Here is a 72,089-nt window from a genome sequence, read left to right as displayed (position 1 = left end):
GCATCTGCCAGTTGTAGTCCTTGAGACCCCTATGTGCACTGGACCCATGCATATCACCACCAGCCCAATCATAAGCCATCTGACTCAGCTGCTGGAGATTATCAGTGGACTTGGACCCCAATCCCGGAACATTGCTTGGGAGGCTGATTCCTGTAAAAATTAGACTCCATAAAAAAAATCACTGTAGCTGTTATATGATCCACATGAGTTCAGTGTGGTCTTTTTCATAAACCAGTAGAAAATTTCGAATTTAAGCTACCCAATTTGTATTATACTGTCACAATAATACAGAAGACAATGTGTATAGCAGACTAAAAGGAGCAGCAGTAATATATGGTGGAGTGATGAAAAAAATTGGAAAGATATTTAGAAAATATAACTTTACTACACAGTATTAATATAGTACTTAAGGTAGGCCTAAATTTTAGACCTGTTATTATCTTGTGGAATTGAAGTCATTTATCTTTATGTTTCCTTATCTGTGGACTATAAATTATGATGTTTCCTATCTCATTGGGTTGTTGTGAAAAATATGAGAAAGCACATTAAAACTTTGCAGTCTTATGAAAAGTACTTCATATGGTAATATTGGAAAATATAGTAATAAATTAATTTTTTCCTAATCCATTGTCTAATATATTTAATTTTATGCAATTCCCATACTACCTTTAAAATTTTTACTTTAATTTTACATTGAATTAAAAATATGTTTTATATTGAATTAAAAACTATGTTTTAAAAGGTTTGAAGTGATTTATTTTTCTGATGTGGCCATTAAGCTAGTCTATTATAGTCTGGTAAAAAAAAATGTTGAAGAGAAATAGGATTAGCAGGCAGAATAATAAAATTCAATTTTAATTAAATTTAAGATAAATAAATAAAATACATATCATTAGAAATGTACTTTCTTACCTTTTATGTTGGATTTCATAAGGTTCAGTTTGCATATTTTTATCTTATCAAAAAGTTTTATATTGTCTTTTAGAAGTAATCCAAAAGTAATTTAAAAGTAACACAGATAATGAAATGACCACCATTGTATTTGTAGGCTATTGGAGACAAAGAATGACAAAAAATCATATTTGTTTAAACCCTTCTAAAAAAAGTCTATATTGATTGAATTGACTGTTACATTGAAGACAGAATTACTTGACTTTTGACAACTTGACCAACAATTAGTTCTTAATTAACCTGGGGTTGTCAACATATGATCACCCTCTCTTGGATGAATGAGCTCAGATGTGATCATCTATAGCAGAGAAATCGAGTCGTCTGACAGAAATTATCCTTGGCTAGGTTTTAGCTTCAGGGTTGCCAGATAAAATAAAGGATGCTCACTTAAATTTGAATTTCAGATAAGCAATAAGTGCTTTTAAGCATACGTATGTTCCAGAGATGTGTTTGCTGTTTATGCAAAATTAAATCTTAATTTATAAAAATCTTACATTTTTTGGCTGAATCTGGTAGCTTTATTTCAGTTCCTTTTCATGCATTGTGCTTTTGTGGAATTATTTTTAAATATGTTGGGCTCAAAATTGTCTTGACTTGAGGTATAATTTGCTTACAACTTGGTTTGCATGGTTTCTACAGTAGACTTTTCTTCAGTGTGGTGATATGTAATTAATGATTTAGAGGAGTTAAAATAAAGAAGTGCATTGGGAGAAACACTTTGTGAAGGTGATGAAGTATTTAACAGCATATAGAAATTGAACAGGTCAATCACTTATACAATTTCTCAGAATGGGATTTTTATAAGACTTTATTTACTATACCAGTTTTTATAGAAGACTGATTTGTTTTGTCTCTGCTAAGGAATATATTAATAAAATATGAGCTTATCTGCCTGTTTTATGAAAATGAAAGATCTTCATGTGCTTAACTTTATATATGCTCTCATACATAGTACATATGATTGTACACTAATAAACTCATTAACTAGTTTAAAGTTATTAGACTCGTTGAAACATTTTTAATAAATGGAGGGTGAGATGAGATTGACTTTTTTGAGATTTTAGTTTGGACATTAAATATATCTATGAATGCTCATTTTTTTTCTAGCTCATCTGTTTTTACACTTTTTTGAGTTTGAAAGGAAACTTTTTGGGACCATTCTGTCTCAGACTTTAGCAATAATAATTCAAAATGGTACATATATGAGAAAACTGGATATTTTTTAAAATAAATATGGATGTGTGATTTTGTTTGCTACAGAAATTGTAATGGTTGGTTTGTTCTTATTTACTTAACATTAATTAGGTCTTCTTATGTGACATGTTACTTTGACATTTCAACATGCTTATCTTCTTACTTATTATGACCACTATTATGCTTTTGAGATAATCATACAGAGATAAAAATGGAACACCTCATTTTCCCCAAAGATTAATGTAAATATTTTAGCTAGATACAAAATAATGATATTAACAAACCTGGCTTATTAAAAAGTATGTGGTATATTTGAAACACCAATACATTGAATTTTATTTATATGGAAGACAACATAATACTAGTAGTTGCTGGACCACAAATTTTCAGAATTATATCTATAAAATTATAACTTGTGTCTGAGAAAAAGTCTTTTATTTGAACAAAATGGGTTATCCTCACACTTTTTATTCTTATTGATCCATTTTTGAAAATCTGATCATATTTATCTTGCTATATCCAGATAATACCTGTGAGGAATACCTTCCTTTTTCTCCATCAAATGGTAACCCTTTTATTCACAGATTCTTCTTCTTTTTTTTTAACCTCCAAGAGACTGATAGAGAAAGATGGAGGTAAAAATTCACTCAAGAACTAAAGCTTCTCCCTTGTAAATCCAATAAAAGTAAATACTATAAAAGAAGGTTATAGAAGAGGAGGAGTCTTTGAAAACATTCAAGAGTTTCTAACAAAAACCATGAATCATGGAAGATCTCTATTGTAAGCTACTTCTCAGTTGAGAAATAAAGGAGGAGAAGAAATTAAATAGGGACAAGAACCTATGCAAAGACCATAATGCTAAGAGAAGACCACTAAAGAGTTCATTTCAATCAGTGTTCAATCAGAGTTCATTTCAATCTGATCGGTCACGTCTTCCCTCAGATTTCAAACCTCCCTTCTTCCCTGTAATTCTCAGTTCAATCTACAAAGATCATCTATTTACCACCATCTCTATAGACCTCACTATATACGTGTATATCTGCCCAGTTTTTCTACTTATGGACGAAGGTCAGTTGTTAACTAGCTTACTCAGTGTCATTATGTAATAATGATGCAAATGCACCTGATATCATACCCATAAAATACATGGACTATTATGTAAATATTAAAATCCCTAGTTTTCAGATAAAAAAAAATCTCACATCAGTTCCAGGGTAGTTTGTGATGGGAATGCACAAAATTGGAGATCAGGATAGCAAGTCATCACACTGAGTAGTTTTGCTAGCCTTAAAGAGAAAATAGAAATCAAGGAAGGAAAATGGCTTTTGTTGAAGTTCAAAGTCAACATTTTAGTGCCCCCTAAAGATGTACTTGGACATAATAACTATGTTTGGCAAGAAGGAGGGTTCTCTGGGATTGAGAGCCTTGTAGTAAAGATAGCCCTGTCAAGCTTGAGAGCAGGGCTGTGTTCCTGTTTGGGAGGGCCTCAGCGTATGTATCAACAGAGCATCCTTAAATGTCAGTGTTCACCAACACAAATGAAGTAGATAATGATTGTTAGTCAATGACTTGTGTTAGATAAATTAAAGCCTAGCCCATTGTCTTTCAAGTCAACAAACATTTATTGATTTCCTGCTATGAGCAGGGCCCAGTGCTGCTGCGAGGGATGCAGGAATGAAAACACGCTTCTAGCATGAATTCACATTCTAAAAATAAGCAGACATTTCCACAGCAAATTTGAGATAAATCAAATCAGAAAGTGAGAGGATGATCAGATCACATTCTATTAAATTCTATTTGTAGATCAAAGGAATCAGTGAATTTGGGAAGACAGTCATCTGGTTTCATGTTTTATGTTAGGGGAAACTGAGGTAATCACTTAGTATAGATTCCCAACTTTTCATCTGGGCTAGTAATATTTTGAGAGGCAGTGCATATTATTTAAGGCTTATGTTTTCATTCATCTTGCATTTTATGTTCCCTGAAAGTTAATAGTTTGGCTTTATTCCATGCCATTTCCTACTTCTCAGTCAAATTCTATTTCTCAGATATTAGCACACTTCTCAACACTAACCTTCAACTGAAGGCCTCTATTAAGTGCTCCCATGGAGACAGGTACCTTTATTTTTGCAGAACTTTGATTTTAGTTAGAAGTTTATGTTTGTGTGTGTGTATCATTTACTTCTATTAGTTTATCTGTCATTCTATTCATTTAACTAACTTCATTTGACTGTAATAGAGCAGGAACCACCACATATACTTTGCTCTTAAGGATTGCTTTGAGTTTTAGTGCAACACTTTGGCATTGAATTGATGAATAAATACTATCTGAATGAATTTCTTATTTCTTTCTTGTATTCAGTCTTTTAAAAGGCAGAGGGTGGGAAAGATGATACCAGTGAAGTTCTGGAAATTTGCTACCCACTTCTTCCTTTTAATATCCTAAATTGATTTGACTAAAGTTTTTAAAAAACTACCATTTTATTGAAGAGAAAACTTATAACCATAGTGCTAATTTATAATCGCATAAATAGATTTTAGACATTTTTCAAAAATGTTAAATTCCAGTCTGTTCCCACTGTTTCATGAATCTTCATTAAAATTACTAGTGGTTTTGGGGTACCATAATTTCAAATGGCACTCAAAATTGTAAGCATTGAAGTTTCACAGGGTGCTAATTTCAGCTGGGTTTCTAGTTTTCTTGATGCATTTGAATTTTCTTTTTCTTTTTTTTAATCCTCTTAAAGTCAATAGACCAATTAATATTTTTAGGGAATTAACAATGATTTGTAAGTACGTACTCTCTCAGCCTGAACTGCTATTCAGTTATTAATTTTATACCTGTTATTCCTCATAAAATAGACTAACTACTCTACACATATAAGTTAAAATCTACTTACTACTTTTTTAGCTACTCCTGCAAACTGGGAAGATTTTCATATCTACAGATTACACTTTTCTTAACTTAAACTTTGGAACTTTCACATGGAATAAACTTGGGTTTTCTGAACATTTATAAATGTGTGAAATATATTTGGAATTGATGTCAATTCATACAGAACTTCTTTTGTAGAAAAGTACTGCGTGGTTATCCCTGTTCTAAGTATGTCTTTCCTAATCTAAGTATACCCAAGATAAAATTGCTCCATGTACCATGTTCTTCCTTGGGTATTTATATCTTCCTCTTGTTGGAGAGTGTCATTAATATGCAGCTAGCATGCATCATTATGGCCCTCCTCATGAATTATCAATAGCAATCATTCTGAGTACCAAAGACTTCTGCTTGCCTGAAATTCAAGTATTGCTTACTATAAATATTTTGAGTATTTATGGTTATCAAAAAACCATCATATTGATATCACTGGATAGTTTGTGATAACCATAAATACTCAAATATTGATAATAAGCAATGTGAACTCTTGATTTTAATTCATTGTTTAAAACTATTAATACCTCTTTGCTAAGCAGAGGACTAAACCCATTAAAAAAGGATGAAGAAAAAACACAGTGTAAAATAGAAGGTTTTAACAATGTAAAAACTATAGTTAAACTATAGTCAGAGAGGCTGAAGAGACAGTACAGCAGGTAGGACACTTGTCTTGCACATGGCCAAGCTGGGTTCTATTCCTTGAGCCTTGCCAGGAGTGATATATGGTTGCAGAGCCAGGAATAACCCATAAGCACTGATGGGTGTGACCCAAAAATAAACAAAACAAGACTGTAGTTTGGAATGACCTTAATAGGTTGAGAACTACTTTTTAAGAAAAGTTTTACTAAATTGTGTAATTTTTTTCAAGCTGGTTACTCAAGTTTTTTATGCTCTGGGAGATAGTTTTAAAATTTACTATTTCACCCGAGTGCTCTAGAACAGATGACTTGTTGAAGAAACTTTGGTACACCTATACAATGGAATACTATGCAGCTGTTAGAAAAAATTAGGTCATGAATTTTGCATATAAGTGGATCAGCATGGAAAGTATCATGCTAAGTGAAATGAGTCAGATAGAGAGAGACAGATATAGAAAGATTGCACTCATCTGTGGAATATAGAATAACAGAGTAGGAGACTAACACCCAAAAATAGTAGAAATAAGTACCAGGAGGTTGACTCCATGGCTTGGAAGCTGGCCTCACATTCTGGGGAGAGGGCAACTCAGATAGAGAAGGGAACACCAAGTAAAATGTGGTTGGAAGCATGCGGGGGAAGGGTGATACGTGCTGAATGTAGACTAGAGACTGAACACAATGGCCACTCAACATCTTTATTTCAAACCACAACACCTAATTAGAGAGGAAGAACAAAAGGGAATACCCTGCCACAGTGACAGGGTGGGGGGGCAGAGATGGGATTGGGGAGGGTGGGAGGGATGCTGGGTTTATTTGTGGTGGAGAATGGGCACTGGTGAAGGGATGGGTTCTTGACTTTGTATGAGGGAAACATGAGCACAAAAATGTATAAATCTGTAACTGTACCCTCATGGTGATTCACTTATTAAAATATAAATAAATAAATAAATTTTAAAAATTTATTATTTCAATGGTACATCGATGTCTTATTAATTTCCCTTATGGTTTAAGTTTCCTCTGTCAGTGGCACTCTAACAATGCTTAAGATTAAGCTTGATGATCCATTGGTTGAATAGTATTGACATATCCTTGTTATTCAAAGTATAATCCATGGACAAGTAGCATTAATGTAACTATAAGCTTGTTAGAAAATCTTAGATTACTTAAGTTTCCTAGACAAAATCAATCAGAATTCACAGTTTGACAAGATGCACAGGTGATTCACTGTCATTAAAATATTTGATGCTTTTTGTGGAAGGTATCCTTAGAGAGGAGTTTAGGATAGAGTCTTGTTTAAATTCCTTTTAGGTCTAAATTACTTTTAATTTCATACCTTAAGGTTCAGTTTTGTACCCAGAAAGGAACCACCTTCAGCTCTAAGATTTTGGGTGTCAACATTTGGCTAGATGGAAATGGTAGAAAATTCTTGGTGAAGGAGTGTTTGGAGTAATAGTTTGATTTTTCTTTTTACGTTAGGTATTCTTTTACATATGTACATGTTCCTAGTGATTCTTGACAGTACCAGTTTTTAATATATTTTTTGTAAAAGACAAAAAATGCGGGATATGGATCAGCAGTATCTCACATGTGCGAGGTTCTGGTTTGATGCTCAGCAAACATCATCACCACCATCACCATTATCATCATCACTATTACATTTTGTTTTTGTGTCACAATTAGTGATGCTCGGGGGTTACTCTTGGTTCTGTGCTCAGAAATCACTCCTAGTGGTTCTCAGTGAGGCATATTGATCCAGAATCATACCCAGGTTAGCAGCATACAGGTCAAATGCCCTGCCCACTGTACTATCACTTTGGCCCTGAGTAAACATTTTTGAGGCTATTGTGTTCCATTAGAAGAAGAAAGACATACACTGGATGATCTCATTTATCATTTAGAATAACAAGCAGGAAAAGGAATGTGAGATGTCAAAGGGGGGTTATTCTAGCTCCTAGGTTATACAACCGAGAAGATCGGAAGGAACAAGATCAAGGGGGGAAGTAAGAAAAGGTAGACAGGAGGTAACAGGGCATGTGATTAGTGGCCTTGTACACATCATTGGTGTAGTGGTGTGATATATCTGTATATCTAAATAAAAGAACCAGCACTATACAATCATAAGGGCCAAGCTACAACAATCAAACTTAAAAATGTGCCTGTCAAGGAGGCAGTGTTGGGGGGGTGGTGGGTGGGAACCTGGGACATTGGTGGAGGGAAGTTGATACTGGTAGATCCCTTGGCAAATCACAGTGTCTTAATAATTTTTAAAAAAGACAATAAGTAAATCAAGGATCATTGTGAATTCAAAAGCCCTATGAAAAAAATCTGGAACTTGATTTGACGTTTTTAGGATTTAGCATTAGTCATTAGGGTTTACATGTTTATATTTCATTGAAAAATTATGTAAAGCTGGAAATAAAAAGTACAATTTCAAAAAGAAATTTGCTTCAAATTAGATATTCTTGGCTCTACTGACATGAAAATGTAACCGTGGTTATTGAATTTCAATCCCCAGGTTTTCTTGAACAGTGAGAGCAGTTACATAACTACATGTTTTATTTAGAAGCAAACAGTTTCATATTCTTTTCCTCTTTATTTCCTTTTTCCTATGATTCTGAATAAAGTTAAATAGAGGCGAGAATTGAAATAACTGTATTTTCGGGAATTAAGTTCCTTCACAGATTCATGTTATAATTTCTCATAGAACAGCCAATTTCAAAGTAGGGCACACATAAACACAACACTTATGAGACTGCTTTGAAAAGTCCTCAACAGATGAAAAAAATGTGCTTTCATCATACAACTGTTTCTAACCTCGTTCATTATGAATCTCTTATAATCCGTGCGATCATTTGAAGAGATTTTACAAACATGATTAGCTGTCACAACTGAGCACTGGAGATGAGTCTTACTCATGTTGACTTGGGCAGCCAGAGCAAATGTCCCAGGAATTTTGCATAACTTCTACAATGCTCATCTCTCTGGTAAAGAATGAGCCAGCCCCCAAAGTCAATATTACTGAGCTCATGAAGGCTTGCATTAAATCTCATGAATGGGTTAGTGCTTAAACTTGCCTTAACTCCTGTGCGTGGGGACTTATTATTAAGATATTTATTGCAAAAAAATTATCAACTCTAAACATGAAGATTAAGTTACAGTATCATCATTTTACATTGAACAATTGAAATGTCTGAAAAATTCAGCCTAGAGAGGGACATGGGCCTTTTGAGTTTAATGTTAGAAACAGCAGAAATAAGTTTGGATGCATCTTTCCTCACATTTTCCCTTCACCTTAGCAGTTTAATAGATTTCCTGTAAAGGGAAGCTAAGAAAAATGTTGTCGCGAAAATATTGGATATTTCAATTAATAAATTCCAAATAAAAGTGGAATTAAGCTAAAAATTATAAAGAGTCCTTGAATGGCTTGTTGATTAGAAACTAATGTAACTCCTTGTCTAGGATAAAATACCAAACAGGCAGCAGCTGCTGGTAATTTGGTGCAAGTAATTGTAGAGCCAATAAGTTGAAGAAGTGCTTATTAAAAGAAACTGCTTTCCTATCTGCTTGTAAGTTCAATTGAGTAATGCACTCTACATGTGGTCTGACACTGGGTAAATTATACACCTGATTTAAAAACACTCCATCTATAAGAGCTCCTATTTTGCTCATCCATAAAATTTTTACTTTCTTCATTACTACTTGCAGCAGTGTATGGCATAATATCTATCAAATTAGGCTTTGAGGACATCTCAGGCTGGCACCCCGCTGACTTGAAACATGTGCTTAATATTACTGCAGTGCTTTTAACCCCATGAGTGCCCTGGGTTAGCCCACATACGCCTGCAGAATCTGCTTCTCTCTCTCTTAGCTGCCACATCTTCCACCCATTGAGGCTCAGAAACATCAGAGATAAAGGGATGGGGGTTAGATTGGGGTTCATCATTGGGTAGGATAAGTGCATCGCTAAAATTTATAGAAATGAAACAAAGTGAAAATCGTGTAGAGTGCTGTTTCTCAATTTTCAAACAGAGGAAGCAAACATAACTGCTTGCAATAAAGGCATTCTCTCTGACCCAACAGTCTCTGGAAAGAACACACAAAAAGCAGAAAAAACACATAATAGCGCTTTCTGAATAAGTCACAGGAAAGTGAACTTCAAAATGTGTTGTTTCTATTTTGAAAATATGGATGACTTGAATTGATTTGGGGGGGTGGGGAGTTAAGTACTTTTTGATTAAAGAACTGTAATTTACAATGTCATTGATAGTTATGTTTTAGGTAGATAATATTTCAACACCAATCCTGCCACCAGTGTCAACTTCCCTCCACCTGTATCAATTTCCCATGTACCCTCTCACCCCAACCCTACCCCATCCTCACATGTCAAAGTGTCAGTGGTTGTAGCTTAGCTCTCATGTTTTCAGTTTTGTTGGGTCTGTGTGTTGGGTATATGGCTATACCCCTCAACCTTGTCACCAGTATAACTGAAGCCCTGATACCTGTTCACCCATTACTTCTTATTAAATTGATTTTAATTTATAGTTATGACCTTCTATCTACAAAGTGCCAGGCACCATGAAGCATTGTAAAGATACAATGGAAGACTCATATAACCTATGATATTCTTCAGCTCAAATCTTACAAAATGGATATTATGTTAATAAATACCATCATGAATTTATAAAATGTGTATTCTCTTAAAATTATTCAGCATTTTCATTCACTTATTCATTCATTTTGTGGAAAAGCTATGTGAGCCAATTACTGCACTCTTGGGTTTCCATAGTGTCTTATTGTGGAATTAGATATGCCTATGAGTTTTACCTAAGTTCGAAAACATTTTGGTTACACAATTATTTATGTTGCTTTTTTTATTCTATGTTAACTATGTTAATTGTGATTATAACTTAACTTTATGAGAATGGTCATAGGGAAAAAATATTCACCAAGGAACTTCAGAGCCCATTCTTATTTTTGTAATAATAATGCTTATTCTAAATTAATAAATTGGTATATTGATCATAAGTCAGATTTCTCTAAAATGCTCTGAATAAGAAGTACCTTTGATAATCTATCTGTCATTATAAATGAGTAGTTTGTCATTAGTCTTGTGATATTGGTTAACATGAATTCATCTCCAAAGAGATTGATCCAATTTTCTGGGTGCTGACAAATTATGTTCTGTGGCTAACCAACCAGACATTAGAAATTATTATGAATAGTGAAAACTGTCAGTGGATAGGAAAACTTTTTGCGGGGGAAACACTACCAGATTTATGAGAAAAAGAGACTAAGCGAACAAGGCTATATCTTGAGAAGGATCAAAGAGAAATAGAAGAATTCATGCAAAAAATATTAGAATAGTGAGAATCAGGAGAGAAAAATAGAGCAGGGAAGGAGTTTGGAGGCAACAATGATCTGGAGAAACAGACCACAGATAAAGTAGTTCTGAGTTCCTTTAATCATTAGAGAAGTAGAAGATGGGCAACCAGAACGAATAATACTGCAGAATAATAGCGAGTGAAGTGAAAGGGCTAAGTGTGGTGTTTTGTTTTTTGTTTTGCAAGAAATTACAAGGTATTCAGGACAGTGGTGGAGGGTCATAGGACACTTCGATGGTGATATTCAGAAACTTGGCATACTATAAACTTTAAAGGTTTAAAACTATAAAGAAAGTTTTAAAAAAGTTTAAAACTTTAAAAGTTTGCATACTATAAACCTTAAAACCATTCTAACTGTATTGCCTAGACTATAATAAGATTTTTATTGAAGAAAAATTTACATGATAACGGCAGCTCAAGATTATAGTGTGAAACAAAACATTTGTGGAAAAATACAATATGCTGGTCAGGAGAATGGGAATAAATGGTGCTTCTTAGTTCCAGGTGAGCGATTCATACATCTTTAGTTTTCACTCATTTCTTTTTTCCAAACAGAGCAGTTTTTATGAGCATAGATGCTGGAGCCAAATGATTTGGATTTCAATCTTGATTACACTATTATGGCTTTGAGCAAATTAACCCTTTTGTGTCACTCTGCACCTACTTCACGGTGTTGTAAGTTTTGATATTTGTAATTTATACATTAATAACATTTATAAGTTATACACCTAAAATTATACATGATTCACAGTAAGGAATAACTTATGCTTGTAATGTAATCCTTTAATAAGCCACCAAATGCATTATACTATTTATTAAGAAATAAATCCATGTATACTTTAAGCTAATGCTTATTAAATACATATGATATAATTTTAATAATTTAGTAAATCACTCAATATTTATAAGGAAATTATATTTATACCTCTGCAACTGTGCCCAATCCATTGCAAGCACTAAATCACACTTACATGTGATTTATTATTGGTGAGTAGACTACAGTATTTATTGACATTATCTGATGTCTATACATATATCCATTATTCATTAAGTACTCAAGGTGAATATTTTGAGCACATAATGTTTGTATTGTATAAATATTGGATATTTATTAATCATAAAGTAAGTTATATTTATACATCTACAAATGTATCTGATCCTTAGTAAGTAGTAAGTCATAGTTACATAAGCTATTAATAAACTATTGGATAAAAATCATAATAATTATTAATACATATGCTCATTAAATTCTTTGGGGAAATATTAAAGATATATTAGTATAAAACAATTAAACATATTTGATAAGCAAACAAATGCATTAGTGTGGACTATTTAGGGATAAGAAATCTGATACTCTAAAAATCTGCAATGAAATATTTAAAATTTTATGAACTTTTTCAAATGGGAAATGAAGCTAGGGTGCTCCCATGCAGTGCTCAGGAGGCCTGAAGGGCTAGTCTAGCTTTAATTAGCCAACAAGACTGTAGTTTGATGCAAAGGCCCAGGGATGGGTCTGAAGTGATAGCACAGCAAGTAGGGTGTTTGCCTTGCACACGGCTGACCCGGGTTCGATTCCCAGCATCCCCTGTGGTTCCCTGAGCACCACCAGGAATATTTTCTGAGTACAAAGCCAGGAGTAACCCCTATGCATTGCCGGATGTGACCCAAAATGCAAAAAAAAAACAAAACTGAAAGGCCAGGGACACAGCCCTGCTCAGTCCCTGCAGTGCTGGGGATTATCTGAGTTATCCTAGTGATGCTCCGTGGGGCCCCTCAGACTGTATTCAAGTGTGCGCAGGACCCATTTGGTGCTGGGCATTGAAGGCACCTCAGCCCTGTTTCCTGAATTTCTAATAGTGTATAGTTGAGATATAAGATTATCCAGAGCCTGCAGTAGATAAAACTGCTTTAACTGTCAGCAAAAAAATGTTCTGACAATCTTCTTCCTAGGTAAAATGAGGTAAAATTGCAGAACTTTGCTTAGGAGAGGAAGGAATTCCCTGAAGACATTACAAACTGATATTTTGCCACATTACTTTTCTGAAATTTGATGTATCCTGCTCCAAGCATTTTGCAGCACTCCAACAGCAACTTGGGCTTCATTTAATTCTTTGGATTTAACTTACTCCTTGTACTTTCCCTCCATCGTTCTAAGTATTATTTAGAGCTCAAGAAAGTAAAAGAAGAAAGAAAAGAAAAGAAAAAAGAAAGTCAATCTGTAAAGTCTTTCCAAGTTCTTTTCCTTTATCATCCTCAAATTAACTCCAGTTCGGAGACTATAGGGTTAATTTAAAAAATGCATTATGATGACTATTCTCTTGGGCACCTCAGTTCATGGGGGATGTAATTGCTTATTAATCTGGCTGAGAATATTCTAGTATTAATGAGGAAAAGTGGTTGAATAATTCACTCAATTCTCCTTCCTCTTCTGTTTCTTTCATTTCTGAGTATAATAGATATTTATTGTGATCAACAGCCCATTATTTTATTTAATTTTTATTGGGGGTCCTACCAAGCTGTGCTCAGAGCTTACTCTGGCTCTGTACTTAGGGACCACTCCTAGCAGTGCTCAGGGGATCATAAGGGGTCCTGGAAACCCAGATTACAAGACCAGCACCCTACCCACTATCTCTTCAGGCCCCTATTAGAAAAATCATTGTAAGAAAATTAATTCAAAGTAAATTATCAAAGTGTTTTGCTTTTCACCAAAACATGCAATAGTTTTCTCAGAATTAGCAAGAATTAACAAGCCCTTCCTAACCTTAGTTGACTTTTTTCTCTATTGTACAAAGAGAGAATATGATAGTACATTGTTATTTAACTTTTAAATTTCATATTGGAAAGGAGTCCAGATGGTTTCCTTGGGAGAGAATTGCTAGCCCTTCATTTCTGTCTCCCAGACTATCTGAAAGGGTTTTCCCAGAGTTCACCGGGATGGCATATCTGAGAAGTGAGATTTGAGAATAGATTTGGGATACTCTTTTGATTGGAAATAGGAGCCGAGGGAGGTTTTACAGTGGAAAGAAACTTTAAAATGGAAAAATACATTGCAGATGTTAGAAAAGAATGGAAAAGGGTCAGAAAGATAATACAGCAGATAGAGCACTTGCCTTTCAGAGGACTGTCCTGAGTTTGATCCCTGACACTGTAAATGGTCTCCAAGCATTGCACACCCTTGGGGTGATATGTAAGCATAGACCTAGGAATAAACCCTGAGCACCTCAGGGTGAGGAAACAAATGAACAAAAGAACAGCCATGCAAATTTCAAGGTTCAAAGTACCACTTGGAGCTTAGCAGGATGTGAGTCTCCAGCTCTTTGATTTAGTCAAAATATTTTAACTTCCCTTACGCATCATTTGTGGTTTCTATAAACTTCAGTAAACTGAAAATGTTGGTGCTTCTCCAGTGTGCAGGTTTCCGCTATGTTCTGAAAATAACTTGTATGCTACATAGAAAAATTAAACTGTTATTATCACCTTTAGGATTTTTGTTAATATAGTTAAATTATAAGTAAGGAAGTTGAACTTTATTTAAGAGCAGAACTAACCTTAGTAACTGAATTGAGTGCATGGCAAAAGTGATAGCTCAATCTCATTTTAAAATAAACTGAATAGAAATGTGAAGCTGGGCAGAGAGAACACTGAAGTGTCTGACCCATGTAAAACATAAATATCTGAAGTTGTAGTAAATATGCCATAGAGAGATTTAAATTACCTTAATTTTCTGTTTTATAATATTTTGAATTTCCCCCTAAATTTTCTATAAACTATATTGAATTTAAGTCAGAAACCATTACTTTAAAAAAATAAAGCAAAACAAAACATGGAAGTGAGAAAATCAGAGCATAGTTGGAGATGTAGCAGTGATCTTTGGGGCAAGAGACTTGAGGAAGGATGAAAAGAATTCACGTGTTTTGGGCCGCATGCTAGATACTTAGAAATGTTCTACATACCTGACTCTACTTAATTTTCTCTACAAGTACAGATGGCAGATGCCAGTATTATCAAATTTTGCAGATTTTGAAACTAAGACAAAAAGAGTACAAGAAAGAGTCTTCATTTCACAGCTGGTTGGTGGCCTAGTCGGGATTCAACCCCAGTTCATGAAGTTTTAGATTTTATGCTCTTAACACTAACCAGTGTTAACCTTTCAGATATGCAGACAATTTTCCATCTAGGAAGTAGATCTCAGGAACTGCTCCTCTAAGTTCAAGCAAGTACAGATGATTCAAAATTGGTCACCATATATAGTTCCCTTATTCATCAGTGGACCATGCCTGAACAGCTAATCTTCCTTCCCTTAAAGCTATACCTTGCATGCCAGATTAGCTATGTAATTTACTGAATTATTCATCTATATGATACGTCTAGCTTTCTTGGAAGAAAGAGAGAGTTGTGTCTCTAAGCAAGGTCTCCCTCCCTTAGAATTGCACATACTGCTTTGCCTGTATTTCTGTCTGTCTCCCCAACTCAGGAACACACTAAAAGCATATATAATTAGAAGGAAATTCTGTAAATAAAAGAATATGCAATTATAAACTTAAATAAATACTTAGTATTTCTTTAAAATAAAATGGGAATAGATGGCAAGTTTTAAGTTTATAAACATCTCAGAACCTTGCTTTTACAAAATTCACTCTCAAGATTTTGCTGATAGTCCATGCAAAAGAGAATTCCTACACTTCTGCCCTCAAGGAACTGAGCATTATTGCTAGGCAACCAGTCAGCTGCCCTAGAAAAGGCTTTTATTTAACACGCAAAATAAAATTTAAACTCTTTTTTTAAAAAAAAAAAGTGGGGGAAAAGAAGCAGAAAGTCAATTCCATTAAAAGTTGAAACCAAGGGTTTGACATCCAGAAAACTGGAAAGCCAAAGAGCATGAGCAAGGGCCAGGGTTAGGCTAAGAGCTGGAGGGATGCTGTGGGCTTACCCCACCTTCTCACGCTGGCAGAGGTCCTCTCAGCAGTCGGAGATGCCTTTTCCAGGACAATGTGTGTATTTAGGAAGAATTCCCTGTGAGTTTTGGAATTCAGAAGCATTGCTAAGCAGAAAAGAGTTTTGCCTTACATCCTCTTGAGTTGTCGGGCAGTTCTTGATCTTTCCACTGTCCTCCGTGCCAAGTGCTTGTACCTGACTTGTCCTCTTACTGTCTTCCAGGTTGTTGGACTTTCCTAGACAGTGAGATTTAGTTTAAATGTCAGTGGCGTGGAGGGAAATCCAGATTCTCTTACATATTCTGTACTTTAGAAAATAGTACAGTCGACATCTTGAAAAATTGAAATATCGGGATCAAGCTAATCACATAGACTGAAGAAGAAAAATTGTATTGAGTCAAATAGAAATTGTATTGAATCAATAAGACTAAAATGTCTTAGGCAAGCTGCTTCTAATAGCAATAAGACAGTACAATTATTCTTAAATGTGACATAGAAGTTTCCAGATACAAAGTTCCAAAATGTGCTGTTTCATTAATATCAAAGCCTGTCTTGAACAGTATGTGTTTTAGCTCCATTGGGAATTGGAGGGTGGCAGAGGAATTAAAATCAGGGCCTTATACATGGAAAGCAAGCACTGTATCTGAGAGCAAAGTTCCTGGTCCCTATTTAAAAGACATTTTTATTAATGATTAATATTTATTGAGTATTAACTATATGTCAAACTGCGAAAAGACCATTAGAAAGAGTGAACTTTAAATTTAATTTCTAATTAAACTTTTAATTTAATTATAATTACTGCATTAGATGCTCTTTCAGGGTCAGGGGAATGAGACCCATCATTGTTACTGGTTTTGGCATATGAATACGCCTCGGGGAGTTTGCCAGGCTCTAGGCTCCAATGCGGCACCATTGGGAAGGACGAGTAAAGAGAGGCTTCTAAAATCTCAGGGCTAGGACAAATGGAGACATTATTGAGACTGCTTGAGAAAATCGATGATCAATGGCATGATGATGATGATGATGATGATGATGATGATGATGATGATGATGATGAATTAAAATTAAATACACCTGGCTTACTTATGCTTCCCTGAGTACTGAGAGGAGTGGTTCTTAAGCACAGAGCCAGTAGTAAGTTCTGAGTAGAGCTAAGTGTGAGCCCCAAATTTTCTTTATCAAAATGTGTTTAAAAATTAAATGTGGCCCAAAACTAAAATTAAGTTAAATTAAATTAAACTCCAAATTTAACCTATTTGCAAATTTTAAGTATATATAAATTATATACTTAATATATATTATACAGCCATTATATATACAATATATAATAGCTACATGAAGTCAGAATTTTCTCTTTTGTACATACTAGGAAGCAGAGGCTTGGAAAACAAAATGGTGATCCATAATCACACTTTCATGGGCATGTGCTCAATTTTATATCTAGCCAACTGACAGCATAGTTGGGCTTTCACCCTACTAGTGACAAGGACAGAACTTTTTAAAAAACTGGTTTTTCGATCCAAGTCTGCTTAATGGGACCATGGAAAAAAGGATCATGTCTAGTGAGAGTAGCAGCAAGAAACTAGGGAAATGGCATGAATTCTAGCTCACTGCAGCTGTGTGACCCAGGGGACCTTCTAAATTATACTTTTTTCTCTTTGGAATGAATATAAATTTTTGTAAATCTCAAGTGTAGTAAAAAATCTTTTATGAAATGAGGCTCCTTTCACAATGTAAAGTGTTTGTTCTTGGTGAACTTTCATACTCAGCATACTCTTATTTTAGAAGAGGCTTAAAGGCTTTTAAGGTTACCTTGCTTACATTGCTAGCTGCTCTGTTAACTATTTTACATGTGGTCTTAAAAATCAAAGATGAGATTTTAAAATGTATTTCATAAAGATCCCACTTATGTTTATTTAGTAATGTATGGAAAAATTGGCATCTTTCAATCCAGGAGTAATAAACCACTAGTACTGCAAAGACTGATATTTGGCAACTATCTGTTGTAAAACGGAATTGATATCATTGATTCTTAGGCTCATTTTTAAAAATAGAAAGCTTTGTTTCACAAAAATTTTACATATTGCATGTAACTTTAAAGTTTTTCCATAAAATTTCCTTCTAAGTCTGATACTTTCTGATACGAAACATATTCCTAGGATAGATCAACATACTTATTTCACATTCACACTTTCTCTGACAACACAGTGATGATACAGATTGGTTAGCACTTTATAGAAACTTCATTTTCTTTCATTTTAGGTAGTTTGGAGTGAGGACTTGGACCACACCTAACGGTACTCAGATCCTACTCCTGGATGAGGGATAACTCCTGGCAATATTCAGGGGATAGATGAAAAAACATTTTTATAGATACTTATTTTAATCACATTATATCTTCTGAGTAATCAAATTCATAAATAATACTGATATTATATTTATATAATTCATAAATAATACTGATAATTTTTGGTATAGAAGAAAACTAAAACTCAGAGAAATTAAGTTACTTATTCAAAAATCACACAGCTATTACATTTGGACCAGGACTAGAACTCAGAATGTTCAAATCCTTTTCTCTCTCTCTCTCTGTTCTGCATTTTATTTATTTATTTGTTTGTTTGTTTGTTTATTTTTGTTTTGCTTTTTGGGTCACACTCAGCGATGCTCAGGGGTTACTCCTGGCTTTGCACTCAGGAATTACTCCTGGTGGTGCTTGGGGGACCATATGGGATGCCGGGGATCGAACCCAGGTTGGCCGCGTGCAAGGCAAACACCCTACCCGCTGTGCTATCGCTCCGGCCCCTGCATTTTATTTTGAAGTAATGTCATGAGTGCATCAAGGAATGAGTGGAATTCTTGACTACCTTTCTTTTATCACTACCTTTTCACCTAATTTTGCTCAGCACTGTTTCTAGAGAGGAAACACTGGTAATGTAATCTTCTTTTTGTGAAAACTAGCAAAAATGAAAGATGATGAGGTATTAAATGCTAAAACTCTACTCTTTGGAAGAGAAAAGACAGAATTATCTCTATTGACTGTCCAAAATGATTCAGAGGAATATTTTTACATGAAAACGTGAGGGGGCTGGATCGATAGCCAACGGGTAGGGCGTTTGCCTTGCATGCGGCTGACCGAGGTTCAATTCCTCCATCCCTCTTGGAGAGCCCCACAAGCTACCGAGAGTATCCCGCCCCCACAGCAGAGACTGACAAGCTACCCGTGGCATATTCAATATGCCAAAAAACAGTAACAAGTCTCACGATGGAGACCTTACTGGTGCCTGCTCAAGCAAGTCGATGAGCAACGGGATGACAGTGATGAAAATGTGAGATCATGTGCTTTGATATATTGTCATGTTTTCTCTATGTTCTACCAATATACTTTATTCATAATGAAACCAAACCTAGCCAATGTAGAACAATTAAATGTCAGTGATAACTATTAATTAACTTAAAGTCCAAATTTCTATTTGTAAGAGAATTCAGCCTGGAATGTCCTATATAAATAGCAATAAGGTATCAACAATGAACACTTTGTATACAGAGTGTTTTGTGCCCCTGTACTGGACCAATTGTTCCATGTGTGCATTCTCATTATCACCCTCACCATGTCAGTGTGGGTCATTGGAAGTACATACCTCAAGCACAATCTTACCCAACTTGAGCCCATTCAAGCCCATTCAAGTTCAGATCTGATTAAGATCTTGCCTTTAACTCCTGTGTCATGTGGAACTCAGCCCTCAGCACCCAAATATTGATATATTGACAATGATTACTTTGGGAAAGGGGTGTTTCTTTCCTCCTCCTCTGACCCAATTCCCCCTCCTCTGACTTAATAAATGAGACCTAAAAAAATGTTCTCTTGTGACTCCCCACCCTCTCCCCCAAGAATCAGTCAGATCTACTTTACTCATTATTGGCCATCAGCTATGTTCCAGGGGCGTGGTGTTGAGGCGTGATCCTGAAATGTTGTCTGCCTGTGAAGTGAGACTGTTGACTCAGATGGGCTTTTCAGGAACCTGCTAACAGCCCACAGTGCTGGTGGCTTGGTTATTGTCTTCTAGAGGCTACTTGCTGTAGTCTAGGTGATCTTTCCTTTTTACTCCTGCAAAGGACAGTGCATAGATAGAAGATAAACTAACTTCCTTGATATATCCAAAGTGAATGGCCAACCTAACAAAAATTGAGAGAGAAGAACTAGAGACACAGTTTCGGGAATAAGGCACTTACCTGGCATACTGCCCAAACCTTGGCACTACTATGGTCCTCTGAGCCCCTCCAGGAGTGACCCCTGAACACAAGCCAAAAGTAAGCCCTGATACTGCTGGATATGGCCAATAACTAAAAATTAAAATGGAATGAGAGACCTACCTGTGAATTATGTATTTTTATAAATCATCAGCAAAGGAAGGCTGATGTTCCTTTTTCCTTGATTTTAAAGATTCTGGAAATTATTTGATGCTGCTAAAGCAGTGGAATAAAAATGTTTTTTTTAAAAAAAAAAAAAACAGAGCAAGGGGGCCAGAGCGATAGCACAGCAGGTAGGGTGTTTGCCTTGCAAGAGGCCGACCCGGGTTCAATCCCCGGTATCCTATATGGTCCCCCAAGCACCGCCAGGAGTAATTCCTGAGTGCAAAGCCAGGAGTAACCCCTGAGCATCGCTGGGTGTAACCCCCCCCAAAAAAAACAACAGAGCAACAAAACCTCAAGTGGGGGAGGATTGGGTCTACTATGACAATGATGGTTTGAAATGATTATTTTGTACAAGAATTAAGTGCTGAAAGTAGGTAAAGAAACACATATGATAACCTTTCATTACTTGTATTGCAAACCATAATGACCAAAAGTAAAGACAGAGGAAGAGACAGAGAGAGAGAGAGAGAGAGAGAGAGAGAGAGAGAGAGAGAGAGAGAGAGAGAGAGAGAGAGAGAGAGAGAGAGAGAGAACCCAGAAAAGTGCATGCCAGAGAGGCAGACTGGGGATGGGAGGTAGAAGGGGGGAAACTGGGGAAATTTTTGGTGGGAAATATACACTGGTGAAGGAAGGGTGTTGGAACATTATATGACTGAAACCCAAACATGAACAATTTTGTAACTGTATATCTCAAGGTGATTTATTTTTTTTTAAAAAAAAGAAAAGCACATTATGGTGTTGTTTAAAAGTTAATAACATGACTTGACACATGGTACCAATGAGTAAATAACAGAAGGACTTGGATGACTGAATAGTTCTTCTGTCTCCAAACCCAGTTTTTGACATAGGAGGTAAGGTGTTCAGCAAGTTCAGGAAAACATTTGTTTCCTTGACCCAGGGTGTGAAGTGCTCTGTGGAAAGACAGAGTACAGAACAGCCAATATAGGTTTGGGACTGTTGAGCAAATGAACTGCTTCTGTTTAACATCTGAAGACCTGCTGATGCCTCTAGAATAAACTCCATAGGAAGGGATCTTGCTTGCAAATCAGTATACTTGGATTTTTTTCAATTAAAAAAAAATGAAAGAGTAGGCACATCTGACAGTGCCCAGAGATTACTCCTGACTCTGTACTCAGGGATCACCTTTGGCAAGCTCAGCAGACCCTTTGGGCTACCAGGGATCAAGCCCTACCTTCTGTAATATCTTTCCAGACCCAGAGTAAGCTTTTTATTGTAAATAATTTAGCTAGCATTATACATTTGGATATCTAGAGGACTTCTAGAGCTTTCCATTTCGACAGCAAATTCACATCTATATGTCATTTCCCACATTATACTGAAGTCTTATCTTTTAAATAGCTTTTGAATTGTTCCCTGCCACCCAGCTTTGATTCATAAATATACAGTGTTTCTTATATAAAGACATTAAATAATAACTATATTTTAAAATAAATGAGTATTAAAACATACTCATGGCCTCTTATACATACATACAAACACATTTGATCAATAATTCTGTTGTGTCCATAACACTTCCCCATGAATAAAACCTCACAGTGTTGCAGTGAAAAATCCTGCTACTTGAAAAATATTTTTGAGAGACAATAGTTGCTTCTCTAGTGGTGTAAGGCAAGCTGAAACAGTATCGGTAAATAGAAGAGGTATTAGAGTAATACTTTATACTCAGAAAAAAGCATGTTAACTTAAACACAAGACTTATTTTTAATTAAGGCAAGAAAATGACTGATTTTTTTTTATCATTTAACAGATATATGTGTGTGTAAAACCCTCCTCCACAATCAAAGCTTTTTTCCCCCTCCCTGTATAAGGTTTGGTACTGTATTGAGATAGTTACATACACGGGCATTTCAAATGAGAGGGCACCATACATACATGTAATTGGTTGCTTTTTTCTTTCCTTCAGCAGTCTGTAAAAAATGTGAAAATGCTCTTGCTTCTGCCTAGCCATTAAAAGGCAGTGGCTGCACCATACTGTGATTTGGGAGCTGAAGAAAATGGCCAGAACTGACTGATATCTGATAAACAGTAACAGGAGTCAGTTTATTGCACCAATCGTTAAATAATGGTGCTGATTATAAGGCTGCTAACTGCAGATGCTGTAATTGTCTGTCATAAATCTTAGTCATTTGTGACAGGAGCACAATGAAAGGGAGCATCTGCTTGAGGGCAAATGACTTCTGATAAATATCAGCTCTACGAAAATGTACTTGGATGTGTCTCAATATTTTGGAGAGCCATTCATGTTGCTTCCACAAATGTGAAGTTATTATTGGTTTGTATTGATTTTGCCACCCTTTTTTTTTTTTAAAGAGACAGAGAGTGACTCAAGGTTGAGTTGAATAGCATCTCAGCTCTTTATCTGATCTACTCATTTCTCTCAAATGCATGTTTGAGTGAAAAAAAAATAATTGCACTTTTTTCAGTAGATTGCTGTTCAGAAACACAGCCTGGGAAATTCAATATGCAGCTTATAAAAAAAATAAAATAACAAAAGCCAACATTTGTTGAAGGGGGAGGGAAGACATTTGGATTTTTACAAAGGTTATTTTTCAGCGAAGATTTTAAGTCTTAAAATGTCAATCTCTAATGAATTTTAGCTGTATAAAGCTAAATTGCATGTTCTCCTATTATGACTATAGAAATATAGTTAATATTACCATATTCATGATAAAATTGATCGAGATAATAAAAACTATGGATCAGGGACTTTTTTAAGTTAAAAGATAACTTTGGAAAAGTTAGTATTTCATAGAACATTTCATAGAACATCCACATTTCAAAAACAGCTACTTTTTCTTAAAATGTTTAATTCACATTAAGCAGTTGTTGCATCAAATACAGTACTATGACTACTATGACTACAGAGATTGTAGCGGAGTTAAGGTCTTGCCTTACAGGCAGACAACCTATAGTGATCACAGGCACCACAGAGTCTCCTGACCACTGCCAGGAGTGACCCCTGAGCAGCCCTTTAACAGTAGTGGAAATCACTTCCTAAGAGTTAAAATACTAATAGAATGAAGAAATTAGTATTGTCTTGTGTGAAATCCAATTTTGTGCTAACCTCAAATTAAACATTGGAAATGGTTATTGTGTCAGATTTTATCTGTTTGAGGGTTTTGATGGTTACAAGAGATTAGTTTTTTTCCCAGCCAACACATATTTTATTAAATCACTGTGATTCACAAAGTTATTCATAGCTGAGATTTAGACATATAATATTGCAGCACTGATTCCACCACCCGTGTCAGCTTCCTTCTGCCAATGTTCCAGGTTCTCTCCTATATCCAAAGCTTTGGAGACTCTTCATGTAGTTGCTCAGTTTGGCACAGCGCAAGTGAATGCTCCAGGAATAACTCACAGAACTCACAGTATGGTGCAAAACAAAATGGGAGGTAGGGGGGCGGTACACATGCACACATCATGGAAGTTTTTACATACCCAGTGAAGGAATCAAAGAAAATTTTCTGTTGGCTAAACGTCTAGAAGTTTTCTTCTGAGGATTCTGTTGCTATTTAAAATTCATTGCCTTAGGCTGAAATAGCTGGATAGGATAAAGATTATCACACATATACAGAACAAAGACTAGAGATTAATAAATTTACATTATTTATGGTTTCAGTATCTTCTCCATCCATCCATACCTATATACATACATATACGGTTTTTCTTAAAAAGTCAACTTTTTAACTTTTACCCAGCCCTAGATAGTGAAGCAACTTAGGTCTTTGGAATCTTTGGTGTTCTCTGTAATTATAGTAGATACCTGGAAATGCATAGTGTCAAAACCTAGAATTTAGCACTACCTTTAATGAATGATCTCCTTAAAACAAACTAATCATTTGTGGAGAAACAGAATATCATTTGCTTAATAATTTAGAAAGTTTCTAAATTGTATCTAGGGACATATGACACAATTAATATGTAATATTTTATATTTCTTATCCATTAAACCATTGATATATTTAAACAGGTTGAAAATCTCAATCTTTTATGAAGGCATGAGAAGACGGGAAATAAACCACAGAAAATTAGTATGTTTTGGAGTCAGACCACACTGAGTTAGATTTTGGGTTCTATGAGCTAAGTTCTTATAGTTCTGATCTGCCATTTTCACAGGAACAATTATTTCTATTAATATTAGGGTATGAGCAAAATGTAATTTCCTTAAGGTATTATATATGCCTGACACAAAAGAGACACAATAAATATCTATAACTATTGATAATACAATACTTCTAATTTTGTGGTATTTAATAATTAATATTATGTTAAAAATAGTTACATATCCTGTGTGCTTGTTTGGGTTTGTAGTTGCATGTCAGGCCTCTCCTGATTGGAATATTATGATTTATTCCTTCCTTCTAAAAAAGAACTTTGAGAAACATATAAATTGAGAATATTTATTTTTATGGGTATATTACAATAAGTACAGAAATGAAGCAATATGATTTAAATACTAAATTATATCTTTTGGGGATTAGAGGTGACCAAAAAAGGGTTCACGTTGGGGAGGAAATTTAATATGTTTGCCTTCTATCGCAGAACTTATTTTGTGATAGTAGAAGACTAAAAATTATACTTATTAATTATCTCATGTATTTAACAATTTAATGTAGTAGAAATTGGAAAGAAAACCCGAGTTAGGTTTTTAAAGTCAAGTGATCTGAATAAATTTAGTCACCTTATTTCATTGAAGCTAACTGCATGAACTGAGATATGGGTATCATATTACATATGGAAGAAATATGATATATTAGAGAATAGTTGAAATCAACCAAAGAATAAACATTGGAACAAAGTGAGAAATAAATGGAACGGAAGCTGGAGAGATAGTACAACAGGTTGGGCCTTACATGCAGCCGACCCAGGTTGGATCTCTCGAACTCTATATAGTCCCTAGAGCACCGCCAGGAGTAATTCCTGAGCGCAGAGCTAGGAGTAATCCCTGAGTATAGCAAGAATGGCACAAACCACCCATACCCACCCACTCACCCCCAAAAATAGAAGAGAAAGAAAAATGGAATGAAATTGATCTTGATAGTTGGAGTGTTAAGTTCTATCCAAAATTATGTGTGCTGGAGCCATAGCACAGTAGGTAGGGCATTTGCCTTACATGTGGCCGACCCAGGTTCAATTCCTCTGTCCCACTCAGAGAGCCTGGCAAGCTACTGAGAGTATCCTGCCCACAGGGCAGAGCCTGGTAAGCTCCCCATGGCATATTCAATATGCCAAAAACAGTAACAACAAGTCTCACAATGGAGATGTAACTGGTGCCTGCTCAAGCAAATCGATGAACAGGACGACAGTGCTACAGACAGTGCTACAGTGCTATCCAAATGATAGTTGTGTTATACAAAATGGTAATTGTGTTATTTTTATTATTTTTAATAACACTATTGACTCTAATTATGTATCAGCATTAAAACTTCTTTCACGAATGATTTCGGTTAAACTCAAAGTTTACTTAACTTTTCAGGTAATAAAATAAAACAGTGAGTTACACCTTACATAGAGGTTTTACATAAATCGTGTAATAAAATATACTGATTTTTGGGCCACGGCTGGTGGTACTCAGGGATCACTCCTGGCTCTAGCTCTTTGCCATGGATCATTCCTGGTGTTGCTCAGGGATCAATTTATGGTTCCAGGAATCGAACCTGGGTTGGCCACATACACCTTAGCCTGCATTGGCTGCGTATATCATTTTTACTGTACTATCTTACAAGCCCTATATTTTTAATTTATTGGAGTAACATTATTTTCTAAGAGTGTAAATGCCTATATATTTGTTTTGTTGGAGGTTTTTTTTTGGGGGGGGACTGTTTCCACTACAACTATAAGTACTCTTGGTTTGTGTTCAGAAATCACTCCTGAGAGTGATTGAAGGACTATATGTAGGACCAGAGATTGAACCAGGGCTGGTGTCACGTAAAGCAAGTGCCCTAACTATATCTTCTCTATCTTATTATATCTTCAGTCTCTATATTTTAGGGATTGTCTCCATACCATACAATGTCTCCATACCATACCCACTTCCAAAGTGCCAGTGCATCTTACCACCTACCACCTGTATGGGTTCTCCTATTCACACACACTCCGGCCTTACGCAACCTAAATTCTGTTGTCAGTCTAGAAGTTTTTCACTGAGCATTGTCTATTCCCTTGCTTTGTTCCTTTATATACTAGTATAAGTGAGATAATTCACTCAGTGTGTTGGGAGGTTGGTTTATTTTCTGTGCTTGGCTTTTTGGGTCACACTTGATGATACTCAGGGGTTATTCCTGGCTCTGCACTCAGGAGTTACTTCTAGCGGTGCTCAGGGACCATATAGAATGCTGGGAATTGAACCCAGGTTAGCCGCGTGCAAGGCAAATGCCCTACCAGCTATACTATCGTTTTGGCCCTCAATGTGTTTTGGGATAAATGTTTTTTCCTCTTTTTGATATATTTTGCTTAGCACAAAACCTTTTGTTTCTATCCAGGGTGCCAAAAAAAAAAAAGATTTCATCATTCTTATAGCATTTTGTTGTGTTTGGCACAGCTTTTAAAGTTTAATCTTCTGCCCTCAGGCCTTAAGATTCCAGATCTTCGCTATTGTAAATATCATGCCAATGAACATGGGTGTTCACAAATCTAATCTAATTTGTATTTTTTGTGTCCTTATGATAGATATCTTAGAGTGAAATTGCTGGATCACCTTGGTAGCACTATTTTAAACTTTGTTTAAAGAAATCTCCAGAAATTTTAAAAAGAAATTCCCAGTGAGCCTGTATCTGTTTACATTTCCACCAATAATAAATAAATTTAGCAAGTTGAAACATGAGTCAGTAAAACAATGGTGTTAAGAGTGTTAGTTAACACAGGGCTGGAGTGAGCCATTCGTAAGCCCTGAGCACTTCCAGGTGTGGGGCCTCTCCCCGAACACAAATAGTGTCAATACTGAAGTCATTTGCCTGGGATTAACTGTCAGCTTTACTAATTACCACCACCTCTATGACCTTGTAAAATTGCTTACACTTTGTATTTCTGTTCTCTCATCAGTAAAATGAGAATAATAGTACCCAGCTCATTGGGGCAAGAATCCATTGCAAGGTCAGATATATAACTCAAAGGAATGAAATCCATGTAACAGTCATTAGGGCCCAAGTCTGAACCTGTTTAAAAAAAGCTATTGCATTAAATTTTCATTTATATAGCCTTTAGAATATTTTTTTGTTTTTCTGTTATTAAGTCCTGCCTATTCTGTTATTAACTAAATAATACAAATATAGTAGTGCTGTGGCAGGTAGAAAATCTTTACATGGCTATTAACATTGACCATTGATTAAAGATGAGACGATAATACATATAAGTATGTACAATTGATTTATATTCATTTAAAAAATATACAATTAAAATTGTCCTTAATTATACTCATTTTCATACTCAATAGTTATTTTATTTTACTTTCATAATGTATATTTGTGTGTGTATATATATGAATATATATCTTATGATCTGATTGGGTTGGGTCATATCCAATAATGCTCCAGGCTTACTTCTGGATTTGCACTCAGGGATCACTCCTGGCAGGGCTCTGGGTACAAACCTGGGGATCAAACCTGGGTCTGCTTCATACAAGTCAAAAACTTTAACATCTATATGATAGCTCCAGCCCAAATCGGATTTTTTTTTCTTTTTGCGTCACACCTGGCAATGCACAGGGGTTACTCCTGGCTCTGCACTCAGGAATCACTCCTGTTGGTGCTCACCATATGGGATGCTGGGAATCGAACCTGGGTTGGCCGCATGCAAGGCAAATGCCCTACCTGCTGTGCTATCGCTCAGCCCCCCCCATCGAATATTTTACTTATATTACTTAGAATTTTAAAGCTTTAATTTATAAACAAAGTAAATATAACTAGATTATGTTTTTATTATAATGCAATAATCTGGATGTGGTATACATAATTGAATAACTCATCCATTTTTATAGGCTGTATATAATCTCTTCTGTCCTTGAAAACAATGCTGCAATGAATAGCCTTAAGGATTTATGGAATTATTTTCTTAGGGCAATTTCAAGAAGTATAAATCTTGAGATAAAGTTATGTAACTTCTCTGATATATTATATACATTTATATTGCTAAATAATACTCTAGAAATTTGTATAATTTCCACTTCTGTCAATAGTGCATGAGAGGGGCTGGAGCAATAGCACAGCAGGTAGGGTATTTGCCTTGCACGAGGCCAACCCAGGTTCAATGTTCGATTCCCAGCATCCCATATGGGTCTGCCAGGGGTAATTCCTGAGTGCAAAGCCAGGAGTAGCCCCTGTTCATCGGCAGGTGTGACTCAAAAAGCAAAAAAAAAAATAAAAGTGCATGAGAAATCTCATAAGTTTGCTAGCATTCATTACAACCCTTATTTTAAATATTTCTCAATGCAGTATATGAAATAATACTTAAAGATGCTTTATTGTCAGTAACCATAAAACTTTGATTTTTTTTAACCATAAAACTTTGAATGTTAATATTGAACATTTGTATTTTTATACATAGTTCTAGGAGCCAGAGCAAGAGTACTGCACGTACTATTGCACTTGCCTTGTACATGACTGACCCACGTTGGATCTCCAGCACACCTTGTGATCCTGTGAGCCTGCCAAAAGTGATCCCTAAGCTCAGTCATGATTTCTCCCTCAGAAATGCCTGGTGTAGCCCACCCCACCTCACTCCCACCCCATTTTTTTCCTGTTTATTATTTCCCAACTCTTAAAGTTGAAGTGTTTTATAGGAAGTTTTCTGGGGTCCTGAGTGATAGTACAGTTGGTAGCATGTTTGTGTTGCTATCCACGGCACTCCATAAGCCCCCTGGAGCCAGAGTGATCACCTATCAAGAATGATCACTGAGTTCAGAGCCAGGAGTTAACCTTGGGCCCCCACCCCCACTCCCAACTCCCCAAAAAGATAAAACCAGGAAGATGTCTTCAGGATTGTGAGAGTAACTTTTCACTTGACCTCTTTCAAAGTTGGAGATGTGGCTAAGCTTTGGTTAAAGTTTGAAAGGAAAAGAAACAAATGAGTTTGGATCCAGTGGTGATTAACAAGGAGACTTTTTCAGAAATTTCAAATCAGGGCATTTTCTGTCCCTGCTGGAAAACGTTTGATATCTTCTTTTTGCTGTGGAATAGAGAATGGCATGGAAGAGCATCCCCATCTTTTAAATGTTTAAAACTTAGCAAAATCGATCCACCCTCATCTTTCTCAGTTGACTTTTCTTGTTCCTTTCACATACTCCGTGATGGGAGAGAAACAAGCTGAGTAGGAGAGGTGAGTAAACACATCTCTCCTTAACTGTTTATTCAATTTGTAGTTTAAGTTATGGGGGAGTATTTACACCATAAAGACTGGCAAGCACTAATAGTAGGGCACCCCACCCTAGGACTCACTTGATAAATATTTACCGGCATCCCACCACATATGCCATGGATTCCAAACATCCTACACTTATTACATTTCTGATCCAGTGGTCAGGACTGAGAAGCAACCCAAAGTAGCGACAATAATGTTTGGGAGAAGCAGGGAATCAGGTTCTCTAAAAGCAGTGCTCAGTCTCTCTGTCCCTGTCTCTGTCTCTATCTCTCTCCCCTCTTTCTCTATCTCTCTCTTTGTTATAGGCAACTAGGTCCTGATCCAAAGTACCCACACAAAGCCATAAACTACTCTAATTGATTTTTTATGTTTTTTTTTTAAATTTTGTGTGTGTATGTGTGCCATACACCATACACAGCTTACCCAAGGTTTACTCCTGGCTCAGAAGTTACTCCTAGGGGGCTTGGGGGCCCATTTGGGATCCAGAAAGTCATAGCCCGGTCGGCTGTGTGCAAGGCAAGTGCCCTGCCCACTGTACTATGACTCCAGCCCCTGGTTTTCATTCTCTGTGAAGCCTTCAGCCTGACCTTTGAGAGTCTCACCCTTTCCACATCTTCAAACTGACTTGCCACAGCAATTTGGCTAGCCACATATAATCTTAGGAGGGCACTTTGGCTCAGTATTTTTGCATCCTATTTTTGTGATCTTAATAGAAAATAGAATCAGAAGCAAAAGACTGGTGGGATCGACCTTAATATCTACCCTCAAGATGATTCCCTTCCCTCCTCACCTGTGCTCTGGGCTCTTGCTTCCTCTCACCTCCCTCTGCTCACCTGGTTGACACGTTACTTACTGAAAAGAACCCTTGATAGTATGTGCTTCCTTGACTGCTCTTCAGATCACCTCCAAGTCATGGTACTGTTTCCTATCAAGGAGCCTTACATAGAAAGACAGAGATCTGAGTTGGCTGACTGGATGTTCTTAAAAAGACCATAGCACTGTAGCACTGTCATCCCATTGTTCATCATTTTGCTGGAGTGGGCACCAATAACATGTCCATTGTGAAAATTTTTACTGTTTTTGGCATATCCAATATGCCACGGGTAGCTTGCCAGGCTCTGCCTTGCAGGCTGGATACTCTCGGTAGCTTGCTGGGCTCTCCAAGAGGGATGGAGCAATCGAACCTGGGTTGGCAGAGTGCAAGGCAAAAGCCCTACTCGCTGTGCTATCGCAAGGAGTCCGTACCACTAAGGAAACCCTTATACTGAAGAGGTATTTTCAGAGCAGTATTATACACTGAAAGGAAAGAAATACTATAACATTTGCTTAAAAATGACTGGGTCTTAAAATTTTATAGAGTATCATCTAGCCATCTGATAGAAATATTTCTTAAATTTTTATCAAACTAATAAACATTTTTAATGTCAGTATCATAAAATGTATCAGGAAAATCATATCTCCTAAGATCCCTGTTCTATTCTGTTTCTGTTCCCCAAGGTAACATTTGGGTTAAATAAATAATTGGCATATACAACATTGTGACATAACTTCTTGATAACTGAGCCATGTGAAGTGCTATAATCACACTTCCTTTTTACTGGATGCAATCATTATACAAATATAATAGATGAGAATATATTCAAGTATTTATACATAGTCTTTGTATATACAAGCAGTTTTTCCCTTCCCCCCCTCCCTTATTGTTGTTGTTTTACAACCAGGGCTTATACCCATGTATTGGGACCATGCTTTGCCCATGGAGGCAGCATCAGGGATCAGAGTTGTAACTTCCGTGATTTTCTTTTTCCTTTTTTTTTAATATTTTAAATTGAATTATCATGAGATACAGTTACAAAACTTTTATGATTGAGTTTCAGTCATACGATGATCAAACATTCATCCCTCCACCAGTGCACATTTTCCACCACCAATCAAAAAGAACAAGAACAACCAGTGCTGGCCCAGATGCAGGGAGAGCTCTCATCCATTGTTGGTAGGAATGCCGACTGGTCCAGGCTTTTCGGAACATGATATGGACATTCCTCAAAAAAACTAGAAATTGAGCTTTCAGATGACCCGGAAATATCACTTCTAGGAATATGTCCAGGGCATGCAAAAATGCACGGTAGAAATGACATCTGCACTTGCTTGCACTTGTATGTTTATTGTAGCACAGTTCACACTCACCAGAATCAAATAATCCAAGTGCCCAAGAACAGACAACTAGTTAAAGAAACCTCCATACATCCTTTTTCTCTATTACTATAACTTTATTATTATTTTTTTATTAGTGAATCACCATGAGACAAAGTTACAGACTTACAGGTTTTCATTCTTACGTTTCAGTCATATAATGATCAAGTACCCATCCCTCCACCAGTGCCCATTTTCCACCACTAATGGTCCCAGCATCCCTCCCACCACCCCCACCCTGTCCCTTCACCCCACCCTGCCTCTGTGTCAGGGCATTCCCATTTGTTCACTCTCTCTTTTTGGGTGTTGTGGTTTGCTATAGAGGTATTAAGTAGGCATCATGTTCGGTCTATAGTCTATTTTCAACCTGTATATCCCATCCCTAGTGGACCCTCCTAGCACCCTTTGCTTGGTGACCCCTTCTCTAACAGAGCTGCTTCTTCACCTAGCATAAGAAGGAAACTTCCATACTTTTTAAAGTAGTTTTTGCCACCAGGCCATCCTCTGGGTCCCCAGCCATGTATTTTTAAAGTTTGATTTTTCTGTCTTGAAATGTGATTTTTCTATCTTGAAATGGATGATCTGTGAACATCCTCTTCAATACAGTCACATGATAAACTGTCAGTTTGATTTGGATTTGAGCCTTCTCCTCTGAGTCTCCATTCCTCCTGTTCTGAACCAGACTATCCCCTCTCTAGGTGATGCTACATATTCTCTAAGGACTTCCCAAGGCCATAATTGGACTTTCTGACACTTGTCTTGGGCTGGATCTTGAGTTTTCTTTTTTGATGTACTGCTGTGTTATATGTAGCCTGCTGTCTTTCTGAGACAGTAGTAAAAGAGGTCAATATATTTGAACACTTACAGGCCTGAAAAGGTCTATAGTTTACTACTAACTGACTACATATAGAATATTGTTGTAGAAGAAATGTTTCCCTAGTGGATTTCTTTTTTTACATTCTTCATTCTATTTTTCAAATTTCTTGCTGAGGACTTTAGACTTCATGGCTTGTTCATACATACAATCACCTTGGAAACCTTTAGGAACTTTTTATTTCCTAAAGGCCTACCCAGCAATGGCCTTTGGCATTCTGTTTTGGAACTTATACAGTCAGTTCTTTAAGAGACTTAAAAAATATTTTGGATTAATTATTGATAACATCTTTATATATATTTTCTCTTTTACCTATTTGTCAAATTCCATACTTTTCTTATTGTTTACTCTTTTGTTCTTTGACCTACAATAATTTCCCTATCTTTAAAACATGTTATTGAATACTTTTTTTCTTTTTTTCTATTTCTTTTTTTTTGGGGGGAGGAGGTTGGATCACACCTGGTGATACTCGGAAGTTATTCCTGGCTCTGCACTCAGGACTATTACTCCAAAACATTGTATTGAATTTTTTAAAATTTTTTATTATATTGTACTTTTAATAGTATTTATACTTTATTATTATTATTATTTTGCTTTTTGGGTCACACCGGTGATGCACAGGGATTACTCCTGGCTCTGCACTCAGGAATTACCGCTGGCGGTGCTCAGGGGACCATATGGGATGCTGGGAATTGAACCCGGGTCGGCCGTGTGCAAGGCAAATGCCCTACCTGCTGTGCTATTGCTCCAACCCCATATATTATTTCTTGGCTGCAATATTTTATTTCTCTTTTAGGATATTAGTTATATGCTTAATTATTGTTTTATTTTTCTGTTTTTAAGTCTTCATATCTTTACATTTTCTGCTTTTTATTAGAGTCTTCTGATATATTTTATTTCATTTATATTTAAGACATGAGGAAAAAAAACATCGGGAACAATGTCTGCACATGTGCGTGTATGGGGGCTGTGTGTGTGTGTGTGTGTGTGTGTGTGTGTGTGTATTTAAGTGAAACCTAACTTCTCTGTTTTTAAGGACACAAAATAAATAATTTAGACTACCAGTTCTCAAAATGTGGTCCTGGAATAGGGTACCCAACAAAATTTCACTTCAGACATAGTCTTTAGTTTCAAAACTATTTTTATAGTAATACTAAGATAATGCATTTTTTTTACTGTGTTGATACTTGTGCTGACGGTTCAAAAACAGCCATAGAGGAAATGTCTATTGCCTTTGCACTCACAAAGCAATGGCATAAACTACACCAGTATTCACTGTACTCACCCACAAACAACAAAAATAAAAAAGTAAAATCACTTTATTTAAGAATATCTTTAAATAAAGAGGAAATTTTTTATTATTATTTTATTTTTACCTTTGAATGCACATCCTTTTAATTGTTCTTTATGATGAAATGAAAAATCTGAAGTATTTCTTCTTGCGCCAAAGTACAGTGATGTCTCATGGAAAGTTTTGTGTTATTGTTTGAACTACCAAATATTTTCCCAGAACACCTTGAAAAAAGAAACTGGAAAGAGTGGCTTATAAAATCATCTTCAATAACATAAAAATTATAATTTTTAAATTAACAAAACATTTCACCATAATATTGTATGTTTTATGTGCCCATTATTGAAAATTAACATGTGTTATGTACCATATTAAATTTGCCATAAAAAGTCAAAGCTGAAATGTCACTCAACTGTTCCCTGAGATTCACTTTGCCTTTCTTTCCTTCTCCTTTCTGTTAAGGTAGGTCATTCTGATATAGTTATTTGGCAAACATTTTTTCCAAAATGAGCAAAATGGGACTGGAGAGATAATACAGTGGGTAAGGCACTTGCCTTGCATGTAGCTGGCCTAAATTTGACTGCTGCCAACCTATAGAGTTCCCTAAACACCGCCAGGAGTGGTCCCTGAGAGCAGAGCCAGGAGTAACGTCTGAATATCGCTAGGAGTATTTCAAAACGCAAAAGAAAAAAGGGGGAAACAGCACAGCAACATAATAATAAAAAATAAGGCTAACTGGTGTTATGTTTTTGCCAACTAGAATTTCAGTTCCCAAAATAAAATAAAAATTTTGGAAAACTTCGGTCTCTTCAAAAAATGGTGCAAGAAAAAACTAAATAGCTTCATGTCAAATAAATAACATTAGAACTCTATTTCATAACCAATCACAAAATTGAATTCAAAGTGAGTTAAATAGATCTTGAGATTAAATGAGATCCCTAAAATATATCCAGGAAATCATAGGCAGAATTCTTTAGGAAATTGGCTGTAGAGGACTCTTTAACAAGATGATCACAGAGGCAAAGACAACAAAATTTTAAAAATGTGACTACATCAAAGTTAAAAGCTTCTGCACAGCAAAACAACAATAACAAAAATAAACTCAAGCAGTAATAAAAAGGAAACCAACTAAGGGGAGAAAATATTTAACACAATACATAAGATAAAGGGCTAATATACAAAATTTATAAGGTACTCAGAAAACTCAGCAACAAAAACTTTCAACAATACATTTCAAAAAATAAGTCAAGAAGATTAACAAACACTTCTCCACGGAAGATTTATAGATGGGCAGTAGGCATATGGAAAAGTACTCATTGTCACTTATGATTAGGGAAATGCAAAGCAAATAACATTGAGTATCCCCTCAAGTCAGTGAGAATTGCATATATCAAAAAGTCTAAAAATAGCCAGTGTTGTAGGGTTGTGATGAAACAGGAACCATCACTGTTGGTGGGAATGTTGTCCAGATAAACCCCTATGGAAATCAATAGAGAGAGTTCTCAGAAAGAGAGGACTAGAACCCTTATATTACTCAGTTATACTACTTCTTGGCTTATACCCCCAAACACAGAAACATTCATTCAAGAGAACATGTGCACATATATATATATATGTATATATATATATATGTTCATTACAGGGCTTAATAAAATAGCTAAGATATCAAAACAACTTAAATGTCCAACTTCAGATGAACAAAGAAGTTGTGTGTATATGTGTATATATGTATGTGTATATACATACATATATATACACATACATATTACATCATATATATATATGATGAAGTACTATGTATCTCTAAGCCAGGGCGAAATAATGCAATTTTCTGTAACAAAACAGTATACTAGAGGATATCATGCTGAATAAAGTCAGTCAGAAGGAAAGAGATAGATACAGAATACTTTTTTTTCAATGTGGGACTTAAAGACAGAACACAGGGCAGTAACACAGGGTCATAGGCAAGAGAATGGGAGAGCTGATCCACAGAACTGAGTCTGGGGGGTGGTGGTCAAAGGAGGGGCTCTGGGGACTTTTGGAGAGGAAGGAAAGTGATAGGTGATGGTGTTGGAATTCTGCATACATAATACCATAGTGAGTAGTATTGTCAATAAATACATAAATAAGTAAAATGTCCTTTAAAATAACAAAAGTGAGAGAGATGAGATATACTTCTTTCCCCCTTTCCAATGTGACCATTTCTGGTGCTGGGGTGATAGTACAGTGAGTTTTGCACGTGGCCAATCCAGGTTTGATCTAAGGCATCATATATGGTCCTCCGAGCACCAGCAGGAATCATTCCTGAGTGCACAGCCAGAAGTACCCCCTGAGCATAGCTGAGTGTGACCTCCCCCCAAAAAAAGAAAATACTATGGAAAAAAGAAGTCCATTTAATTGGTATTTCTAAACGAGGTCACTTTTACAAATGGTCTGCCCCAAGTGTGCTGTTTTTCTTGATTCATCTTAGAGGCAGTAAGGATATAAGAAACACCCCAAACAAAAAGTCAAGAGAAGTTTCAGATATAAACAGCAGCATCCAGCACATACAAACAGATTGGGAAAACAGGAGAGGGATTAAGCAAAATAAAATTTAAAATTCTGAGGAGAATTTTAGGAGGAACTGAGATAATTTAATGAAAGTAGAGTATACTTGTTAAAATATTTTAAAATCCTTTCAAAAGATAAATTCTTACAAGGAATTAATTGATTTATTACTTTTTAATTTCATCTTGTGGGGGATAAATAAGACTTTATTTGGTACGTAGAATCACCTTTTGACAATCAGGACTATTGACATTACAAACTGTGGTATTTCTCTTACCTGGGAGCATGGTACTTGACTCTCCCAGTAGATGTTTGAGTTTACTAAATGTTATTCGATATAAAGGTGGTAGTAGTTATTCCTGGTCAAAATGAAATATGGAGAGCCTGTGATTTGTGTACTCTGTGTGGAACTCCTCATCAGTAGGGAGATTCCTAAATGCCCCCAACTGCCATGCAAAGGGCTGTTGGAAATGCCAAGGTGTTCTTTAGGCTATATATATATATATATATATATATATATATATATGGGCTGGAGCAATAGCACAGTGGTTGGGCTTTCGCCTTTCATGTGGCCGACCAGAGTTCTATTTCTCCACCCCTCTCGGAGAGCCCAGCAAGTTACCGACAGTATCGAGCCCAAACCGCAGAGCCTGGCAAGCTACCCGTGCGTATTGGATATGCCAAAAACAGTAACAATAAATCTCTCAATGAGAGGCATTACTGGTGCCCGCTCGAACAAATCGATGAGCAATGGAATTACAGTGACATATATATATATATGTGTGTGTGTGTGTTTTATATATATATATATATATATATATGCATCAAATTTCCTAAACACCTTCAAACTTCCTACCCTATTTATTTTTTAAGCAGTCCAGAACTAGACTTAGAGTTGGATTTTGTTCGTTTTATTTGGGGATTACGAGACCACATCCAGCGATGCTCCTGGCTCTGCACTCAGGAATCACTTCTGACAGTGCTTGGGGTGCCATATGGGATGCTGAGGATTGAAAATTGGTTGTCCACATGCAAGACAATCGCCTTACACCCTGTATTATCTCTCCAATCCGTAGAGTTGGTTTGAGTGTGGGTTTTAGAATTTTTATTTCAGGTAAAAGTAATATTGTGCTTTTATTTTTATGTCAATTTGATGACTGGTTAGGTCATAATCAAATATAACCTGGAATGAATAAAACCAATCTTAAAAACTATAATTTCTAAGATTTTCTCTAAGATGGTTCACCTTATAGTAGTTTCTAGTGTGTTTACTTTCTACATACGTGTCAAACTAAGTCCTATAGAAAATGAATAAGTGATTAGGGAAAATAATTGCTTTATTTTTATGTGATAATGGGCTTATTTGAAAAGATGAATTTTCTTTAAAGATTTTGTTTCCTTTTTATTTTGTGGAGCCATACCCAGCAGTGGCCAGGACCTACTTCTAGCTTAGTGCTCAAGGGTTCTCCTAGAGATACTCAGGGGACATGTAATGCCAGGGATAGAAACTGGGCCTCCTGTATGCAAAATCTTCTGAGTTATCTTTCAAGCACATGAAATTTTCACTCTTGTAATTTAACAGGCATACTGGTGGTGGTCAAGGCTTACTCCTCAATATGTGCTTAGAGATCATTCCTGGTGGTGTTCATGGGACTATATAGTGGCTGGAAGGGTCACATGTAAGGCAATTGTTTTACCCACTGTACAATCTTTCTGGCCCCATTTATGATATTTACATTTTATGCAAACATAAACATAGCAATTATTTCACTAATAGTCAAATTTTTTATGTTACTGGTAAAATCATTTGAAAACAAATTTATAGACAGTCAAAGTTAGCCAAAACTCAGTCTAAATGATATTGTCACTGTATAATTTAATTGTAGCAGAAATGTATGTTTGGCATTTCTGAGCTGTTCTTTTTTTCATATTTTTGAGCTGATTAAAACAATGTAGGAGATGCATCTTTATAAGTGGATACTAAGTGATTATAAAAATAAATCAAGAATGGTTTAAGAATGCTAATAATTGAGCCATATATTTATGTCTGGACTTAAAAATTTTTAAATTTTTTTTCTTGCTTTTTGGATCACACCCAGTGATGCACAGGGATTATTCCTGGCTCCGCACTCAGGAATTACCCCGGCAGTGCTCAGGGGACCATGTGGGATGCTGGGAATCGAACCCGGGTCAGCTGCATGCAAGGCAAACGCCCTTCCTGCTGTGTTATTTCTCCAGCCCTGGACTTAAAATTTTTAAACAATTATTTACTGAATTATTTTGCTTTCTCTAAAAGATTATAAACTGTTGTTTCAGTTATACAAATCAGCAGGATCTAATTTATGGTTTCTATCAATGTGAAATAAAATTTAAATCTGAAGTCGTAGAAAACACATACTTAAAACCTCATGTTTGGTCTCCGGTAGTGTAGGTCTCACCCTGGCTGAGCACCGCCAGATATGGCTGGCCCCAGACCACGACGGGCCCCAAAGAAACACCACTAGGAGTGGCTTCATGCTCCCAGCCACTGACCTCTGTTAAGGGTGTCCTCTATCTAAAAATAATTTTAAATAATAATGGAAAAATAAAAGATAACTGTACAACTGTTTTATTCTTCCCCCTTCTCCTCCCTTATTTATCTATTTCTGCAATAAAAAAGCTTGCCCACATAAATAAGCCCTCATTCATATGTATCCAAGCATTTTGCCTCCATGAAGTCACTTAGAGAATTTACTGACAAAATTGGTGTGACTTTGATGCTAAAAAGAGCTTACATGATCCCATCTAATCCTTACAGGGGCTCTGGCCATTAGGTATGGATTTCATCCTCTATGCAGGGCTGGGATGGTAGCACAGCGGGTAGGACATTTGCCTTGCACACAACCAACCCGGGTTCAATTCCTCCGACCCTCTCGGAGAGCTTGGCAAGCTATCGAGAGTATCTTTCCTGCACAGCAGAGCCTGGCAATCTACCTGTGGCGAATTTGATATGCCAAAAACAGTAACAATTCTCACAATGGAGAAGTTACTGGTGTCCACTCGAGCAAATCAATGAGTAACAGGATGACAGTGATGCAGAGATGAAAACTGTCATGGTTTTATGATCAAGTGACATAGTCTGGGGAATTTTATTCTGAAAGGACAAAATAGATAATAGTTGCTGGTAATAATATTTATAATATAATATTAGTTAATTACTGAATTGTAAGAATTTAGTTTCTACTAAACACATTCACAATATTAGCAAATATACTGCAAGAAGAAACCCTGAAGATAAGCACTTTTAGAGATGCTCAAAAGCATTTTATGGCTATTTCTAATAGTGTGAGCTAGTCACTTTTCTGTAGTGAACTGTAGGAATTTAGAAAGCAGTTTTGCTTACATCAGAATATAATAATGCTTAAGTGAAAAATTTCACATTACCAAAGTTTTCATTAAGTTCTGGTAGCCTTTGGTAAAGGTGATTTCAACACCATTTCAACACCAATCCCACCACCATTTCATAATTTATTGATTATGAAAACAATTTGTACCATTCCCACTTGCCCATATTAACCAGATGTGAGATCTTACATCTATTCCCAGACTTTCTCCTCTCCTTCCCATTCCATTCAGATTACTCTCAATCTTCTGATAATTGCTTCATTTTTAAATGGTTTGAGTCCATCTATCCTCAGTGCTACCACTAATTATATTTTCAGTGTGTTATGTATATTTAAGGCAAGAACAAAAATTAAATGAAAATTTTCTTGGCATGGGTGGGAGAATAACAAATATTTTTCTTTGTTTTAAAATATCAATTTTGTAAAATTGCATGAGCTAAATGGTAATTTAAATTCATTTCCTGTGGATTTATCATTGCTTATAATACTATAATTTTAAATACTAAATACTAGGTATGTAACTCTATACCTCCATATGTGTGTGAGACTCACCGCACCCACCATCAAAATTCCAGACCTGTGGTTTAGCGCTGCAATTAACATAGGAGCGTAAATGAATTTTTAAAAGAATCTTTTGGGCCCTTGAGGGTAAATTTTTAAGAAACTGTTATTGTTGAGTCATATGGGAGCTCAATTCCTAGTTTTTGGAGAAGTGTCCATATTGTTTTCCAAAAAGGCTGGACCAGTCAGCATTCCCACCAGCGGTGAATGAGTGCTCCTTCTCCCCCAGGTTATTTTTATTCTTTATGGTGTGTGCCAGTCTTACTGGTAGAAATTGATATCTCATTGTTCTAATTTGCATTTCTCTGATTATAGGAGATGCTGAGCATTTTTTTCATGTCATTTAGCACATGTGTATGTCTTCTTGGAGAAAGTTTTTATAGATTTCTTCCTCATTTTATGATTTTTTAAGTAAATTTTTACCAGTGTCTTACATAGCTTAGATATTTTTATTGATTGCAGTCACTGTAAAATTGCAAAGTTTTTCATGATGAGGTTTCAGTCATATAGTGCCACCACACAATTCCTTCTCGAGTGTCCACTTCCCTCCCCCAATGCTGTCTATTCTTTGTCAAAGACAAGGTGTGCTTCTTTCTCACTTAGCGGGATTCTTGTTGTCATTGTTATTTTATTTATTTATTTATTTATTTATTTTTAATATAGGAGCACTGCTATTTATTCAGCCACTGATTAACCTGACTGAGCAGGCATGAATTCATTACTTTTTATTTGGGGCTGGAGTGATAGCATAGTGGGTAGGGCGTTTGCCTTGCATGCGGCTGACCCGGGTTCGATTCCCAGCATCCCGTATGGTCCCCTGAGCACCTCCAGGGGTAATTTCTGATTGCAGAGTAAGGAGTGACCCCTGAACATTGCCAGGTGTGATCCAAAAAAAAATTAAATTTTATTTTCATCAAGTTGTTCACAATAATTGTTTACATTCAACAATATAACACCAATCCCACCACCATTACATCTTCCCACCACCATTATTTTGAGTTTTCTCACCATCATCCAAGCCTGCCCCCATGGCAGATGCTAAATAATTTATTTTGTATTGCTTATTATGAATAGTATGAGATGTTGCACAGCTGTGAAAGTGGCTGGGCACTCCTGGAATTTTAAATTTTTTTAAATACTTGGGGTCTGGAGGCATCTCTGTGGCTTGCTGCTCTCTTCTGAGATTCATTTGTGAGTCTCTAGATCATGGCCACTAATGTGCATAAATGGCCCCAGCAGAGGCAGTTCTTGCGCCTGACTGCCAGGTAACCGGGAGGGCAGGGAGATGGGGAGAGACTCCCAGCTCTGTGAAGCATGGTGTTTTCAGTCACTAGTCCTGCATACCTGGGTTTTTCAGGGGCTTCATTCTCATGCGTGGGGGCCTGGAGGAGCCTGTAAAGGTCAGCCGTGATCATGGCAGTGATTGGGCTCTGGAGATTTGTGGCTTCTGTGGCTCATTTGGGGGCAGGCAGGGACACACATGACCCCCTCCAAGGTGCCCCAGTAAAACTAGCCTGGTACAGAGTGGAGAGACATCTCCGCAGCGCGCTGCTCTCTTTCAAGATTCATTTGTGAGTCTTGATCTCTTTAGAGATTTATTTATGCGTCTCTGAAGCAAGGCCAATAAATGAGCTTGTATAGCTGAGCTTGTACAGGTTTGTGGGCATAAATCCCACATACCCTAAATTTTGGCCATTTAATTTCTCCAGAAACTTGGCCCCAAGTTGTTAGGGTCTGGCCAGAGGCGCAGCAGCAATTTTGGGGTATCAGGAATCCTAAAGGCACCACCAGGCTGCTGATGCACCAGCTGACCTGTCCGGTGGCACCATACCCTCATCATTGTGATTTTAATGAGTTTCTTTAGCTCTTTTAGGTAACACAGTTACAATAGCATTAATGTTTATAGTTTTGATGTACAAATTTATTGCACCTTTATCTTTACCCAAGTGCCCATGATTTTGCAGAAGTTTTTAAATGTTATGTTTAATTTAGTTTTCTTTCTTTTCCCTTCCTATTGGAGTAGAGTCCTAGAATATATCTGATTCTTCCCTTTTCTTTCCATACTGTGATGCCAGGGATCTAACCATGCAAATCAAATGCTTTACCACTGAGCTGTGTCTTGACCTCCCAGAACATTCCAGAAGCCAATATCATGATGTATTTACCTATGTTTTCTTCTGTATACCTTATGGTTCCAGCCTAAATCCAGATATTTAATACATTGTGAATTGTCTTTTTTGTTTTGTGTGAGATAGTGATTCAGTCTTTTGCACCAGGAATAGCTTGACAGGCTTTCCAGCACTATTTATTGAAGAGATTTTCCCTCCTCATTTTTACATCTTTGACTTCTTTGTTGTACGTTAACTATTAAGATTTATTTCTGAGCTCTCAATTTTATGTCTTCAATCATTTCCTATCTTGATTCCAAACTGTATTGTTTTGATTCCAATATCATACGAAACAATAGCTTGATAGAATAATTTGAAATCATGCCGTGTGATGTCTCCATTCTTGTTTCAGGATTGCTTTGAACAGTTTCAATTTAGGTATCATCTGTTCCATTTCTTTGGAGAATGCCATTGGGATTTTTATGGGGATTGGACTGAATTTGTATAATGATTTTGGTAGGATGGTAATTTTAACAATGTTAATTCTTCTAATCCATGAGCAAGAAATATTTTTACCAACTCCTTGAATCACCTTCTCTTTGTTTTAGCAATGGAATATTTTTTTGAGGTACATGTAATCCACATTCTTTGTTATGTTTATTCTTATGTCCTTAATTCTTTTTAATGTAATTGTAAGTGTTTTTTTTCTTTTTATTCTAGATTATTGTTGTATGAAAGTGCAGAATATTTTTTATATGTAGAATTTGCAAATTCCCTGTGCTTGCAGCTATTCTTTTATATCTTGGACATGCTTCTCTGTGTTCAAATGAGATTCTCTAAATTTCATAAGATTTATTTTATTATGATGACTCATCTAAGTTCTTTGTTACATCCTTAATTCTGTGTCTATGTGCCTTACATCTGGAAATTTCTCATTTTCTTTGAGAAATTCGATTTTATGTTTACAATGGTTTTCTACTAGAATTTTCTGCTTACACATCTGTCTTAGCCTCTTTTGTTTTTCTGCAGGTGGTACTGTGGCTTTAATGTATGAATCATCCTTTGTTTACATAGATAATCCCATCATTATGGTGGGGAAGGGGGAGAAGTGGAAAGATCAAGGTTTCCATTGATCTCAAAGTGTGAGTGGGACAAATAGAAAGGGAATTGCCCAGAGGAGAAACGCACGACGCCCTTATGCCTCCACAGCTCTGTGTTCTAGTTCTCTGCCTTTTGAGCATGGTCAGATCTCAGGCATATTCAGTTCCCTAAAGGAGGGGCAGAGGTGATTCAGTTAGTCTAGCTGCTCCTAGCTTTAGGCTCTATACTCCATTTTTCCCCTGAAGCTCAATTTCTGCCTGAAGCTCAGCACTACACCCCTATTTGGAAGTTAACTGATGTGTGGACTTTAACCAGTCCTGAGTCCCTGGCTTCCCCCAGCAGTGTCAGATCTGCCCATATCAATGGTGTCTCACATGGGCCATGCTTCAGCTGCTTCCCAGGCTGATCCCAATTATTCTCACTTTAGACACCGTAATCATTAGTCATGCTCTTTCAGATATTTGGGTATCTGTATATTCTGTCTGTAAGCTGTATATTACCTATCTGTAAGCGGGTGGGATTTTTCTGTGACTTGTAGTTGATTATTATTTGTGATTTAGTGGGAACACTGCTTGCTGGTATCTATTCGATCACTTCTCTGGGAGTTGCAATTTGTAAATAATACTGAAGTTGTTTATATCAATATTCATTGTATAAAACAAATAGCAATTTGTCAAACTGTTTTGCACATAGATATGCTTTTTACCTAGGATAAAAGTGAAGCAATGCCACAATAATTGTCAAATTATTTTCTCAAAAGGACTTGCTTAGAATTAGATATTTGGTACATGAGATATGTCGGCATCCTCCAAGTTTTGCACTAAAGGCTAGAAGGTATATCCTCGCTAATAAATATTAAAATGATCCTTTTCTTCATTATTAACACTGGTATGGTTATTCATTTTGCATCTAGAAAAGGGTAATGCTAAGAGTTAAACTGTGTATTCCACCTTCCTAAGCCCCTGCTATAGATTATTGAAGACCTAACTTCCATATGCCAAAACATGACTATTTGGAGATAAGGCCTTTATCATGTGATCAACTTAAAAACAAGGACATTGAGGTGTACACTAATCCAATCATACATATAAAGGGACACCAAAGATTCCACAAATAGAGGAAAGACTGAGTAATTAAAATAAGAAATTATCCATCTGCAAAACAAGGAGAGAGGTCTTAACACTGCAATCCTAACCTTCACTTCCACAACTGTGCATTTCTTTTGTTTAAGCCAGTAGTATTTTATTGAAAACTTACTAAATATTTTATGTTCTAATTTCTTTGCATATGATCATGTTATTTATTTCTCACAGCGATTTCTGAATTTGAGTTGTTGGTATTTGGCTATGGTAGCCAAATAACTAATGCAAATGATACTTGTCTTTGTTAAAAATTCTACAATGATAGAAAACTTATGATCTCTCAAAACATTCAGACATTTGGCCTGGAGTAATCATTTTATTGTTCTACAATTGAATAAAATTTTTTCTTCTTATAACTTCTCAGTGGACCTAACTGTGGCCTCTCAAATCACATCAAATAAATCTTCCTATTCCATGATTTCTCAAACATCTGGAGATAATTATTTTTCTAATATGATTTATTTTTCCCAGAAATATTTATACCCATGATGCCTTTCACTGCCCTTTAGGCTGTATTTTCAAGTCCCTTATTTATGATGATGGTTTTTCTTAGTCTTATAAGTATGCTTTTTGAGAATGCATCAAAAAACAAGTGAGATACTTTGCAAGTAGAACACTTCGCAAGTGGAATACTTTGATCACTGGTATACCAGGCATATTCCTTTGGGGTGCTTGATTCCTAGACTAAGAATCTTCCTTTTCCAGATATACGTGAAACAGAAGAGCAATCACAGTTTATAGAAAAATGGAGAATTAACACCATGATTTCTTACAATTAGGCAAAAATCCTCATTTTGTGTGCTTGTGGACAGAGACCTTCTCTTTTCTATGATAAGAATTTAAATTGTATATAAGGACAGCTAATATGTTTGATGATGGATTCAATTAAAGCATAGAATATGTATACGCATATGCATCTTAGTTTTAGAATTAATTAAACAACCACAATACTAATTTAACTCCCCTGCCATTTTGGAAGATTTACTGATTCAACAAATGTATATTAAGTACCTACTCTCTCGGAGAGCCTGGCAAGCTACCGAGAGTATCGAGCCCGCAAGGCTGAGCCTGGCAAGCTACCCGTGTGTATTGGATATGCCAAAAAAAAACCAGTAACAGTAAGTCTCTCAATGAGAGACGTCACTGGTGCCCGCTTGAACAAATCGATGAGCAACGGGATGACAGTGACAGTAACAGTGACAATGTTGAAAGATTATTTCAGGCAGCAGTTTAGAACCACTGTATCTGGCAAATAGTCAATAATGGATATTGTTGAACATGTTACATTTAATGTTTTACATTTTATAACAAACAAAAATATTACAGTATATTTTTTGACAACCAACAGTGTTCAGGGATTACTCCTGGCTCAATGCTTAGGGATTACTTCTGGTGAATTTGGGGGAACTTAGAGGGTGCTGGAGATTGAACCTGGGTCAGTCACATAACAAGGAAAGCAGCCGACCTCCTACCCCCTACGTTTATTTGTAGCATTGTAGCACTTTTGTCCTATTCATTGATTTGGTCAAGCGGGCACCAGTAACATCTCCATTGTGAGACTTGTTACTGTTTTGGCATATCGAATACACCACACGTAGCTTTCCAGGCACTGCTGTGTGGGTGGGATACTCTCGATAGCTTGCCGGGCTCTCTGAGAGGGACAGAGGAATCAAACCCGGGTCATCTGTGTGCAAGGCAAACGCCCTACCCTCTGTGTTATCATGTCTTTCACGTTGTTCTTCTCACTAGACTATAATGTATAAACCAGTAACCTTGGATGGTGACATATTAGTTGCTATGACATCATAGTAGTTTCTAATTTTTAAGTTATCATCACAAAGATACTCAATATGACTGTCCCTCAAACTGGAAAGTTTATGCATATAAGCACAAGTTAAGAATAACAAACTCGATGTGACATATCCTACTCAAACAAGACTAATGACCAGTTTGTTAGATTATGCTTTTTCTTATGGTCTGAACTCTGAAAACTACCAGAGAAGTTTTTATCCATATTGAATCACTCCTCAATGCAAATAGAATTTCTAACCTCATTGTTCATGGAAAAATTAAATGCTACTTGTTAGTAAAATCCTTTGTTTTCTTTTATTACCCAAGTTCTGTGAGCAAATGAATTCACCCTGATAATAACTTCATAACTTCCACAAGGGTACAAGCAGTCTAGGGATTTGCTAATTCAAATTTGATTTATGGATCAGTGACAGAAAAAACATCCAAGTGCTTATAGAAATGTAAAATCTAAGGCTCTATCACAATGCACTAAATCTAAATGTGCTCTTAGGTAAGATTCCTCAGGTGATTGATTAATGTTTGAGAAGCACTGATTGGTAGCAACAGTTAGTGAACAAATTTGGAAAATAGTGATATTCATCTCTCAGATGAATTGCTAACTTTCGTTCACAGTTTCAGAATTAGATTTATTTATTTGGTGTTTTGGGCCACACCCAGCAGTACTGAGGTTTATTCCAGAATTTGCTCAGGGATTGCTCCTTGTGGGAGTCAGGGGAACATATGTGGTGCCAGGTAACAAATCTGGATCAGCAGCATGCAAGGCAAATACTCTCCTCCCTGTACTATGGCTGTGACCCCTGTATTGCGTCTTTTCATTATATCACATATTTCAAAGGTGAATTTTTGTTAATTTCTGTGATGAAGCAAGTCTTATTCTAAAATTCCTAAGAAGCAGGAAATGAGAGTGGTGGTGTCCAGTCCAATCTGAGATCAGAAAGGTTATTCGGAACCTGACAAGCATATGCATTCTATTAGAAAGTTACAATAGTTATAGAATTAGATAAAAACAGAACTTTTCATTTGACTTATTTGTATTCTTTTTCGAATTACCCTTATATATGATAAAGCATAAATGAAATTCAATAATTCTTGGATCTTGCTGCTTAAAAAATGGGACTCCATTTGGTGTCAGAGGTAATGCACCAAATGCACCAACACCCAACACTGGGATCTTTTGGTCTAGAGCATCTTTTCAAAAGAACAACATTTGTCATAATTTCTGGTATCATTCGGGGAAATGTTATAAGGCAATATTTCCCTACTTTTTTGAGGAAAATGGAGTCAACACAAGTGACCTGAGGATGAAGGCTAACCTAAAAGTAACCAAGAGAGTAATGGGCAAATAGAGCATCAGACTGGATACAGGGTATCCAGTAGTAGAAGCACAGGACCAAAAAGTAGGGAAGTGTGCACTCACCTCATGATAAAATGAAGAACTATTCCAAAGATCAGGCTTTCAATATAGTAATAATACCTTTGAATGGATTAATCTCAAAGCAGAGATATGATCTGACACTAAAATCTTGGGTAACTATAGTTTAGAACTAGGTGTGTATGTTTCAGGTAATAATAAAAAAGAGCAAAGTAATAATAATAGTAACAGCAATTATAACAAAAATAACAGTTATATAAAATGTCACTCACTGTTTTACTTGTTCTACATGTTTGAGCTAGGTATTTTCTAATTTCTTCATTCACTTGAACATGTACTGAGTATCTGTTTTACCATGATACTATAAACAAAAGCCTGTCTTTAAGAAGTTTATTTAAGTAAAGAAAAATAATCATTAATAGATGTATTCAACCGGCACAAATGATGGCCGTCTTCGACTGCGAGTGTGGAAAGGTCGGACTGCAGCTGAATCTCACCAAGACAATGTTCATGAAAAACAAACTAGTCCCTGAAGCTCCATTTGCTCTCAATGGAACGAACATTTTGAATGTAGCAGCTATGTGTACCTGGGTCGAGAACTCAACTTGAGGAATGACTTGGCGCCAGAAATGTGCAGGAGGAAGAGATAAGCGTGGAACACCTTCAAGAGCATGGAAGAAGTGATTAAGAGGACAAAGAACCTCCGGCTCCCGGCACATCTTTTCGACTTCACAGTTCTTCCTGCACTAACATACGCCTCAGAGACCTGGTACGCAAACAGGATGAGAACGCTATTCAGGTATCCCAAAGAGGAATCGAAAGAGCTATGCTTGGAATATCATGTTTCACTCAAGTGAGAAGGAATCTGGATTTCCGACCTAAGTGGACTGTCAAGAATCAGAGACTCTGTCTCGTTTGCCAAGGCGTCGAAAATCAGATGGGCCAGACATGTAATGGATTCAGAGACGACAACTGGACTAGAGCTGTTACTGGCTAGATTCCATGGGACGTCAAAAGACCACGTAGCTGCCCACCAATGAGATGGTCAGACTTATTCATCAAAACCCTGAAGGAATGGTTTGAGGGTCTTTGTGTTCCTGGAGCGAGCAGATACCATTGGGCTACACTAGCACTCAACAGGGACGAATGGAGATGTTACTGGTGCCCACTCAAGGAAATCGGAGATTAACGGGATGACAAGTGACAAGATGGATTCAAATATTGCTTACTGATTTATAAAGTAAGAAATAACATGGAAAACAAAATTAGGATAGGGAAGAGGCCCCTAGCAACCTACATGTCTGCTTTTATTAATGTATAGATAACACTGCTGTGGCAGTTAGCTGTAAGTTTAGCTTAAATTAAAGGATTTGTGAAGAGCATTGTGTTTAGTTACTGCTAATTGGGAAATGCCCATAGTTAGGATGGGCATAAATGCAACAATATGAAGGATTTGGAGATTTTACAAGATCTTCCAGCCTTGGGGTCAGACTTATTTACATTTCTATGGAAACTATTTGAATACTGAAAGCCATTGTCAAGGCACAAATTATCTATTTATTTAAGGAAGGATTTGGCTCCTAGGCCCTGTGCTCAGGAATAACTCCTGGTAGTGCTCAGGGGACCACTTGCAGTGCCAGGAATCCAACCAGAGTCAGAGTTAGTACAAGTAAGTCAAGTAAGTTCCTTACTTCCTATTTTGGTTGGCTCTCTGATCCAAGACTCAAATTTTCACTCTGAGATGAGTGTGAAGTCATTGAACAATTTTGATCAGAAGAGTGACTCAGTTTCACCAAACTTGAAATAAGTATGGCTAAAAGTTCTGGTCAGGAGACATTTGTGGGGTAGCAAGACCCATTAGCGGAGTTTTGAGCTCATGGTGGATGGATAAGGGTTATAATCTTATAGAGGTATGGGCCCAACTCCAAGGTTATATTCTAATGGACAAAAGACATTAAGTAATTTATCAAACTTTACAGAGTTAATAAATGCCTGAATTGCAAACTGAACTCAGGTGATTCACACACCAAAATAATCTCTGATACACAGCACAACCTTCCCAAAAATGGAGATGGTAAGAAGACAGCCATGAACTCTGTAAAAGAGCTATCTGATAATTATGCCCCAAGGCAGTGATTTTCTATGATTAGAGGTGGTGTAAGTCAAAATTAGAAAGCCATTTGTCTGTGATGTGTAAAAGAGATTCAAGCCTTAGGGAGGCATGGGGAGGGAGAGCGTGGCCAAAAAAATGTATTTTAGCCTCTTCAGACTCAAAGATTCTATGATCCAAATCCAGGGAAACATGGTTTATACTATTTTTCAGTAGCCGCTGACAATTCAAACAATTACTACTATTTGGGTAATCGTTTTCTTGCCTTCAGCTTGTACACTAACGTATCAACAATGCTAGATTTGGTCGCTGTCCTTACAGAAAGAAAGAAATCTTGATCTATCTGAAAAATTTTTGTTGTGACTCTAAATGAGCCGATGCAATTGCCCTTTTAGATGCAAATTTGCAACATTTGAGTATTTGCAGTGCGAATGCTACTACTAGATAGCATTTGGAGAATATGAATTCATAAACTATTATTGCCTCAGATTAGGATTGTCCAAGGATTTAGTCCCACTGTACACCTGTGAGGATCTTGGCTGATTGTACATCCAAGGTGCTGTTCCCTCTATGTGTGTGTTGATTACATGTCACTGAAGTGTTAGTTTTTGTTTCTGTTTGTGAGAGGTGCTTGGCTCTGTCCTTTCTATATCTATGGACTGATGTGCAGGGAATGCAATCCAAAAAATACGATGTCACCTGAGTATTTTAAATCTTTTTATTCCATAATATCTATGTGAAATGACTTTTTATTGCATAATATCTATATGAAAATGACTCTTGCTAGATTGAGTATTTCCCACTGCAGGCATTATTTAGCAAGTCTACAGAATTTACCAAGTTCTTCCAGGGCATTTGGCAGGGTAGGAAATAGTAGTAATTATTGGAATCTTCTACCAAGAGGGAAAGACTAGACAGTGGTGATCAGTTTGGTGGAATACAAAGAAGCCCTGCAAAATGATTAGTCAAAATAGATCCTGGCAATTGACAGAGAAATGCCAGGGCCCTGATTTGGGAAGAAAGGCTCTTGAAATGCAAACTGCTTCTGAAAGCAGGAAATTGCATTTTAATATGTTTGTCCTAAATTTGAGTATATCTAGAGTCCTACTGGTAAGTCTTTTCGAAGAAGTAAAATTAGACTAAAAAATACTAAAGAAAAATAACCCCCCCACCACACACACACTATATACAGAATGAAATTGAAATCAAGGATAATGTCCCCGTTGGACTTGATTATCTTCTTAAAAGTGAAAAAAACAAAACAAAACGTTTTTACCTCTTTGCTATGGTGTGTGTGTGTGTGTGTGTGTGTATGTGTGTGGTGTATCTGTGTGTGTGTGTCTGTGCATTCATCATGCAAATATTTTAAGAATAGCAGAAGGAGCCATTAGTTACTGAAGGCAATTTACTAGCCTGCTGTAGAGCATAAGTTCAGATCTTAATGGTGACTTATGGTCACCTGGGAGTTTTTGAATGGCATATCAAAGGACGAGAATCTCAAATAAGTTGTCTAGGTTTAGTCAAGAAACCTCTTCTTCCTGGTGATTTTACTTTGTATTTTGTTTGGAGCGCCACAGAATAATAGATAACATTAAGAAACTTTGGCATATACTATGCTTTTTTGAATAGCTGTGACTTTTAGGTTTTGTTTGATACTAGCAATGGATGCCTGAGCCATGAAATAAGACCACATCAACATTACCTACTGCTATATAAAATTTAATTCCCACATAGACTCTTTCTGTTTAATTCATAGTGAAATTTTAATGAGTTTTTTTTTTTGTTTTCCTCATACATAGCATGAAACCTACATACTCTGCTTGGTTTTTAGGTATATTTTAAATTACCCAAAAATTAATGGTGGAAAAATTTTTCTTTGTAAGTGTGCACATATAGAGAACTAGCACCCCCTAGTGTATTAAAAGCCCCCCAAAGATTTTCCCCCCAGCATTTTATAAATTAATAACAAACAGAAACTTATCCTACTAGTTTGTTCACTTTTACCATGGCATCATGCTATAACTTGTTTAAGCATAGAGAAAGAATATATTTAATTAATAACTATTATGAACAAATCAAAAGGATGGAAGTCACATTTCAAATATTGCAAGTAAAATTAGAAAACCATCAGTGGCATTTGAGCGGTTGGTGATATTTTAAGACTGTGAAATAAAACAGAGTAATGTGTGGTCATGTTGCTAATTTCCAAAATTCTCTCTCTTCTGGAAGATTTCAACAGCACACTTAATTGTTTATGGAGACCATAAAACTTAAAGTGTTTTAGATTTCCCTTCTTTTGGTGACTGTAAAACTGTATTGTCTAATGAAACTGTAAACTGAAAATTATAGCTTCGTTCTAAAGAATGAGAGGACTTACTCCAACAGATGGCATCAAAACACCGGTCTAAACTGTATGATCGCTGATTGTTAATTGCATCTGTAAAACAATCCTTTTAAACAGAGTAATGCATTTTATCATACAGATTATAGTTCTATGCCTTTTGGTTTTTCAGTGTGTGTTAACATTTTCTGCTCCAATGTAAGATTTAGTGCTTGCATAATTATCAGATTAAACAACAGAACAACAGTGACTCAATCATTTTTTGAGAACCAGGCATAAGGGAAATAGAGAAACACGAATCACGTCTTTAGGACATGCTATTTCAGAAATCTTTGGGCTCTTATTTGGTTATTTAAAACAAGAAGAATGAGTGAAATCTGTCTTCATCAAATTAAAACCATGAAAACATTTAAAAAGATAAATATATAGTAAAGACATGCTGTATTTTAAAATATATCTTACCATAATTGGAAATGTTTGAGGGAAGAAAGTAATGCCGAGATGTGTAATAAAAAAATTGATTTTTGAAAGATTTAGAGAGTGAGTCACGTGGTTTTCTTTCTGAAATGTTTGCAGAGAAATCCTATATAGAAACAAGGATGCGGTTTTAGTGACACTGTGAAGATTTTTTCAGTGAGAAATATTTCCTTTTTTAGATGGTATTGAAAAGATAGATTTTGTAGATCAATTCTTTTGTCACTTCTTCAGGCTGGATGATTTAGAACTTGAGGCCAGAATTTAAAGATGTGGAGAGAATTATTTAGGGGGCTGTGTTCATATTGTCATGACACAGCATTTTGTCTCATGGATGTCACCTCTGAATTTCTTCTTTACATCTTACATAGTAAGTAAAAACATAATCAATGACTGTCACACTCCTATTTTTTTTTTACTTCTGGGTAACACTGACAGGGCAGGGACTGTTCCAATTAAGTTGCTTGTTGAACTGGTAATAGGCATTTAGTAAATGAACATAATAATTCCACTACTACTCATTTTTTAGGTGTCCTCATCTGATGCAACAATGCAATTAAGATAATAATTCACCAAGGAACAGTCACTTGTTTGCATTATAAACATGAGGATTCTGTATAGAAATACATCAAAACCAAGAAGATGAATATCATCACAAAAGGTGTCTAAACATGGGCCACGAGAAAGTGCAGGGGTTATCGGCACTTGCCTTACAAAGTTTGATCCCTGGCACCATATGTGGTAGCTATGACTAGTGGAGAGATACAGATACTTTGGTGAACATTGTGGTATGGTAACATTATATAGCTAAAACATTTACACACCTAAAACCAGTGTCACCCTAAATTATATATATGTATATGTATATGTATATGTATATGTATATGTATATGTATATGTATACATATATATTACTCAACATGAGCAATTGGAAAATGTGTATTAATAAATCATAGAAATGCCTATTTATTTCTGCGGGAAATAGCAGGTTGAAATATTGCAACAAATGAACCTTTAATATAATATACCCCCTAAAAATTTTTACAACCTTACTTTTGCAAAAAAAAATTTGTATAGCTTCAGTCATTAGAAAAGTGAGAAAATTGAGAGACATTACAGAATATCTGACTAATACTCATTAAAAGTGATAGGATCAGGGCTGACAAGGAGAGACCAAGGATCTGCCATAGTAAGAAACAAAAAATGAAACTCTATGTAGGAATCTGTTGGGATCTTGGAATAAGGAAAGTGAGTATGAGAGCTAGAATTTTAACTCAGGTATAAAGCACTTGCTTACTTATGTAAAGCCTTGGCTTCAATCCTAACACCTCACCTCGTGCATGCTCGTATGCGTGCGTGCTTGCGCGCGCGCACGCACACGCACGCACGCACATACACACACACACACGTCTCGTGCAGTAATGTAATTTTACATGCAGCTGGCCTTTGTATTCCAGTGCCACCAGGAATGACCCCTGAGCACAAGTCATAAGGAGCCCCTGAGGATTCCTTTGATATGGCTCAAATGTCCCCCTCCCAAAAGCAAGACAAGACATTACTGGGGGGGAAAAATGGTGATCTTTGAATAAGGACTGAAGTTAGTAGGCTTAATTCTACCAATGTTACCTTTGGTTTTGGTGGTTGTACTCTGCTTGCTTAAGAAAATAGCATTGGACAAGTTGAGTAACCGGTGTAAGTAAAGACTTCCTATACTGTTTTACAACCAAATTTGTTGTAAAATTACTCAGAATACATTTTTTAAAAGTTCCTATAAATATCAAAGTATATCTCAGTCTGGGACCACTTCATGAAAGGGAAAATAAACCTGTTATGTGTCTAAGTTGTAAAAAATAATTACTGACATAAAAATGATGATCGAAAAAGAAGTTATTTCTAATATGATTTAATGTTAATCAGAGAGCTTGTAATACAGTTTATAAATTTAATATTAAATGTTAATTTACTTATATATTTCTATTTAGACCATCTTTTAAAACTATTTATTGATATAATAGTGCTGTATAATAAAAGATTGCTTCTACAATGGGAAACTTTACCTGACTATACCTGTCAGAACTCTACTTCAGTCCTCTAATCAAAAGATAAAATACATAACACTGTGCTGTTAGCTGGTGTTATCCAGATATTAATTTGAAGCTGTAATTTAACTATATTTTAAATCTGGGCAGTAAATTGAAGGAGCTTTATTGCTCCTTAATCCTGATACTGAGTGAATATGGGGAATTAAAATTATTTCTTTAAAGGCTTATCTGATTTCTGCTTTATAAATCTAAGCGGAACACTTGAATATTTATTTATTTATTTATTTATTTTTTTGCTTTTTGGGTCACACCCAGCGATGCTCAGGGATTACTCCTGGCTCTGCACTCAGGAATTACTCCTGGCGGTGCTTGGGGGACCATATGGGATGCCGGGGATCGAACCCGGCTCGGCCGCGTGCAAGGCAAACGCCCTACCCGCTGTGCTATCACTCCAGCCCCATACACTTGAATATTTATAGCTCAATGGTAAACAAGTCATATGTCCCTAGGCCCACATTTGTGTACTATTATTTTGATAATTTTTGATCAAGAGCAGAAATCAGAATTGTTATGCAAGATTCACTGTAGCACTGTAGCACTGTTGTCCTTTGTTCATTGATTTGCTCAAGCAGGCACCAGTAATGTCTCAATTGTGAAACTTTTTGTTACTGTTTTTGGCATATCGAATATGCCACACAGGTAGCTTGCCAGGCTCTGCAGTGCAGGCGGGATACTCTCGGTAGCTTTGAGAGGGATGGAGGAATGGAACCCAGGTCTGTTGCGTGCAAGGCAAATGCCCTACCCACTGTGCTATTGCTCCAGTCCTCAAGATTAACTAATCCACTTTATTAATTGAACAAAGGGTAGAACACTTTGCTGTTCTGGACAATTTAGTAATAGAGCCATGATGTGTCTTACCTACCACTTAGTGAATAAGACCGAATTTCCTTAAGAAATACTATTATACTTCACTGGCTAAGGGAAGTTTGTTAGAAGTGTTTGTTGAACACCTGCAATACAAAGAGTTTTGCTGAATGAAGTGCCATAGAATTCTGAAGATTCACAAGTATACTTTAGTCCCTATAAGAAATTCCTTAGAGGCCCCACTTGGGCCTATAGTATTTAAGAACATGAATAATTTCAAATAAACAAGATAGTATTCATTTAGTGTTTAGTGGTTTCTATACACATGGAAGTGAGATTCCTTGTTAGTGTCAAATATTTTATAAACTGCACTTGATAGTTGATTTGTGCTTAGTCCTTATAATTGGTAATACACGTAGTGGTGAGGGAAAAAAGAACAAACAAATTATTGTATATTTTATTAATTCCAGTGGTATAATTTCTTTAAAATATAGTGAATGCATGCAAGTTGTGAATAATTTAGTTTATACTTGAATACATAAAGGTATAAGTAGCCTGTGAATTCTTCTCCCTTACAGCCCACTAGGTCCCATAGGTGAGCTACCCCTCTTTTGTATAAATGTAATAGCGTTCTAAATGATGATACTGGTGTTCTCAGGAAAATCATCAGAGTGCTTGGAGGTTGTCAAACATTGGGGAAAGCATGAGTCTTCTCAGGGAAAGCCATGGAGAAGCTGGAATAAAATGAGCATACTGAGAATAACGAGTTCTAAGGATAGCTCCAGGGAGGATTATGTTGGAGAGTTAGAAAAAATAAAATTGGCTAAATGAGGCAAAGGGAGATTATAGAGATTCTTAAAATCAGTACAGGAACTACAAAACTTCTATTGAGACAAAAAGCTCAACCAGGATTTAGAGACATGGGTGGTAATCCTGGCACTACCAATTACTAGCCGTAGGCAAGTTAAGTTTTGGACCCTCAATTTTCATCATTAGTATGACTGGGATAATAATACCTACTACTCAGAGAACAGAGCATCTGTTAAATTTCCTAGTGGTTTTTTTACTCTATTTTGGTTGCATCTGAAATAGGAAACTTCCTAAGATTATTGAGCAGGGAATCAGCATGATGAAAGTGATATATGAGAGAAGATTAGTTTGGCAGCTATATGTTGGATTAGAGTCAAGGAAGCCAATGAGAAAACTGTACCAGTGATCTGCATTCAAAGACTGGGAAAATATGAACAAAGGGAAGTTGAGATGAAAATCAATTGGTTTTTTTTTTTTAGTTTGATAAAGTACCAGGAATGAGATGAATCAGAAATGATTTTGAGGTTCTAAATGACTAGTGACTGGGGGAAAATGAATACTGGAATGAGGGTGCAGGAAAGAAACTGGAGAGGAAGCTTATTTGGAATGAAAAGGAGGCCAGGAAGTTGAGGTTGGAATGTGATCATGGTGATAAGGCATGTGAGAGAAAATAGTCAAATGGAAATGACTAGACTGATGGGAACACGCAACTGGAATGAAGGTGAGTTTTGTGCTAGCGATGGCCAGATGGGAGTCAGAAAGGTAGTGGTAAAAGCTAAGCTAGTACGTCACTTCACAGAGATTATAAACAGGAGGAAAATCAAGGACCTAGACAGGGGGAAGCCTGTGTGGTTCTTACTTTTGAGAAACCTCCAAAAGCTCATCAGTGCATTATTCTGTAGCTAATGTAAAATGAGATGGTATTTTCATGATCTTTAACATGATATTCAACATAAGTTTTTATTTTAGAATTCAGGTGAATGGAAGGTATATAAACACATTGTGTTTCTCTTTCAGAGGAATGATTGGTGACTCATTATTTCCATTCTTTCTAAGATGAGGCATTAAAAGAGTCCATTTGGGATGGCTTCTTCCTGAATTGGCAGAGAAGTATGGTAACATTATGGAGGGGAGGTGGTGGTGTGGGGATTCCAGGGATCAGAGAGATAGTACAGAGGTTAACTTGCTTGATTTGCATGTGGTTGACCCTGGATACAATCCTCAGCACCACATATGGTCCTCCAAGTACTGTCAGAGATCGTTATTGAGCACAGAGTCAGGAATAGCTCCTGAGCACTGCTGGATGTGGCAGACCCTCCATCTCCCCACCTGCTTTCCATTTGCATTATGCATTATTGAAATGCCTTCAGTTGCATAGTTAGAAATCAAATATTAAGTATTATGTTAGCTCAGAGCTTGCTTTTCCTCTCTGTGGAACACCTTTCAAAGCCTTAAGACCCAGTTCCAGTGCCTCCTCTTCCCTCATCCTGTTTTAGTTCCCCAGTGAGAAATAATTCTATTTTCACTCAAGTTTCAATCTCTGTTAAGCACGTCTTGTAGTCTACCTTGTACAGTCCTTTCACATCCTTGCCTCCCCCATGAGACTGAGAGTTCCAGACAGCAAGGCATCTGTCTGATCCAAGTTAACACCCCTCAGGACACCTGATCTAGTCCCTCATTTATTCTTTGCTCCAAAATAAGAAAAGACAGTCATTTTTCCCCATTAGCAGTATCAGTGTATCAAAAGAGGGCCAAAGTGCTCATTGGAAAGTAAGGTAGAGTTTTCTTCTCTGTAGATCGAAATTAAAAAAAAAAAGGAGTAGTATGGTAACAGTCATATATGGCCAGAGAGAAAGATATATCTGGTTTCTGGAAAATATTCCTGAAAAATCTGATTTTCTGGGGCTGGAGCGATAGTACAGTGGGTAGGGTGTTTGCCTTGCATGCGGCCAACCCGGGTTCGATTCCCAGCATCCCATATGTCCCCTGAACACCGCCAGGAGTAATTCCTCAGTGCAGAGCCAGGAATTACCCCTATGCATCGCCAGGTGTGACCCAAAAAGAAAAAAATCTGACTTTCTGTGGTACCCTGAATCTAAGAATTGGAACTGTATGCTAAGTACATAAATCCTCTATGATGGCTGTATGCAGTGCAGTAAATGTGGAAAACTGAAGGAGCATGCCTCAGTCAGTGTGACCAGGTGAATAACTTAGAAGACCCAGAGAGAGGCAAATAGGAATTGTGGAATGGCTTGGAAGGAAGAATGGCCATTCCTGTAGGCAAAAAAAATAGGTATTTATTATTTAAAACTTTGAAATGTGTGGGAGGGAAAGTAAAGGGATTATTTTAGAGCAAGAAAATCCACCTCGGGCTTGATTAATCTACCCCCCTTAAAATTATCAAATGAGTAATAACCTATCACATTTGGTTAAAGCTATAGAACCTTCAATTAAATAGAGGCTGAACATTTAAATTTGATTAAGTAAGGTGACTTCTAATAATACTGGCAATTAGCCTGTGGAATGTGCACGTGGAGAACAAGAAGGAGGAAACAATGCTGCACTTTGAAAGCTGGTTTCGTAGTTTTAATATAATACTTGATGCTTTTGTAGCCATTTTTAATTCACAATGCTCCTTAATCATCATTATCTCATTTGAGTCTTGCATTCCCCTGATGAGAAGGTAAAGGAAGCTGCAGGCACACCTGGGTCTTTTCACTTCAGGACACTTCCTTGTGCACCCTCCGCAGTGCCCTGCTACCTCTTTAATGAATAACAAGAGAGATCCAATGTGTTCAGAATTCCTACCTGTCGTTCATTAAAATATGTTGATGCAGTGCAGGAGAGATCGTACAGATAGTATAGGTTAAGCCTTCTTGGTTGCTTCTGACCCTGACCCAATCCCTGGAACCACGTGGTCTCCAAGTGCCACCGGAAGAGACTCCAGGGCACAGGAATACCTCCCAAGTACTGCTGGGTGTGATCGAACCATTACCTCAAAATAAAACAAAAACCAAAACGTGCTGCTGTAATTTGATATAAGCTATTTTAAGGGAAACGTTTTTGATTGACTTTTGGAGATGGGCTTGGGGAGGTCTCAGTTCTTAGTCAACTGGAACAGGGATTCATTGTGAGGGGCCCAAGAATGCAATACTGGGGGAGTGACCCAGGACCCGTATTGATGCTTGCAGGCCTGTGGTCGCAGCCCGTGGGCCCTAACCACTGCACTGTCTCCTACCCCTGTTTGATTTTCACATCTATACTGCACATCAGATGATACAGTGCTGTGAGGATAAGTATTCATTAATACTTTTGAAATAAATGAGCTCTTGAAGAGTTACCCTGAGCAACCTAGGGTTTCCGGAGTGGTAACTTGGTTGGGGAATTGAGGCGGTTAAGATGGGCAGGGGAGAAAGATGAAAGAACAGGTTTTTAAGGCTCTAATCGCCTTAACCCCAGATTCTCTCTTTTGTCTGTCTTGTATACTAAGTGTTACGGTTGAATAATGTAAGCCCCTCCTCCCCCCATTCATATACTGAAATACTAACCTCCAGAACCTCAGAATAGGAAACTAATTGGAGATTAATTGGATATTACTTTCTCCAAACGTTTTTAAAGAAATGAAGTTAATATGAGGTTATTAGGGTGGGACCTAGTCCATTTTGGCATTTTTAATAAAATCCATAAATTTGTAGCGAGGCACACCACACACAGAGGTATGATTTAAGGAAGACACACAGGAAGATGATTATCTTGAAGTAAAAGAAAACACATTCAGAAGAAACAAACTAGGCAACACCTTTATCTTGGGCTTCTAGCAGAATAATTACAAGAAAATATTTCTGTTGTTTATGGCAGAATTTAAAGAGAGAAAGATAGACAGAAAGAAAAAACATTCTGTGATTTAAACTTCTTATCCATGAGAGTTAGATAAATGCTTCTTTTATTTCTAAATGACATGGTCATTAAGTATAGACTATTTCTTGAAGGCAATCAAGTTTATGGCTTAAATTAGGTTGACAAGATAAAAACAATTTCTGAATATTTTTTTCAGTTTCAGAGTATTAACAATGAACTTAGGCACATATTGCATCTTATAGAATAATAACTGTTGCTACTGGGGAGAAAACCAAAACATTTCTAACCCGGAAACATTTAAAAAATATGACAAGATATGTAATTTTAAAGCCTAATTGAAACCTCTGGGAAAATGTTTATATTTATTGATATTATTCACTGTATCACTGTATCACTGTCATCCCGTTATTCACCGATTTGCTCTAGTGGGCGCCAGTAACATCTCCATAAGTCTTAGTCCTGAGATTTTAGCAGCCTCTCTTTACTCATCCTTCCCAATGGTATCTCATTGGAGGCTCTTTTAGGGTCAGGGGAATGAGACCCATCATTGTTACTGTTTTTGGCATATTGAATATGCCACGGGGAGCTTGCCAGGTTCTGCCATGTGGGCAGGATACTCTTGGTAGTATGCCGCATTCTCTGAGAGGGAGAACTAGACAATAAGTGGTTGCGTGGCAAATACAACCGCACGCTTCTGGGAGCTTTGTTTTATAGTCTCTGGATCTTGGCCATTGCTGGGATTACATGGTGTGGGGGGAGGGAGGCAGGTTGTGGGTGTGACTGCCATTTGCTTAAAAATTATCTTGTTTTTCCATACCTGAGTAAATTTCTAAAATAGGAAAGACAAGCTACATCACCAATAATTTTTAGGACGGTATGGTGCAACTATGATCAAAGATGCATTCTGGAGTGTCTTAAGAGCAACGGAACTTTTATTGTTATTTACAAAAGGAAACCAGGGCAATGGCCTGCAATGTAACAGTTTATAGAAGAGCTATATATAAACTTTCCTATTGGGGATCCATTGTTATTTTGCTGATTCCAAGGTTGTGTCATTTGCAAATGAAATTGACGTCAGGTCCCTATTCTTTAGTCCTGCGGCTCTAACAGTACTGAAGGGTACTGAAGGACTTGTATTTTATATTCTCAAATGTGAGCTTAAATTTTATAGAGATTTGAATGTAATAATACATGAAGCCTAGTTATTACTATGTTTCTTTAAAAAAACCCACATGAGAAGACTATATGCTGACTGCTTTTCATAATAAACATTGTATGGCATTCTTTAAGAACATAAGTGGTTGGAACCATTTTTTAAAAAATAAGCAGACAATTGTCTAATTAGGAAGTGGAGAAGAAAACATTATTTGTTTTACTCACAATCTAGAAAAATAATGCTTCTCATGAAAGCATAACATTCTGAATGATGTACTGTGTCAGAGTCTGGCAAGATTTTTTTAAATGGAAACAATTATGTGTAGATGTAAATACAAACTACCTATCATTGACCATTTATTTTTTATTTTTTACTTTTTTTTGCAGATGGGTTCTGCAAACTGCTTCTCTCCTCCAGTCATCCTCTGGGTGTAAATGTGTTGTAACAAAAGCTAAAATGCATATTTAATTGCCTCGCTGACACTCAGAATCCAGGCAGTCTCTTCCAGTAGAATGGCCCATTATTTGTAAAGCTCATTGGTTAGATTGACTTTCAATATTGTTTATTTTACATAAGTATGGAAGCTCAGAGGGCCTATCACCTTGAAACCTAGTTCAGGGTGATAAAAGACTACAGTTAACCGCTCTTCAAAGAATAAAAACCGGATGCATCTTCTTGTTTGGGCTGGCTTACCAGAACATATATATATATATATATGTAAATAATATGTATGTGTGTATATATACATACACATATATATGTATAATGCAAAGGTTTTTTATATAAAATCTATGTGTTATTTATAAATCTATGTGTTATTTATATATATGTTAGTTATATATATGTGTGTGTATATATATATATATATATATATATACACATTGTGTATATAACCGAGCAGAAATAGTTCCAAATTGTCATTACTGGTACTTTTTCTTTTTTCTTTTTTTTTTTTTTTTTGGCTTTTTGGGTCACACCTGGCGATGCACAAGGGTTACTCCTGGCTCTGCACTCAGGAATTACCCCTGGCCGTGCTCAGGGGACCATATGGGATGCTGGGATTTGAACCTGGGTCAGCCGAGTGCAAGGCAAACGCCCTACCCGCTGTGCTATCTCTCCAGCCCTACTGGCACTTTTTCAAAGGGAAGAATATTTTACAGGCTTACTGCCACATATCACATTAGGTTTGCATAATCTAAACTGCTTTTGAGAGAGACTGACTACAGTATCAGGACAAAATAGTATAATTCATTCTACATGAAGAGTTCTAAAGCAAATTCTCAATTCAGCAGGAGCATGCAATTCCCCAGTATGAGTTCTAAATCAGCATCTCTTCATGTTCTCTTGTATCAGGCAGTGTTCTAGAAATAATAGATACTTCCCAACTTTTCAAAAGTTTGGTTTTGTTTATCCATTTAAAGTTGGTTTGCAGAATTCAGAACATAATGCCTTCCTATAAAAACATGGGTTTAAGTATGCTAATAAAAAGCCAGTGCGTATTAGAGCTATTGCCAAAATATTGCAAGACTTAAAACTCATTCTTCACTAAAGAACAAAACAAAGTGTAATTATAATTAGTTTCACATTTATCTTGGTGACTGGTGTCTGGAAGATTTAGAGAAAGATGAAACGGAAAATTAGAACCCATTGGCATTTATAGGACCTTAAAATGATGAAGGACTCAGTGATGTCAATCCTAATGATTGGGACAGTTTTCCCTTTCTTGATACAATTGGAACCAACTATATCCTAACACTCATTGATAATTATAGTGTTGCTTTTTGTTTGTCTGCCTGCTTTGTTCACAATGCTACATAAGGGGAGAGTTTGAGAGAGTGGAATACAAGGACTGGAGATTAAAACACTTGCCCTGCGTTCCTGAGACTTGGCTTCTAACCCTAGCTACCACTACATAGAAAGAAAATTGTTTGTGAAAAACTGAGCAAGAATTAAATGTGCTGCAAAGAGGAAAGAGAGATGTGATTTTAATGTGAGAAAAAATGGCAGCATAAAATTATGACTATTTTAAAGTTGAAACACACACACACGACAAAATCTATCATTTCTTGGCATACAGGAAGAGAACAGAAGTGAGACTGAAGCCATTCCATTACTGTAATTCTTGATGATGATAAGATACTTTGACAGCTATGCAGACGGGCAAGGGAGTGGAGATAGTCAAGACGAGGAGCTGAAACTAGCTGGTCATTGTGTAAAAAAATATTTATAGCTTGAGGATGACTTCATAGATGTAAAGATCTGAATTACCAGGTCACAACCTTTTAATTTTCTTTTGCAGATATACTATCTTCCAGAGCCTGTTTTAGTCCCTTTATAAGCGTTATCTCCTTCTACCTTGTGATTAGATACATAAATATGCCTATTTTCTGAATAAAGAAATTCAAGTTACATCAAAGTTAAGTATCTTGTCCAAAGTAACAGAGCTGGTAATTAGTGGCCCTGAAATTGAAAGTTGAGCCTTGAGTTGGCTATGCTCAACCAGTGCTCAGGTCTGAAATGAACATGCAGCCCCTCACCAAGTCCACAATGAAGTACCTTCCTTGAATATGTAAGAAAAAGATGTACTTAGTACAGTGCTTGGCATGAAGCAGTTACTCACTGAATACCTGATTATTAACTTCCTAAGTCAAAGGTTACTTGTTAAGTACCAGCAAGGCCAATGTTGGGTCTTGGTGTTCATTTCGGCTTTGATTGCTCAGGGAAATACATATCTATCTGGGAAACTTTCTGATTTCTCTTCTACATGTTTGTCAGTCTGTAAGCTCTGTGAAAGCAGAGATTGTTTCTATGTATGTTCAAAATCTGTTGAATTGAGGGACTGGAGTCAAGTACAGTGAGTAGGGCATTTGCCTTCTACATGGCTGACCTTATTCAATCTCCCGCACCCCATATGGTACTCCAGACACTGCAAGGAGCCATCCCTGAATATAGAGTCAGGAGTAAGTCCTGAAGACTTTCAGATGTGATCCCACACAAAAATGCTTTTTTATTGGATTAAATCATTTACCCAGTAATTAAATCATCTACATAATTGGTAGTGGAGGTGAAAAAAAAAAACAGTTCCATTGACAAATGTCTATAAACTTGAATATATTAAAGCTGAAGTTTAGGGTCAGAAGATAGCCCAATACGGGATGGAGGAGGGAATGCCTGTCTGAATGAGGCCCAGAGTTGCTTCCCCAAACCACCTTGTGTGGACCTGATCATCCTCTTCCCCTCCCCCATGTCTGAGCCCTGGGCCATGCTGTACTGTGTTCAGCGCCTGAGCACAAACTCTCAGGCCTGTACAGCTGGGCCAGATATGCCAGGATTCATCAAGGGCCTCCAAGCACCACTGAGAAGACCCCTATAAATTTTTTTTTGAACCTTAGGGCATTTGAACAATAAAGTTTAGGAAAAAAGGGATTTATGTAGAGATTATGTTAATCTCTAGATTTGGCTTCCCAATATAATAAACAGGTTGTTTCTCTGTTTACACCAAATTAGCAACATGAAGAATTACTCTTCACTAGTAATGTAACAATAGGACTCACACTGGAATTTTATGGCATGCACAACACAAGCCACTTTTCCTGCATTTTAAAAATTGCATTTAAAAATAAAAGTGTGGGGCTGGAGTGATAGCACAGTGGGTAGGGCGTTTGCCTTGCACATGGCCAACCCAGGTTTGATTCCCAGCATCCCAAATGGTTCCCAGAGCACCGCCAAGAGTAATTCCTGAGCTCAGAGCCAGGAGTAACCCCTGTGCATCGTTGGGTATGACCCAAAAAGCAAAATAATAATAATAATAATAATAAAATAAAAATAAAAGTGAATCTGGAAGCTAAATTCACAATCATGCTCCTGAGATTTATAGTCTATTTTTTTTCTGTGTATTCATTCATGGGTATAGAAAGCAAGAATATCTTTTTCTTATTCTGTTATGTCCCACTAATACGTGTTTGTGGAATAAAATTGCCATGGTTATTAAAAGAGTCTATGACATTTTCTAAAGAGTGTGGGTATTGCCTGCACAGCCTGGCTGAATTTCAATTTGGGTAATTACATTCTGCTGCCTGGTTACCTTAGCGATCCTCTCTTTTGCTCCCTGGGTCCTCACAGTGGTTGAGCCTGGCTGAAATATTCCTGTTTGCAATTCCTAGTTTTACAGCCTAGGATCTGGAGGGTTTCATCCTTGGGAAATTTATATTCCATCTATTTGGACAAACTTAAAATTTTGTACACATTTTAGGTTGTGTACAAAGCCTGGCTTTCTGACCTGAATTTTCATAGAATAGAGTGAGCAATCTAATCAGAGAGAAAATTGTGATCCTTGATTTTTTTCCCCCTGTGTTCTTGATCATATTTATTATTCCTATGGAAACTGGAGCAATTTTCTAAATCTATTTAATCTCTCCTGACTCTGAACCTTGAGAACAATTGGCAGGAACTTCTGTTATTATTCGTGCTGTCTGCTTTGAGGTTGGGTTGCTTGTGATTTTTTTTTTTTCAGTTCCATGACAATTAGAGGGAACTCTGTACAGTTTTTATCCTGATGGAAACTTTCATAAAATTGCATGGAGTCATTGTTTAATAAATGAGTAGATAAATGACATTTTCTTATTATTTCCACTAATATTACTTACAGTTAAAGAACTGGTCCCAGTGTTTTTAATACTAGGAAGCAACTAATTATGCAACCTGGTAACACTGTTTCAGTTGAAGTATTTCAGGGGCTGGAGAGAAAGTATAGTGGGTAACTATCATGTTTTTCATGCAGCTGACCTGGGGTTAAATCCAACATCAAAGAGGGTACTGTGAGCACCACCAGGAGTGATCCCTGAGCACTGAGTCAGGAGTAAGACCTGAGCATCACCAAGTGTGGTCCAAAATAGAAACAAAAAAGAAACATTTTAGCCCCTGAGCACAGGTGTCACTATGTTGTAGCAGGTTGTCCAAAATGTTAGCTGATTCTCTCCACCTCAGTATATTCTTAGAGCATTTAAGGGGGCTGAGCCAAAATTATTACAATATTATTATTAAGATTATATCATGGTTTGCTCTGCACTGAAGAGTTCAGTTTTGCTCTCAGAAGGTGTAATTCAGAGGAAAAAGTTCCCAGACTTTCATCTGTTATACCAAAAAGAACAGACCCCCATTCTGCTCAAGGAAGCTTTAGAATGACTACTCTACTGTGAGGCTTGAACTGACTTTAAAATTTAAAATGAAACAGGGGCCAGTGTGATAGGATAGCTGGATAGCCACCTTGTAAGCGGCTGACCCTCATTCGATCCCCATCACACTATATGGTCCTCTGAGGCCTGCCAGGAGTGGTTCTTGAGCACAGAGCCAGGAGCAAGACCTAGGAACCTCTGGGTATGGCCCATTCCCCCCAAAAAATTCAATTTTAAAAATACAAATAATTCACTAATTCATAGATGTCTAATTCGTAGAACTGACATCTATGAATTAGTGACAAATTATCACTGTATAACTGTCATCCCATTGTTCATCGATTTGCTCGAGTGGGCGCCAGTAACATCTCCACTCATCCCTGTTGCATGCTACTATAGCCTGATAGCGTATTAGGGCTCTTTCAGGGTAAGGGGAATGAGGACGTTCTTGTTACTATTTTTGGCATATCAAGTATGCCACGGGTAGCTTTCGAGGCTCTGCCGTGCGGGTGGCATACTCTCGGTAGCTTGCTGGGCCCTCCGAGAGGGACTGAGGCTTTTGGGGCAGCCTCTAATTGCCTTTAACGGTGTTCTGAGTCTACCAAATGTAAGCTTTTGGTTGACTGGCATGTTGTAACGATCTGCACACTGACAGACACGCACCTTCTGCATCTCTGGGCAGCACCTGGGACATGTGTGGCCTCAGGCTGATCTTGAGGTTGACAGAGTGCGCCCAGAGGGTGTTGAGCAGCTGGCAGAGCAGGACCCTATCGAGGAGGGTCTGTGCCAGGTCGAACACCTGTGCCGAGTCCCAGGTCACCCAGTGGTTGGCTGACAGCACCCCACAGTGGATGAGCCACTGCACGCACTGCTGCCCCAGCTCTATGTCTGACAGTCCTGTGACTTGGCGTGTCAGGACAGGCAGCGACACTGTGGTCGCCACCGCGGTTTCTCCATGTCCGTCCCCCATGCCTTTCTGTATAAATCTTGCAAAACAGCCGGCTGGAGCGATAACACAGCGGGTAGTGTGTTTGCCTCGCATGCGGCCAACCCGGGTTCGATTCCTCCATCCTTTTGGAGAGCCTGGCAAGCTACCGAGAGTATCCCGCCCTCAAGGCAGAGCCTGGCAAGCTCCCTGTGGTGTATTTGATATGCCAAACAGAGTAACAACAGGTCTCACAATGGAGATGTTACTGTTGCCCGCTCAAGCAAATCTATGAGCAACAGGATGACAGTGATACAGTGATACCATGACGTCCGTCAGGAATCACATGTAGAGTTCCAGCAGGCATCACGCATAGAGTTCCATGCCTGGCGTGCTGAGCTGCCAATTGTCTAAGGCGAGATGGTGAGCTGGGTTCGGGAGAGTGGAGCGGTTCTGGTGGCATCGGTGCCCTTTTGCCTCCAATCAAATATGGTGTGGTAATTATGGAAAATGAGTAGGGAGTATCTTACGATGTGTCAAATTATGTGACAAATTATGAATTATGTGACAAATTATGAATTAGTGAATCATTTTTAAATGAAAACTCTTTGAATTAAAAGGAATTAAATTCTTGCTGCACCTCCCTCAGTAGATTGCTGTAGGTTGGTCTCTCACAGGCTGTGCCTAAGGGCCCTCTACAGCAGCTCTCCCACCCACCCCATTCAGCCTCATTGTGAATATTAACTCATCCTGTGTTCGCTATTTCAGTAACATGAAGATGCTTTCCATTGCCTGCATATAATGGGTGATTTTTGACCTCAAGTGCGATCCTACTGTTCCTGTTGGCTAGCTAGGTGTTGTCCAGGTTCAGCTTAGGTCATACCCTGAGAAACCTAAAGGCAGAGACAGATTTTTTCCTCTTGGGTGTCTGGAATTCTCCTTATTTCTTCACATTGATTCTCCTTATCAGTATTCCTGTTTTTTTTTGTATATGTGTTTTCCTTGGGCTGGAGCGATAGCACCGCGGTAGGGCATTCGCCTTGCACTCGGCTAACCCGTGTTCGATTCCTCCGGCCCTCTCAGAGAGACCAGCTAGCTACCGAGAATATCCTGCCCGAGTGCCAGAGCCTGACAAGCTACCTGTGGCGTATTGGATATGCCAAAAACAGTAACAATAAGTCTCACAATGAGAGACGTTACTGGTGCCCTCTTGAACAAATCAATGAGCAACAGGATGACAGTGACAGTGTAAGATTCTTTCGTGGGAGAAGGTATTTGGACCTCTCCCAAGGGGCACCCAGGGCCTGAGAAGTAACTATATGTGGTGCGGGGGATCAAGCCAGGATCTGCTGTATGCGAGGTAGCACCTCACCTCAACCCTTGCCCTATCTCTCGGGCCCCAAAACAAAGATTCTTTAGGCAGAGCATTAGCCTAAAAGAACCAGATATCCTCTTTGCTCCATGGTGGGGAGCCTGCCTCAAGTTTTGGGGGAGAAGGTAGTTGCAATAGATAAAGGACCACTAAGACAAGGACAGCTAGAAATTATCACTCTGGATAAGAACTGTGTGCTAAAAGTAGGTAAAAGAACAGACATGATACTCCCTCAGTAACTGCATTGCAAACCATAATGCCCAAAAGGAGAGAGAGGAAGAGAAAGAAGAACAGTACCTTCCACAGAGGCAGACTAGGGGGTGGGGAGTGGCAGGAGGGGACTGGGGACATTGGTGGTGGGGGATGGGTATTGGAACATTGTATAACTGAAACCCAACCATGAAAATCTTTGTAAGAATGTATCTCATAGTAATTCAATAAAAGGAATTTAAATTAAAAAACTAAGAAGATAAGTACAAAGGGCAATGAAAACAAGATGGAGCCAGAGGGAGGAAGATAATGGTTACCCATGTCTCCTCCTCTATTCCATATTTTAAAAGAATTTTAAAATAGTATTTAAAGTATTTACTGCTTTTACTTTAAAAGATGAAGTGATTTTATACTAAATAGGTTTTGTTGCTTTCTAGTTTAGCTCTTAGCAACCTCATCGAAAGCATTGACCAGTGAGTTCCCAAATCCCTAACTTTTGCTTGGGAATGACTATCACTGTTTTCTGGTTAGGAAAATTTTCAAACTGAAATTTTTATATATTTTTATATTCTACTTCTTTTTAACCTCAGAAAAGAATGAATCAGTTTGTCTAATATTTCTATTGGTAAGTAATTCATGTTTTATTCCAATATTGACTCACTGCATGGTGTCATGATATCAATGAATTCTAAATTTAAGATCTACTATTGTATTTGAAATATGAAAAATGATTACTGTATTTGCTTAGAAGCAGTGTGATACTCTCAGAAGGGCATGGACCTGAATAGCAAAATTTTAACATTCTGGTCTCAAATTGGTCATGAGCAGTAGGACTTTGGTAAGGTCACTGGGCTTCCTTCTGCCTGAATTTCCACTTTGGCAAAACAGTGATATTTTGAAATTTGACCTGGGACAAGAACAACAGCAGCAACAACAGCAACAAAAATGAAAAATATTCAACTTCTCCATTAAAGAAAACAACTGGAAGAAATAATAACATTTAAAAAATTTATATGTCTCACTTATATGTAAAAAACTGTGAAAACATGTTTGTCTAATATCTTGCCTTTAAACAGTTTAAATAATGCACAAAAACACTAATGAAAAGATTACTATTTACTGTTATAAATCATTGTCTGTGCCAGAGAAATGGTACAAAGTATGGTACACATACCTTGCAAGTGCCCATCCCCAGTACAATTCTTTTGTTTTTGTTTTTGCTTTTTGCTTTTTGGGTCACACCCAGCAATGCACAGGGGTTGCTCCTGGCTCTGCACTCAGGAATTACTCCTGGTGGTGCTCAGAGGACCATATGTGATGCTGAGAATCGAACCCAGGTCGGCCGTGTGCAAAGCAAACGCATTACCCGCTGTGCTATCGCTCCAGCCCCCCAGTACAATTCTTGGTACCACATCATCCACATGAGTTTTGCCAAGGAACTTCTGAACCCAGAACCAGCAGTGACCCTCAGCTTGAAACCAGAAATAATCTCTGAGTGTAGTTGGGTATGGTTCCCCACAGGAAAAAAATTGATTTAAAAAATCATTGTTCAGCCTGGTACTAGATTGAAATTCGGAAGACGTGAGCTCTGATTATTCCTATTGGGACGTGGGGTTATGTTGCCCAGAGGATACTTACATAGAGATCATTGAGCCACGCCAATAAGCAGTGTGCAAACCTAGAGAGGCATTAGCCTGGTACATAGGAGCAGTGGATTTTGAATCCCAGGTTTGTTTTGCTCCTTAACAGCATGTCCTTAGACAAGGTATTCAAGCTCTGTGGAAATCAGATTTCTCATTTGGAAAATGAGGATCATATCTACGTGTAGTGTGTCTGAGAAGATGACCTGAGCCATCACTCGTTAAGGCTGAAATAAATAATAGCAATTATTGTGAGGTGGCCTGTCTGAGTCTTAGAATTATAGGGATTATGCGGACCCTCGACTTGTTGGAGCCATTGACTCAGACCTAGTGGCAAGTGTTCAACGGTGGTAACAGTGATCAACAGTGTTTAGAATAAGTTTTAGGCTTGCACATAGATGACCTCACTGGTCCTTCTTGATAATCTCGTAAGAAAAGGAAGGTACTGATTCATTTTATAAATATAGAAGCTGAAACAGGACTGGGGAGATATACAGCAGGTAAGGTGCTAAAAAAATCTAAATCTAAAAATTTTTAATGATTGTGATAGAGTACAGTATGATGATATCATACCCCTAAAACATAGAGACATGGATAGTCTTGTAAAAAATTGGAAAAATAAAGACCAAGAAAAAGATAGAGCTAAATAACTAGTAAGTAAGTAAGTAACTATACTGATAGAATGTAATGGGGTTGGGACACCAGGCAAGGCATCTCATCTTCATCTCTTCATTGTGATCGTTGTCCTACTTTTATTTAGCACAAATGATCTCTGGTATTAGCTTAGTTGTCTAATATCTCTGTTTAGTATAACTAATAGATTGATGAGAACAAAGAACCCTTCTTTGATTCCAGATAGCTTACAGGAAGATACTAAAGAAAAAATTGTTTTAAAACGATCTTATGAA

Source organism: Sorex araneus, chromosome 2, assembly GCF_027595985.1.
Source record: "Sorex araneus isolate mSorAra2 chromosome 2, mSorAra2.pri, whole genome shotgun sequence".
NCBI lineage: Eukaryota > Metazoa > Chordata > Mammalia > Eulipotyphla > Soricidae > Sorex > Sorex araneus.
This window is presented reverse-complemented; position numbering follows the sequence as displayed.